The 72,089-nt window shown below is 37.7% G+C and overlaps 4 protein-coding genes and 1 long non-coding RNA gene across 6 annotated transcripts; all 5 read left to right on the forward strand.

Moving 5' to 3' along the window:
- Nucleotides 1-3,703: 3,703 nt before the first annotated feature.
- LOC306897999 (uncharacterized protein C12orf60-like) lies at nt 3,704-5,306 on the forward strand. Its single transcript, XM_079463199.1, has 3 exons — nt 3,704-3,852; nt 4,172-4,286; nt 4,450-5,306. Exons 2-3 carry the CDS (start codon nt 4,244-4,246, stop codon nt 5,142-5,144), a joined length of 738 nt encoding a protein of 245 aa, XP_079319325.1. The 5' UTR covers nt 3,704-3,852; nt 4,172-4,243; the 3' UTR covers nt 5,145-5,306.
- A 6,662-nt stretch (nt 5,307-11,968) lies between these two features.
- Nucleotides 11,969-20,294, forward strand: LOC306897851 (interferon-induced protein 44-like). Of its 2 annotated transcripts, XM_079462936.1 has the most exons (8): nt 11,969-12,038; nt 12,221-12,289; nt 12,978-13,011; nt 13,087-13,285; nt 18,205-18,351; nt 18,455-18,626; nt 18,874-18,974; nt 19,247-20,294. In XM_079462936.1, the coding sequence occupies exons 2-8, from the start codon at nt 12,247-12,249 to the stop codon at nt 19,412-19,414; spliced, it is 864 nt and encodes a 287-aa protein (XP_079319062.1). In that variant the 5' UTR covers nt 11,969-12,038; nt 12,221-12,246; the 3' UTR covers nt 19,415-20,294. The 2 variants fall into 2 exon arrangements, with proteins under 2 accessions (XP_079319062.1, XP_079319063.1); XM_079462937.1 differs by lacking the exons at nt 11,969-12,038; nt 12,221-12,289; nt 12,978-13,011; nt 13,087-13,285 and adding an exon at nt 15,273-15,611.
- Nucleotides 20,295-20,486: 192 nt separating this feature from the next.
- On the forward strand, nt 20,487-21,949 carry LOC306897852. The gene is made up of 5 exons (XR_013787042.1): nt 20,487-20,601; nt 20,820-20,887; nt 21,141-21,247; nt 21,461-21,524; nt 21,760-21,949. It is a non-coding gene; the product is annotated as an uncharacterized lncRNA (long non-coding RNA).
- A 1,242-nt stretch (nt 21,950-23,191) lies between these two features.
- LOC306897522 (monocyte to macrophage differentiation factor 2) lies at nt 23,192-30,896 on the forward strand. The gene is made up of 7 exons (XM_079462346.1): nt 23,192-23,439; nt 25,530-25,611; nt 25,763-25,923; nt 26,471-26,545; nt 27,198-27,299; nt 27,385-27,454; nt 27,530-30,896. The coding sequence occupies exons 1-7, from the start codon at nt 23,426-23,428 to the stop codon at nt 27,731-27,733; spliced, it is 708 nt and encodes a 235-aa protein (XP_079318472.1). The 5' UTR covers nt 23,192-23,425; the 3' UTR covers nt 27,734-30,896.
- Nucleotides 30,897-33,590: 2,694 nt separating this feature from the next.
- Nucleotides 33,591-46,088, forward strand: radil (Ras association and DIL domains; the record flags this gene model as incomplete). Its single annotated transcript, XM_079462371.1, is given in 16 exon segments — nt 33,591-34,125; nt 36,444-36,563; nt 37,274-37,551; nt 37,685-38,362; nt 39,632-39,669; nt 39,816-39,973; nt 40,530-40,645; nt 40,796-41,060; nt 41,733-41,905; nt 42,330-42,480; nt 42,631-42,821; nt 43,332-43,749; nt 45,096-45,238; nt 45,685-45,824; nt 45,990-46,030; nt 46,033-46,088. Coding segments are annotated over 16 exon segments (3,501 nt in total).
- Nucleotides 46,089-72,089: the final 26,001 nt, after the last annotated feature.

Raw genomic sequence — 72,089 nt, forward strand, 5'->3', positions numbered from 1 at the left:
TATTTATATAGCTCTGCTACTGTTTTAATAATATGCAAATTTCCTTATGTATTGCATATTGTTTTAAACACTGATAAATGGAAGGTGCAAGAACGTAAAACGCCTTCATTTCAATTGCAATGATAGGGTGCCCGACCATATAGAACTTTTGTATTGGCGCATCATCCAAATGTGTTTTGTTGTTGTTCTGGAGGAGGGTTCTGATGGGAAGATCTCTCCAGAATTGCCTGCCCTTCTTTTAAAAAGCTGGATCATGTGAAACAGTTGGCATCCCGTATCAACCAGTCACTGAACTGACCAAACTCTTTTTTTAGTGTTCCCTGGTTAAGATGCTTTTTCGACTGAAAGTCTTACAATACTTTTAAATGCTATTATTGACATTTTTCCATGTTGAAGTTTCTGATTTCTAACTAGCCCATCTCTCTCTTTTCCAGCCCTCTCTTTATTTCATCCTTCACATAAGGAAAAAAGGAATTGGAGCGATATCTTCTATCCTGGAAATCCCGATAGAAGGGAGAGGCTAATCCGCAAAAGTCAAGAGGTTCTGGAACTGATGAAAAACAACTTCCGAGCTACCAACCAACTCATTGAGGTTCTCCAGAAGCATTTAGGATTGCGCTTCAGTCCAGTCAGAGTGAACGAGAAACTGACTGTTAAGGAGAACTGTGATGCATTAATTGAACGCATACATGAGATCCAGGAGGAGGTAGGGAAGATCGACATGGAGCTGAAGGAGATGCTGGAACCGGCTCTGTATGAGAAACTGAGGAGAAAGCATCTGTCTGTTCCTGAACGTAGTAAAATGTTAACTGTTCTGCGCGGAATCCACTGTTGTGTTGCAACCGTTGCATCTACATATGTAGTCGGTTGGCTATTTCAGAATGTTGCGATGCTTTCGTGTATAACAGGAGTATGTGGAGTAATTGCAATGGGGGTTTTAGGCTGTGTTGTTTTTGGGCTGCTATTCATGGGTGTAGAAATGATTATTCAGGCCATTCTAGGAAGTTCTGAGCGTGATCGGCTTGAGAGAGCTCTTAAAGAGTATGATGACGTTTTAAAAGATTTCAGGCCAGCGTCTGAAAAATACCAGGAAAGCATAAATGAAGTCAAGTTGACAATTAAGCTTATGCAGAAATAAAATGTTTTCTTCAACTTTAACACGTGATTGTTGGCTTGTCTCGGTCTATGGTTGTATTTCTGTTTCGTAATTATTTGTACTACTCTGTCTATCCTGTTAGAAATCTTTGCTTAAAACAGTGCAACCAACACCTCTTAAAAATATTTGAGTTAAAATTAAGATGAGCAATAGATTAAATATGCTAAATTTAGGAAATGCTTGTGGTGCAATGAATTACCTCATGAAATTAATAATTTGTAATTCACCAATTGTTTGCCTTCTTCAATTCACAGAAATAAACTGTTTGCCAGTTACTATTGACTCCTGATTCTTTTTTAGATATCGAAGAAAAACTAATTTTCAATATGTTTGGACAGCATCTGCTTTCACCCAGTTCGATTAAACCATAACTACGAAGCAGAATCGTATCTTATAAGTGGGCATTTTTGTGTGTAAACAAAGTGCAAAACTCAGTCATGAGAGAAACAAAGCTTTATGAAGCATAAAGGTAACTGGACTCATCCCTTCCTGAAATTTGTTACGCTGTCAAAGCGTTTGAAACACCGCATGCTGGTGCCACCTTATCGTGAAGATCTCATAAAAGCATTGAGATTTCAAACCAAACTCAATTAAGATTATAATTTTTTTTTATTTCTTTAAATTATAAGGGTTTAAAATTCATGGTAAATCCATACGTTTCATTGAATATTAGTGCCTTCATTTTGTTTTTAGTTTCATTTATAGTAAGAGCATTAACACTAACCCTTTTCATTATACACTTGTTTGCCATTAGAGCTGTGTGGACAAGCTATAGCAGTTAAAGGAGTGTTATCAATATGGAAAAGGAAGACGTTGAAATTATTTTTTAATGTTTCAGTGTTATACAAATGGTCTATTGGTGAAAGCGCATTAGCTAATGCTGAAGAATAAACGTAACACTGTGGACACAATAATATTGTGTTCTTTTTTTAAGGATTGTAATGTATATTAAAATAACTAAATTATATTATATATACTTAGACGTTTCACTACTGTAAACATTTGTTTATGCACGAGCATTATATGTGTGGCTAAAATGTCTTTGTATGCAGCTGTGACATGATAATAAAGATATTCTACTATAAAAATGTGACCCATTAATGTAAGCTTTTATATAGTAACTGATAGAGAGAAATTGTCAGGTAAAATGCAAATCCCAAAAAACTATCAAATACATCAAACAAATGCTTTTGATTTAAATAAGGTTTTATATTGGAATGTTGTAAAGTAAAAGATTTGTATATTTAAAATGATTAAATTGTATGATCTATATGAAATTCTCACAATAAAAACTACTTTTTCAAAATATGTCTCTGTTCTTCTCATATTATCCCTCTTAACCATTTCTCATATTTCTTGGGGTTAACAGTCTGTGATTTTGTCTGTGATCCTTGGATAACTACACAAAATGTAAACAATAAAATTGAAGCTTAAGGTCACAGCTATCCTTTGGTGTGTCCTGCTCCTAAACTTTGTGGCTTCTCTGAGGTCATAATAATTCTGAAACATGTCGTCCTGTCGCTGATCTCCTCTGTCATCTGATTCTGACTGGGAGCTGAAAAAATACATATATTAATGATTTTAAAGTCACACACTCGTAACATGACAATGGGAGGTATGTGAAAACGTTAACATTTATTAAAAAACATCAAAATTTAAGTTACTGTCATCAACTTAAGGTGAAATATGCCGTTTCTTTACAGCAAAGCATATCAGAGCCATATGACAGATGTAAACGAATGTGTCTTACCGGTATATGTGTTATTGATATCTGGTCTGATTCATACCAATGTGCTGTTTAAAGGTATTCTGTGTAAAGATGACGTCATTCCGTGTTATCGAGCATTGCTAATAGCAATAGCACCCAAGCTGTCCATGTATTTTTAAACGTATAGTTTAAAGTAGTTCTCCGTTTTACAGCTGACAGTCTCACAATACTGACGAACATTGTTTATGGTAATCCGGTGAACTTTATGTAAATGTATGTCTACTCTGTCATGTTCACAGCTAGAGCTGAATGGCTTCCGGTGGGGAAGCGGATGTTTTCTCGCACCCTGAGCGTAAACGCGGAAGTGATCGTCCAATTCTCGCGACAGAGCCTACTGCCCATCGGGTCTTGTTGCGAGTCCATGTTATGAACAGTAGAGGGCAGGACTTTGCAAAATAAAGACCCAGTTTCTAATTACTTGTACTGTAAAACGAATATTTTATCGATTACACACATGATGTTATGTTAATTAAGAAGAGTTTAACAATATATGCTTTAAATTGTAGGCAAGTAATACATTAAAACGCAATTCAGTGCAAAACGGGAAAATATAGGTCACGTGATGAAATGTCGGGCATGGATCCACGCTGTCATGTAAACTCACCCTCGGGATCGAACAGGTGTTTATATTTGGAGCATTACATGGCAGACCACATAAATGATAGTAATAGCTCAGCGTTGTCTCAGCGTCATGACGTCACGCCCACGGACCGTATAGGCTGCCGTCCGTCTGAAGCTCTGACACTAGCGAGGTGCTCGTTGCGTGTAAAGTGAAAGTATCACAGCAGAACATAAACCTCTGCAGAGTTTGTTTTTGGTTCAGTCACAGCTACAGTTGAAGGAGTGGACATCACAAAGGAGGGCTTATAAACGCCAGCCACATCACAATTACAGCACAGAAAACACGCGAGTCTTGGAAACAACCCAGGTGAGCAGGAACTATCATTTTAAATGTTTCTTTATTGTTTAAACTTGGTTGCAGCATCACATGTAAATACCTAATGATGCAATATGAACGATAAAAGTATTTTATTTGGCTTGCTTGCTCTTATCGTTGGCCTTCTACCTTTTCACACAACATGGATGCTAGATGGGCTTGTTATGTTGACAAAAAATCTATTAACATGTGTAAAAACAATGACCATAGGTAAACTACATCATAGCACTGAATCTACAGCTGCAGAAAATGAAGATTTAAATTGCATATATTGGTAGTGTCGTATAATTGTCTCTCTCTTCATTTTCAGACCCACATATTAAAAAAATATTCTGAAAACGAGAAGGACATCTGCACACATCAAGACCCTCAAAAATTCATTATGAACAGCTCCCAGGCTTATTCCAACCCACTCTCTTCGAAAGGTTTGTCCTTCAGTTGATGAAATGTATTCTTTCCCCCAAAATGTTCAATGTAATTGAAAAATCACATCAAAGATCACATTATCATTCTCAAGATCCCCAAAACTATTAACTAATAATTGTTTAATAATTTACTTAACTAATGTGCTGCCTTCTTGATCAACAGAAACAATCACCAAATTCATGTCTTCGTTCTTTGGCAAGGAAGACGAAAGCAAGAAAGAAGAGCTGATAAGATCCACGCAGTCCCTCCATCACTATGTGCACAAATACTTCAACATAACTAACCGACTGTGTGAGATTCTCAACACCAACATGGGTGGAAACTTCTGTCTTGCAGTCTCAGCAAATGAGTATGAAAGTATTGAACAGAACTGCACCAGGTTGAGAGATGTTATGTGTCAGATTGTTGATGTTTGTGAAAGGGAGGAGAAACATTGTAAGAGCGTTGCACCTGATCTTTATGAGAAGATTGCCTTCTCTGTGGTGTCATTGAAAGACAAGGTTACAGTGATAAATGAACTGCATGATAACACCATGGGTATCTTGGGGAGTGTCTTGTGTCCTTTATTCACTGTCACATTGGCGAGAAGTGGTCTGAGAAACGTAATGCCTCCATTGAAAGAGCTTAAATCTCTGTCTATTTCATCATTTGTCCTGGGTGATCTAGTGCAGAGCAGTAAAAACATCACTAAACTTCTGTGTAAAGCAGAGAACCAGGAGAAGACCCTTGATGAAGCCGTTCAGTTAGTGCAAGATGTCCTTTCTATTCTGAGAGAACCCTGTGATTCCTATGATGACATTCTGACTGAAGTGGAAGCCTATGTGAGCATCATATTAAAAAAACAAAAGGCAGAATAAACAAAAAGTTTAAGTGAGAAGTCACAGAGAGGATAGGAAAAAAAGACGATGTAAAAAAAGTGCAATAGCTGTTTACTTCTCATTTGTGTATTTGCTGCTTTAAGTGTTATTACACCAATGAAACTAATCTACAAAAATAAACTTAACACGTTTGCAAATGTGTATGGAGTCTCTCTTTCTTGTTGCAAGCTCATTTCGACATGTGAACGAACAGCGCTGACAAAAAAATGTATAAAGTGATAAGAAGGTATCTACTTTATCATCCACGTGATTATGGGAAAAAGTGCAAAATGGAATAAAAAAAGCTTTGCAGCAGATGTTTCTTGTCGAGTAAACACTTCACGTGAATGAATAAACAACAGCATTGTGATAGAGACTGAGATCTGAATCACTCACACTGGAAAAGAAACAATAGCATCATTTTATAGACAGCCGAATAACCGATGCACAACCTTACATGAATGTTGCATCTTAATAGGCTTTATTATTTTATGGTACTATATATATATGCATACAGATGCATAATTGTTGGTTTTTTATCTACAGTTGTGTAAGTATCATCATTTCTAAGTTCATAAAAATGAATTATAAACAAAACATACTGTCTTGATTTTTAACAAAAATAAACCTTAAAGGAAAGCAATTTATTTTAAAGATTTTACCAGAATAAGCCCCTCTGCTGATATACACCAGCAGCAAGTGATAGACATCATAGAAAGGCTCTGCTATTTCACTTCATTTCGATCTGTTGAGAGTCTATGTTATGTTTGTTATGTTCTGCGAGATCAAGTTAAATTTAGTCCGAAGACCCAAATCACTTTCAGGTTCTGATTCCTGTAAAAGCAGCCTGATCTTGGAAAGACTGTCATCAGGCGTCACTACATAGGAAGCTGTTTGCAGAATAGTTAAACAGTGAATATTTAAAGGTTCATTTAAAACTATATACTATTAAAGACTATAGATATATTTGAGTTGTACTGTATGAAATGTAGGCTCAAATATTTTATGTCTGTCGCGTTGGCCTCGGTCGGTAAAGATCCACGCACATCACATATAAGGTGTTTTTTTATTTCATAATAACAAACATACATCAAGATCATGAATTACACTTCAAGAACACTGATGAGAGAGCCCATGTCCCAAGTCACAGCATTATTATCCGGCTGCTTACACAGTTTGCGCACCGTTGTCTCAGCGTCACGCCCAGACTGAGTGTCTGCCAGCGAAATACGAGATCTGGATCATTCGCATTTAAAAACACCAACAGCACTGCGGCTACAGCACAGACAATCTTCAGGATAACCCAGGTGAGCAATACGACTATTAGAATTAATGATTTAGAATTGCATTTCATTGTTTCCATTAATATTTTTATCAGGAAACAATATTCTGCTGGTTTATTTTGCTGGTACACTTTGTTCCTCGTCGTGGTTTATCATTATCAACAGGCTTATAAGAACCCAGTCAAAGCTGGTATGAAGCAAGCTGCCAACAATCGAGGTGGCTGTTAAAATCAATCAATTTAATTGAGGTTTTTGTGAGACGTTCACCATTTAAAGGAAGTGCTGGCAAATATTTCCCCCTCACATATTATTTTTTATTTAATTTTAATAATTTTATTGTGTTCGCAAGGTTGTGCAATTTAAGTCACTTCAAAGTGTCTGCCAAATGCATAAGTGTAAGAAATGAAAGGTGCAAGACCATAAAACACCTAAATAACAATTGCAATGATAGGGTGCCCGACCATATAGAACTTTTGTATTGGCGCGTCATCCAGATGTTTTTTTGCTGTTGTTTTGGAGGAGGTGTAGCTGAGAGGGTTCTGATGGGAAGATTGTCTGAATGTCTCTCCAGAATTGCTTTTAAAAAGCATGTGATGGCATCCCCTATCAACCAGTCACTATACTTACCAAACTCTTTATTGGTGTGTTCTGGTTAAGATGCTTTTAGACTGATTCAGAAAGTCTTTCAATACTTTTAAATGCTATTATTTACATTTGTCCATGTTGGAGTTTCTCATTTCTAACTAGCCCACCCCTCTCTTTATTTCCAGCTCTCTCTTTATTTCCTCCTTTACATAAAACGAAATGAATTGGAGCGATATCTTCTATCCTGGAAATCCAGATAGAAGGGAGAGGGTTATCCGCAAAAGTCAAGAGATTCTGGAACTGATGAAAAACAACTTCCGAGCCACCAACCAACTCACTGAGGTTCTCCAGGAGCACTTAGGATTGCACTTCAGTCCAGTCAAAGTAAACGAGAAACTGACTGTTAAGGAGAACTGTGATACATTAATTGAACGGATACATGAGATCCAGGTTGAGGTAGATAAGATTGACAAGGAAATGAAGAAAGAGCTGGAACCGGCTCTGTATGAGAAATTGAGGAGAAAGGATCTATCTATTCCTGAACGTAAAAAAGTTTTGACAGTTCTGCGTGGAATTCACTGTTGTGTTGCAACCCTTGCATCTACATATATAGTCGGTTGGCTATTTCAGAATGTCACGATGCTTTCAAATATAACAGCAGGTTGTGCAGTAATTGCAAAAGGGTTGATAGGTTGTCTTGTCTTTGGGATTCTATTCATGGGGGCGGATATGATTTTTCAGGCCATTCTAGGGTATTTTGAGCGTGAGGAGCTTGAGAGAGCTCTGAAAGATTATGACAACGTTTTGGAAGATTTCAGACCAGCGTCTGTACAGTACCAGGACAGCATAACTGAAGTCAAGCTGACAATTCGTATTATGATAAAGAAAAAGATGTTATTTTAAACCTTAAGAAGTGATCGCTGGCTTTTCTTGTTCTACTACACTGGTTGTTTATTCTGTTTGCTAATAATAAGAGGTGGTGGTTGTGTTGTTTAATTTCAAAATATGTGACTTAAGATGAACAATGGATTAAATAATACAGAAAATGTAGAAAATGCTTTAATTGTAATGCTAATAAATACCTAATAAATGTAATTGTAACTCGCCATCTGTCTGCTTTACTCAATTCACGGATTGTCAGTGTGTCAACAAGAAGACGGACAGAATGTGGTTCAAATTCCCCTTGATATGTACAAATATGTGTACATTATTGCTTGTTTGTTTTCTGTTCATTTAAAGGAATTATTTACAACATTTGTTAAGTAATTTACTGTTAAGTTTACCAGTCAAGTTATTCAAGTTTTGACAAAATTGAAGTGTTAACTTTTTTAACGTTTTACCAGAATGTGCTTGTAATGTTAAACCTTTTACCATTAAAAGATATGTGATGCTGTACACACAAAGGGCATTATAGAATAAATAGGGTCAGGCCTTTAATGCGTTCTGTTTAGAGTCCACGTTATGAACGGCAGGGGTTGTACAAAATAAAAGACCTTCAGTTTCTAGTTCTTGGAAAAGCAGCCTGGTCCTGTAAATGTCAGGGGTTTACCTCAGGGGTTCTCAATCCTGATCCTCGGAAACCCCGTGACATAATATTTTAGATGTGTGTCTCTCTGTAAACACCTGATTAAACTCATCTGCTAGTTACCTTAGATAGCAAGAGAGCATGTAAAAAACATTGAATCAAGTTTATTAATGGTTGATATGTCAATGTTTGTGGAATTTAATCAATATCACTTTTACACCTGAAATCAATGTAGAAAGAATATTGAGCTTTCAACAAACCACCATTTTAGTAATCGGGGTTTCCTTTAGTTGGGACCTTGACACTTGTACATGAATGTTAAGTATTTAGTGAGTGAAATACATATGTTTAAAAATAATTAAAACTAAAATCATAATGATCAGAGGACATCAGTTTAAAAAATTTCTCAATATTGTGTTGCCATTTCTTATGCAATGTAATGATAAGCAACACATTACCAAAATAAATGAACCATACCAACCACCCCTTTGGCTAAGTTTGTTCTATCCCCTCGCTGCGCTTTTAAAAGGGAAAATCATTCTGTAGTTTAAATCAACTCGCATTTGTGGTTGCCAGTAAAATTTCGTAAAAGATAGGGGAAAAGCACGTTTAAAAGTTTACAGCCAAAACTTCAAGCTGTGTATGGACGTAATACATATGAGTGCCCCCTCCTCCTTCCCCCCCAACACTTGCATGATTTTGTAAATAATCATACAGCTGTATCTGTCTTTTATAAACGAGATCGAACTAGAGACTCAGCAGACATTTGAAGGGTGCGATACTATTCTGTAGGTACTCAAGATAACCACGACACATGCGGAAGCTTGCTGTTTTATGGCAACTTTTGATAACATCAAAGTCACTTTTAAACAAAGCAATACGCAACAAGTCATCAATTTCAAATTTCCTGACCTTGACTTAAATACAGACTCACTCTTCAGCATAGTGGTGACCCACAAAACATTAATCTCAGAAAAGAAAAAAATATCAATTCTGCAGATGGGATTTTACAGAAAATATCAGCAGTGGATGTCAGAAAACTACAGTAAAAATACAGGAACATCCTGTTTTTACTCGTCCAATCAAATTCTAAGCTACACCCACTATTCATCTTGGAAATTTGTCAGAATTCTGAAGACGATCACCACTTCTGCTTCACAGGGACTGCAGCATAATATCCATGACTTGATGTTTTATTGTTGTTTAAAGTCTCCTTTATTGTGATCAGTGTTTGCTTTAAGTTTGTTTCTTTGATCCTCTTTTGTTTGTCAAACAGCATTTTGTCTTAAAACACAGATTTTATAGCAAATAATGTAAGAACAAAATGTGAAAACATTCTTCTAACTGAGTTCTAAACACGATTTTAATAATATAATGTATTTAATAAATGGGTTCTGTCATTTAAATCTCAATGAACTCACGTTGCAAACTAACATTTCTTGCAACAAGCCATAAAAATTATTTTTTAAGAACCAGTGTATGAATCTCAACAGTGGTGACCGATAGTGATGGTGAAATGAAGCTTTTCGGTGCATTGAGTATTTCCCCTCAAGTGTGTCATAAAATGGTTCATATTATTACTCGAAGCTTTTCAAAACGGTGCACAGTAGCGCCATCTTGTGATGAAATGTTGGATAAGCTTCATATTTATATTTTAATGATTCATAACACCACTTGACATCAATTAAATATTTTTTATGTTCGCGTTTCAGTTATAAAAATCAGGGAAGACCTTCAAAGATCTTACACGATTAAGTAAAACCATCAGAATCTCTCTATCACACATTTAATAGCACAATATTATTACCTTTCCCAATATCACAAATGTACCATTTACAACTGCAGTCATATGATGGAAAATGAAACATTGTAGAGTCAAGAACTCAACTAAAGCAAACACTCATCAACATGATGGTGACTTTAAATGACAAACCAGTCATTTGAACCTCTAAACTCACAGCACAATAGTAAGATCACAGATCGATGCTATGAGGTTACATTTTGACCTCATCTTGAGTATTATGAAAGCTCATGGTGACTCCTCTACCGTGGCCGAGAAGTGCAAAACAAAACAACAAGTTGCAAAACTACAAGCAAATCTAGAAAATCCTATTTTGATTTTAGATATGATATTGTGTTTTCAGATTTGTCATTCAGATTTTTGGATGTTTATTTTGCTTTTAGATTTGATTTTAGTTTTGCGATTTGGTGTTTTGTTTTGCACTTTCCGGCCAACGTATTCCTCATGGGGAAATCACTGTGACATTATCGTGTTGACTGGGTAGACATAAAGGAAATAAGTTGTTGCACAAAACAAGATAACCAGTAGCAGCAAATAGTTGTAAGTAAAATGAATATTAAAGATTCAATAATTTCAATAATTTTCAGTGGGTATGGAAAATATTCAGACCTCCTCACATTTTTCAATCTTTGTTATATTGCAGCCATTTGCTAAAATCATTTAAGTTCATTTTTTCTCATTAATGTACACACAGCACCCCATATTGACAGAAAAACACAGAATTATTAAATAAGATCAACAGAAATATCACATGGTCCTAAGTATTCAGACCCTTTGCTGTGACACTCGTATATTTAACTCAGGTGCTGTCCATTTCTTCTGATCATCGTTGAGATGGTTCTACAGCTTCATTTGAGTCCAGCTGTGTTTGGTTATACTGATTGGACTTGATTAGGAAAGCCACACACCTGTCTATATAAGACCTTACAGCTCACAGTGCATGTCAGAGGACATATGAGAATCATGAGGTCAAAGCGCTGGCCTTCTGGCCAAACTGAGCGATCAGGGTTCTAAATCAACATTTACCAATTATTATATTATCATCCAAGACTCCTTTAGTATAACTCCATATAACAATTATGCTCTACCATAGGGAAAACACACAGTTAAAGCAGCCAGAGGAAGAGAAGTCAAACATTGTAGAGTCAAGAGCTCAACTAAAGCAAACACTTATCAACATAATGGTGACTTTAAATGACAAACCAGTCACATCTTAACCTCTAAGATCACAGTACAGTTTGAGCACACTGAGTTTGCTGTAAGGTTACATTTTGAGCTCATTGTTAGTATTCTGAGAGCTCATGGTGACATCACTGTGAGATTGCTGTGACATCATCGTGTTGACTGGGCTGGACGAAAACCTTCTCCAGAGTGCTCAAGACCTCAGACTGGGCCAAAGGTTCACCTTCCAACAAGACAATGACCCAAAGCACACAGCTACAATAACGGAGTGGCTTCACAACAACCCCGTGAAATCTGCAAAAATGTCAACAATTCTGTCTTTTTCTGTCAATATGGGGTGCTGTGTGTACATTAATGAGAGAGAAAAAAACACTGTAAATATATGCAGCACATAGAAAGTGAAAGTATCACAGTGGTTTATAAAAGAGATTTTCCGGTCCCATTTACCCCTTCAGCTGAAGGAACCAACATCAACAGCATCACAGCTACAGCTCAGACAATCTTCAGAATACATTTAGGTGAGCAATTATAAAAATTAAAGAGACAATAATTTCTTATTTTCTGTATATTACCATTATTGTGATCAGTGTTTGCTTTAGTCGTTCTCTTGACTGTCAGTTTGCAAAAAGTATTTGAGAATCAAGAAGCATAGGCTACTTGTAAGATTGTAATGATAAATATTTCTGCATTGTCTCTAAAGAGTAAATCTTCTCAAAGTTATTTAAAATGGGAGCATCGAACTCAAAACAAGTTGAAAAACCCTCACCAGGTAAGGTTGTTAGGGTTACATTGAAATGTATATAGTATATAGTATATACATATATATATATATATATATATATATATATATATATATATATATATATAGTTGTGAATTGGGACCACAACTGTCACATGTACAAAATATCTGAAAAGTAGTAAATTAGAGAATAATGAAGAAATATCCTCGCAATGTTGAACACATCCTTTACTTAATAGAAATCTTGAGATTTTTCTATTACCCACAATATAAAGTGAAAGTGACCTGTCAGTTATGGTGAACCACACCTGAAAAGTGACATCCGGACACCCATACAGAGAGTAGTGAACACACGTTCAAGGTTAGCTTTTAGAAAAGAATAATTGATGCGTCTTTAATCTGTTTATTTATTTTATTGGCTAAATGACACGTTAAATATTGATAACCAAACATTCATTTTTAATTTAAGCTTTATCATGATCTTGAAGCTTTAAATGGTGTAAGGAAGAGCAAAAAAGACTACAAACTGTTGAAAAGTATTTTCTTACAGCGTGTCTGCACCGGGTGTGACAAGAGACAATAGAATGCATTAGAACCCCCTAGCCTATAACCCCATTTAAACAAGCCGTGTGTCGTGTCGCGTCTCGGTGTATATGCTTAGTTTTTTAAGTCTGGGTGAACGCTTACTCACCATGTGTATGTGTATCTCCTTTCACAGAATTTGAAACACCTTGGAGAAGCACATCCTTTGAGTAAGTAGTCTTACAACATTTCTAATTGCCTAACCAACAAAATTGTCTTTGTAAAATATGACCATATCCGAATAGGAAGAAAGATGATCTGGAGAAAAGCATGAGGGAGTTTAAGCTAAGTTCTTCAGAAGTGAAATATGTCAGGATCTTGCTAACTGGAGGTGTTGGAGCAGGAAAATCAAGCTTCATCAACTCCATCAACAGTGCTTTTCAGAAGAGAATCACAACAGAAGCTCTTGTTAATTCTATGTCTGGTGATTCCTTCACAAAAACAGTAAGTATTCTATATGGGCACGTTTGAACATTTACACATTCATTATTACCAAAAACTGTATAATGAGTAATTCCATTGTTGTGGAATTTTCTCATTCCTTAATCTAGGTTAAGGTAACTACGATAAACGCAATACAAAGAGAAAAATGGAAGTACTTTGCAAAGTATTTTATTGTCGTTTAATCTGCATCATAAGCAATGAGATGGTGCAGAGAAAAGACGCTCTTTCCTCCTGCACCCAGAGTATTAAAACGTGACACCCCCTCCCTTTGCCCCAGCAAGAATCCCGAGCTGATTTACGAGATGTGCCCGTTATTCCAAACAGAACATCTTGGCCCCTGCTCGAGGGCAAAGGCAGAGTGGTATGACGCGTATTGAGAAAACATGATAACATTTTAAAGAAACATTATGAGGCGCCGTATAGGGTGTAAATCAAACTGCGCGTATGAATACATATATAAAAGCGCGCATACACACATATACATTGCTCGCATATACATGTATTGGATGTTCAAGCAAACACATATGAAAAACATGTGCGCACTAATGTGAAATCCATACCAATACATATTATGTTAGTAATGCATGCATGTACACTTTGTCACGCATACATATAAACTCGATGCGTGCAAACACACCTGTACAACACTCGCACATACAAACTCCGCACACACACACACATCTATAAAACACTCGCACATATATACAAACTCCGCACACACACATCTATAAAACACTCGCACATATATACAAACTCTGCACACACACATCTATAAAACACTCACACATATATACAAACTCCGCACACACACACACACATCTATAAAACACTCGCACATACATACAAACTCCGCACACACACATCTATAAAACACTCGCACATATATACAAACTCTGCACACACACACATCTATAAAACACTCGCACATATATACAAACTCTGCACACACACAGATCTATAAAACACTCGCACATACATACAAACTCCGCACACACACATCTATAAAACACTCGCACATATATACAAACTCTGCACACACACACATCTATAAAACACTCACACATATATACAAACTCCGCACACACACACACATCTATAAAACACTCGCACATATATACAAACTCCGCACACACACATCTATAAAACACTCGCACATATATACAAACTCTGCACACACACACATCTATAAAACACTCACACATATATACAAACTCCGCACACACACACACAGATCTATAAAACACTCGCACATACATACAAACTCCGCACACACACATCTATAAAACACTCGCACATATATACAAACTCTGCACACACACACACAGATCTATAAAACACTCGCACATACATACAAACTCCGCACACACACATCTATAAAACACTCGCACATATATACAAACTCTGCACACACACACATCTATAAAACACTCACACATATATACAAACTCCGCACACACACACACATCTATAAAACACTCGCACATATATACAAACTCCGCACACACACATCTATAAAACACTCGCACATATATACAAACTCTGCACACACACACATCTATAAAACACTCACACATATATACAAACTCCGCACACACACACACATCTATAAAACACTCGCACATACATACAAACTCCGCACACACACATCTATAAAACACTCGCACATATATACAAACTCTGCACACACACACATCTATAAAACACTCACACATATATACAAACTCCGCACACACACACACACATCTATAAAACACTCGCACATATATACAAACTCCGCACACACACATCTATAAAACACTCGCACACATAGACCGCGGAACTGGGGGGGCCAGGGGGGCCACGGCCCGGGCAACTTTTGTACTCTGACAAACTATCTTATAAGAATAAAAGCCTAAGTTGTATCCGTGTTTTTACGAGCCAAACAATACTAGTCACCCCACAGCTTCACTCACTCTCACCAACTGCTGCGATAAAAAAAACTCACACTGACTACTGCATTTTCATTTGAAATTAGTGTGCATTGTTTATCAACTACGACGTTACGTCGACGTAGTTACTAGGTCTGTCATGTGAGAGCATCGTCGCGAGCTAACAGCGGGCACCTGTTTAACCGATGGCGGCATTACCAGGCTGCGACAATGAAGGGACAGAAGTCAATGTCAGATTTTTAACAAATAAACTGGCAAAACAAAATGAGCAAACTACTCCAGCTTCCACTGTCGCCTCAACAACAGACCCGGAGCGTCCATCTCCACCACAGACTCAGACGAGCCCGCTAGCTGCTCTCCTCCGGCTTCAAGCCAAGCTACCGACAGCCACTGTACAAGTGAGTGCTGCGGGGGATCTCACAAAACCCTGCTGTTCTTATGAAGACCAAAAAGGTACAGGGGACTGGGTCTTCACAACAAGCAAGATCAGTTCAATATCAGTGGTTCAAAGATTTTAACTGGCTGACATTTTGTGACACGAGCGGAAAACTTTACTTGTTTTGTGGGTGTGAGTGTGTGTCTGTGCGGCTCTGCACATCAATCTGATAATGTCTTGACTTGTGATGATAATGACTATGATGTTGATTTAGATTCAAGGCAGCAAGATGAGTTGTGGTTGTGGACCGGATGTACTTTATGTGTTTGCTATAGTTTCATCTGTGCGTTTATGTGTAAATAGGCTTGGCCTGTTGTGTGTGAATGTAAGTGGGATCAGAGGGGTTAACCTGAGAAAACATGTGTGCGTGTAGATGTGACTGTGTGGTGTCGGAATAAAATAAAGTGCTCCGCAACGTTATTTAATATATCAGTAATATTGTCTGTTTCAATGCATTTGCGCCCCACCTCATTTCATGTGTGGTTGTGCGTGAACTTTTCAGTGTACGGAAGTCATTTCAGTGTAAACGGAAGTCATTGTAGTATAAACGGAAGTCATTTCAGTATAAACGGAAGTCGTCTACATTTAGATCAACATGAATCTGAGAGCGATAATAGCCTTGACGTTCATTAGTCCTTTACTTGCTTGTGCAAGTTGCAATGAAGATGATATAGCCGATTTCTTTAATAACGTTTTACACTGCCTTACACGGATACAGGAGGATCCCAGGGAGACACTCTATAGAGATTTAGATAACCACGCCAGAACAATTCACAGTCTTTTGTCCGTGGTTCGTTATGATCAAAATGTCGAAACCAGAGAACTCGTTGTTGTTCTCGAGACGTTGTACCTCACGCTGCGCCAAATAACACCTCCGGTTGATGACTGGAGTCACGCCATCTGCGGTTCGGATAAGTGCGGTCACGCTATCTACGCTCAAAAGTATATTGCGCGTCTACACGGGGTTGTACGGTAGCGATCCTCTTGAAAAGTCGAACTGTGAAAAGTAACCGCAGTCTGGACATATCGTTATGGTGATAAAGGTTATGATCGTGCTTTTACAGCAAACAATAAGTGTATATTCCCATTTTTTGGGGTTTGCCTGTGCAATCAGATCATTTGGATCCGGAACCGGCATATGGCCTTTTATATATGGTATGACATATTCTAGAATATGACTTACAAGAAAAACCATAGCCCCTTGTTTAATTATTTATAATTTGTTTATTTTATTTTATTAAATAATATATTTTTGTTTGGTTATGGTTTTATTATAATTGTATTTATTTTATGCACATGTACTGTATTTTCTATTACATTTTGTAATGCCATGTTGTTTTGTATACAAATAATTGTTAAAAAAAAAAAATATATATATATATATGGTGTGATGTCAGGCTTAACAAGTGTGTTCAACTTAATAAAAATTAATCTATAAGATAATCATTTAGTGGGAAAGTTTAATTTTGATTCAGAATCATGTTCCGTATCAAATGACATTAAAAACATTGTATTCAATTATACACAATGGAGGATTTTATATCCTGTTTTCAAGTTTTCATCCTGTTTACCCGTTTCAAAAAATTGGTCCCTCATACAGACATTTTAAAAAATCATAAAAATAACAAATCAAATTGTTTTCTGGAAATTCCACCATATTCTTCGTTCTATGTCTCCCCAAGTACCATTGTGGTGATTTTTGGCTTCTTTCACTGTTTCATTGTTTTCTGGGAATTCGCCAGGTTACTTCCGTTTACACTGAAATGCCTTCCGTTTACACTGAAAAGTTCACGCACGACCACACATGAAATCACTAGATGCCAGTCATTATATTTCTTATAAGTTTGCATTATAGTTTGTGCGAGTGTTATATATATATGTGTGTGTTAGGAGAGTTTGTATGTATATGCAAGTGTTTTATAGATGTGTGTGTGTACCCAGAGTTTGTATGTATGTGCGAGTGTTGTACAGGTGTGTTTGCACGCATCGAGTTTGTATGTATGTGCGAGTGTTTTATAGATGTGTGTGTGCGGAGTTTGTATGTATGTGCGAGTGTTTTATAGATGTGTGTGTGTGTGCGGAGTTTGTATGTATGTGCGAGTGTTGTACAGGTGTGTTTGCACGCATCGAGTTTATATGTATGCGTGACAAAGTGTACATGCATGCATTACTAACATAATATGTATTGGTATGGATTTCACATTAGTGCGCACATGTTTTTCATATGTGTTTGCTTGAACATCCAATACATGTATATGCGAGCAATGTATATGTGTGTATGCGCGCTTTTATATATGTATTCATACGTGCAGTTTGATTTACACCCTATACGGCGCCTCATAAAACATAGATAAACACTTCATAAACATAGACAGACACATCAAGAAGCGAGATTTGAAAATTTCCATTACACCATCATGACATGAAAGTAACATGTTTCCCAGCACTCCAACTTTGGAACTTGAAGTGTTGGTGTTTATTGAGGTACTGTGAACTAACCTTCAGAAAATGATGCATGACCTTTTTAATTTCACAATGATGTCCGTATCTTACAGTACTCAACCTATTGCATTAGGAGTGGAGAAACTATTCTGCCGTTTGTCTTCAATGATGTCATGGGCTTCAAGAAGGCGGAACTAAAGGGTGCACAGCAAGATGACATAGTCAAAGCCCTACAGGGATACCTGATGGAAGGACAGAATGTGAGAAAGAAGCATACAGGAGATTTTATCAGGGCAGTTCAAAACTCCTGCTGATGCCAGACATTTGACATATCTCTCTGCATTTCTGACTTTAATCTTGCAGTTCAATCCAGTGTCTGCTGTTTCTGTTGATGGTGAGGGCTACCGAAGTAACCCAACCCCTCAGGACCGGACACACTGTCTGGTTTACGTTATGGCAGCTGATAAAGTATCAATGATGAAATCCAATGTCATTAAAAAGATGCAATATGTTAGGACAAAGGCAAATGAACTGGGTGAGCATTTAAGTAATATATTCAAATATTATCCAGGTGGATAACATATAGATAAAAACAATGCAAATGCTAACATTTAAAAATGAGGTTTTGTTGGAATGCGAGATTTGCAATAATGCTGTCATGTCTATGTGGATCAGAATTTGGAAATGTCTATATTTTTATATATATATATATATATATATATATATATATATATATAGGTGCAACTTTTCACACAATAATAAGCATTTGTATTTGTCAACAGGTATTCCTCAAGCGATCATCATGACACGAGTTGATGAAGCATGTCCACTGGTCAAACAAGATTTAAAGAAGATCTACACTAGCAAGAAGATTAAAGAAAAAGTATTTAATTCTCTTTCTGTTTCTCAAATTGATCAAATAGAGTCAATTCATTGCTTGTCTTGAAGACTAAAGAACTGACTCGAAAAGCATTGAATAATTTTCTAAATTTCTTCTGAGCATATACACTACTCTTCTGCATAATAAATGTTCTCAAGCTTATAGCATTGCTTAAATTGTGTGCATGTGCCTTCTCGTTCTTTCTCTGTGCTCTGCCTTAATGCATCACAAACTCACAAATATATTTCAAATATTCAGTATGTGTTTCTCTCTAGATGGAGGAATGCAATAATCTAATTGGCGTGCCTGTGTGTCACATCTTCCCTGTGAAGAACTACCATGAAGAAATGGATACAAACAGTGACATTGATGAACTGCTTCTGAGGGCACTTAAACATATTGTGGAAATCGCAAATGATAAATTGGCTAAAAGTAGTAAGTAGGCTAGTATAAAAATACTTCTCTCTTATAAAAGTTTTTTGTTCATTAAATTCATATATAGTCAATGTAATGTTCAGTAATTGATATGATCTTTCTTATATTTTTATTAAGGGTATATATATGATGTTACAGGTTGGTCTTCACTGTAACATAAGATTTACGTGAAAATTTACGGTATTTTACATTCTATTTCGGCCCTGCCTAGCTGCCAGAAAACTTCAGGTTTTTTAACAAGATTAAATTTCTATCTGACAGAAAATTTCCAGGGTTTTCTTACTTAATTTTTTTGACTGCATGCACGTGCAAATAAAGAACTTGCTAATTAAAATCTGAACATGTAGAAGTGACACCAAAAGGTTAAACGCAGTCTTAAACACAGCTTTGTGCAACAGTGAATGCTTTGTGTGCACCAATGACCATCATCTTTCCAGTGAAGAATTACACCGAAGAGATTGACACAATTGATGTTCTGATTATAAAAGCACTGGATCAGATTGTACAAAAAGCTTATGATCATCTGTGGTATGGCGTCATTGAAAATGTTATGTATAATGAATCTTGAATCTCTTATACTTGAATAAGAGTTCTTGTTTTAATGAATCTGTGTTTTATGAGGAAACATAATTTCATACGGTTGTTTTGAAACATTTCAAATGCACATAATTCAAATAGATTTATTTCTTCTTTTTATCCCATTTTGCTTTTTCTGAATCATTGCTTCATCACAGAGCTTGAGTCTTCAAATGCTTACTACTCATTTATCACATTTATACTCATTTATAATATAAAAGCTAGTACTTTTGCTTTCATCTGTTCTTTTTTTAAAGAAATCGCCTCCTTTTATACTCATTTTAGTCAAATAAAGAATGACATTTTCAATCAAATGCTTACTAGTTATTAACGTCGTGAAATAACGATGCACTATAACTGTTATTTTAAACAACCCTGGTCATAATCAAATAACTTTAACCATCTCCACTTATATTTATCAGGCCGAAATAAAACATAATCCGAACCACCCGACAGAGGGCGTACTTGAGTTTCAAAGTATCTTGTTAAACGTCACGAAGAAGTGTGCTTATAAAAAGCAGTACACGCGTCTCGACGTTCTTTCTCTGCTACTGTTGTCATTGTCTTGTTAGAGCTTTGTGATGTCTACTTCATCAGGGTGTCATCCGAGGCCAACCATGTAAGTTTGTCCTTCTAATGTTTTTATTGTAAGACAATGTTTTGTTGTTTAGGATGTTTTAAGATTATAAACGATATAAGCGTTTTGTTTGTTTTTGATCGATCACGTTGATGTGTAGAAAGTGCATTTTAATATTCCATGTAACCCACGTATAAAGACAATCAAAGTCGTACATTGGCAATGTTAATAAACGTTGGTGCTTTTGCTTTATGGTTCAGGCTGTGCCATGGTGCGTGCGCAGAAACACGTGGGCTTGGATGATTGGAGGCAGCGCGCATGCGTGACGGTAAGTCCTTATATTTGGGTTTTATTACATAATTGTGGTGACTATGCATTGAGCCGATGATGATTACCTTTTTATTTCTGACACCTCGTATGAACGCTGTATACCAGCGGGTGATTCTATTTGCTAATCTGAGGCTTTATATATAAACCCTTTTTTAAACTATTGTGTTTTATCTCGTGTTGCAGAGAAGCCTCGAAAGTAACTTGTGAGGTTATAATACGTTTGTTAAAATTTGTATTTTCGTTGTCTTTAGTGTACAACATGGTGTGCGAGCACAAGCGCATGGATTCGTGAATGAAGCCAGTGCGCATGCGTCTGGTTAAGCGTCTGCGCCTTGTGCATCGATCAAGTGAAATGCTGGTAAGTGATGGAATTTGTTTCATGTAACCCTTTCAGGATGCGATGACCTTGTTGTTGAGCCAGTGATGATTATCCAAATTTTTCTGACACCTCGTATGAACGCTGAATGTCAGCGGTTGATTCGACTTGCTTGTCTGAGGCTCCTTTGTAAATAAATCACTATATTAAACGTTTTCGAGCTGTAGATATGAAGTATTGATTTTCTTTCAACAGATTTCACTGGATGTGGGAACTTTGGCAAGTCCTCGGCTGCTAAAGTGATGTGGGTGCGTAAGAGGTGAGTTAAGTTTCCTCTGTTCGAAGAAACCATTGACATTTTATACCTTATGATTTCAGATTGACACACCTTGTTGTCAATCTTGTACGTTTGTATGCAGTGATGAGAAACTGTTTATAAATCTGATCCATGGTTACTGGGTCTGATTGTAAAACTCTCTCCCTGAGCTAAATTGAGTGGCCTGCTAGTAGAGTTTGTTCTCTGTTTGGATCCTTATCTCTTCTGTTATTTGCAGATGTGAGAAGACTCTTTCGGCCGTCTCATTGGGTGGCTACAGGTCGGAATTCACAAGCTCCTTCAGTCACTTCCTACATTGCTGTGGTTGACTACAGCACATTAGCGTATAAATGACTGACTTCAGCACTAAATATGCACAAAGTATTAACATTGTATCTATTCAATAAAAAAAGTGTTACAGAATTGGATGTATCTGATATGATATATGGATGAAAAGGGTATTTTACACAAAACGAAAAAAAATCTTCCTCCAGCTTTGGTTGCTATTTAGAACCAGAAATTAGGTTTTAAGTTTTCAAAGTGTCCTGACTGTGTGAATGAGTGGTGATCAATAATATGATCCCTGGAAAGCTTTGACTTGTTTATAGAAAAGGATTCTCTTTAAATGTGCATGTATCCAACTGGTTTAAGAAATATTTTATTATATAGGCCTACTAAAGTGAAGTTGACGTAAAAAAACATTCTTTGTAAATACATCATTTACTCTTAACAATTTGAACTAAAGTAAAAACACTTGTTTGACTCTTCACAAACTAAAGTTCTAGTATTTTAAAGCTTGAGTAACATGCATACGGACTTCATGTTAAGCATAAGCCAGCACGTTGAGCCAACAGTGGTCAACTTGTTAATAACAAATTTGACGTACGCTGTATTTCTGTTAAAGTATCATTAAATGGGCTTTGTACATGATTTTCAGGGTGAAAAGGACTAATTCTTACCTTTGTTTTTCTGCAGTTTTCAAATAAAAGCAGTTGTCTGCTTTCCTCTTGTTTCAGTGTAAGGAAATTTTATATTAAGACGCTTTATCATTGTAGGCCAAAATATCGGCTCAATGTAAATAATTATTGGTTATCCGCCAAAATTAACATCTGTGCATTCCTTGTTTTATTAAATGTTTTCAGTCTAAGGGAATTTTATAATATTTAGTGTGAATCGGGCCAGTATATTTGATTCCAATGTTTATGAATTATTGGTTATGTACATATCTGTTTATCCTTGGTTTTATTATATGGAATGTTATTACCGCGTGTCAGTTCTCAGTATATTGTACTAGATTAAACTTGGCTGACTAGCAATGAAAATCGATACAAACACATACAATTATAAAGCACACTATTAAAACCAATTTTACCCAACTGCAAAGCGCAAACATGTTTGATGCTCGCACTATACCCACATTTGTGCTTGTAAGCCATTTCAATTAGGTTACACAGCTGTCCATCATAAACATGTTACCATGCTTTTGTTTGGGGCAGGATTAACTGGAGACAATGAAGGTCAAAGGTCAGCTAGAAAGTGTGGTACAAAGTAGGGCCGTTTTTGAACAGTGCTTCAAATATAACCATTCCTCGTTTTAATTGTGCATTTGCCAACATAGCCAAAACATCGTTTGGTGATGGTAACACGAATGTGGTCATCTTGAATAGACTGATGGTTTACGCACCATTCCACAGATGTTAGTGGCTGCAGGAAGCCCGGCTCTTCTGATACTGTTAACGCTTCCACTTCCGGATTGTTGCTCGAAACGAACGTATCGTGCCGTGTTTTTGCACCCAAATGAGTGTTTTAGTCGATACCCGTATCGGGGAAAGATTAACTCTCGTGTGCGCTTTGGATTGAATCGCTACAATTTTTCTACGCGCGCGCAACTGTTGGGCTTTTAAATGAAACTTGTAAGGTAAGAGTAAACGTCGATAGCAAATAACAACTAACGAAATAAACAGGTCGGTTTGCATGTAGTAATTGTGCGATATGTGAAGACTGTCGTGGTTTCCTCCTCCTCGATTCAGCGTCTTTGTCGTGTCGTGCCACCCGCGCATCACAAAAGAAACGTCACATTGTGTACTTTGATGATTGAGGGGTTTTATTATTTTAATTCAAAACGCGTTAAACGCTCGTAAAACTGCTAATGCGTGTGAGCGGTCGTGTAACAGAACCGCGATGCGCGATGGACTGATGTGCCAGGGAGTGGTGGTGTTGTTTTGGATGTTGCGGTCGAAGACTGGTCGGCAATGCAAGGAGACATTGTGAGTTTTATTCGGGACATTATTACAAGATATCAGTACCGTTTACTAGCAGTTAACATCTGGATCAGTTCCGTATCGCATGGATCAGTAAGAATGAATGTAAACACATTTGAGTGATGCTGCGCGCTCACGTTGGTATAATAGACTCCATCGATCTCTAACTCTATTGACATTGCAAAAACAACTTTAAACCATCAGCTGTTTACCAAGAAGACAATTACAAAATTACTTTAACACATGAAACATCCCACCAGTTATAACTCAATTCAGTACATGTGGAAATGGATTATCTTTGTTTAATCGCACAATATCCATTAAATCATCATAACATCTGTGATGGTTTCTGTTGTGTATTGTTCTTCTACAGAGGTGTTACGTTTAACCGTTGTTTGTTTCAAACATCTGCATCATTTTAGTTTCACGATGACATGCTGTAGCCTACCTTTATGTTTTAAACTAAATAATAAAGCAACACCATTGGATTATTTGTTTGAGTGTCGGTTGGGTCAATTGTCAGTATAATGTACTAGATTAAATTCAGGCCGTGCTATTTGGGTTGCTATAGGAAAGTAGGACAAATGCAGGTTATGCCTCCAATTATTTAACAAGCACGTTTAAAATGAAAACGTTTTATTTGACCTTATTGTAAATGTGGAAGGAAATGTTTGTCGTCTCTGTCTTCATCACGCCATCACCTACAGAATGACTTTTTCTTATGAAAAGTGCTTGTACACGGTTTTGATGTGGTAACATTCAACTTGTTCACCATGAACGTTTCAATGCTTGGCTCTCACAACCCAAATATAACACAAAATAATTGAACAAATTATCTTTTAGGTTGCTCAAAACAGTAATCGTGTTAGAATGAGTGGATTGTAGTCTAAATTTGTGTCACATGACATTTTCCCCTAATCTAATTTCTAAAAAGATGTTTTGTTCTGTGAGAAGTTAACTTGTTTGACCTCAAACCCATATCTGCAAATGTTTAAACGTTAAACATTTTTATACTCTTCTGTACCACTTTTGTGATACATGGGGGTGGGAAGAGTGAAAACACAGCCTCATTGCAGTCTTATGTGTTTCCATGACAACAGTGACATCGGCACTGTGCTGGGTTGTGTGTAAAAAGACACTGACTGCTGGTTGTCTGCTGATACCAGTCACTGCCAGCCGACTACAGTAAAACGTTTCATCGATCACACATAGTGATAACATTTAAGTGTAAATAATTACAATTGTAAAATTACTAATAATTGATAGGAACATTTTATGTTCGTAATACTATGCTTAATGCTTTCAACGGAAATAGTGTCAAGTATGCAAGTCAAGTCCACAAGTTCTGCAATACATAAAACCTGGCCTGATTGCTATATGCTTGGTTTTCCTTTGAATATCATGTTATAATTTATCTATTTAACTTAATAGATTTGTTAAACCAAATCAAATTGAACAGAATAGGTTGTACTGGTTCAGTTGAGTCAATCACTTACCAAATTCGACCACTTTCCACAGCATATGACTTTAAGTTGCCAAAGGCACATACACTGCGAACAGAGGATTTGTTGACTAAGGGACTGCGAAAAGTGAGATGTACTTATAGTAAAAGTGCAGAGACTTAAATAAAACAAGTTATTTGTATGATACAAATTGATAGCACTTTTCTTTAACACCAGTTGCAAAAGACCATACATATTATAATGCATTAAGAGTTTGAGTTTGTAAGGAAATGGCTCTGTTTCAGATTTATGAACAATCGTGCACCATCTAATAAGAGATACCAACCAACAGAATATGAACACGCTGCTAACTGTGCCACACATGCGGTGAGTTGTGTGTATAATGCCTTAAATACAATTGTGTGCATAAAATATATTCAATATCGTAGTTTTGACAAAGAAGATAAAAGATTACTCCGCAGGTACTCATGATTTCCACCCATTGATGAACTTGTATTTGTGACAATTCTTTGCTCAGCTCTGGATCATTCCCAGCCTTGTGGGCGGAGTCTTGCTGTACTTCCTGTCAGATGACCACTGGGAGGAGATCTCGGCGTGGCTCTATGGGGCGGGACTGTCAAGCCTTTTCATCATATCCACCGTGTTCCATACTGTCTCCTGGAAGAAAAGTCATCTTCGGTAAAATCAAATCACGTTTATTCCAACAGCACGTGCACCAGACAGTGCAGAATACAATTGACACGTTTGCCAAATAACATTATACACATTTAGACATTTTACAAATACTTTCATATATAGTATATACATTACTATTCACATTAATATAAAAAAATACAACATAATACACATGTTAGACTACAATGCACAGAGTGATTGTAGATGTTATGGCTGGTAACTAGATGTTGTCAAAGTATCGTGTTAAAGTGCTACATTGAAGTCCAGTTGGTAAAAATTGTGGTGGTGAAGTTAAAGTGCATGGTGAATGGTATAGACAGAGATGTGTGCTGTGTAAGGATCAGTTCTGAGTGTTCAGCCGCCTGATAGTCTGAGGGAAAAAGCTGTCCCTCAGTCGGCTTGTGCGTGATCGGATACTGCGTAACAGTCTGCCTTTGGGCAGCAGAGAGAACAGTCCATTCATTCTCACTGTTCGATTATCAATACCTGCAACATTTACGTACAGTTATGAAGAAATAAGATTTTAACAAGTCTTAATTTTAACCTTTAGGTCAGTTGAACACTGTTTCCACATGTGCGACAGGATGGTGATCTACTTCTTCATTGCTGCTTCATACACACCTTGGTGAGCATCTTGTAAAGTGTAAATTATCTATACGAAAAAATCTGAAAATGAAAAATGAATTGGAACTGCCTTTAAAATGGCAATTTAGTTCTTAAATTAGTTAAACTCCGAATGAATACAACGGCAGCTTTTAAAGTGATAATTCATCCAAAAAGTTATATAAAAATGATTCTCATGACACAAAAGGAGATATTTTGAAGAACCAAACAACATTGGCCCCTATTGACTACTTTGTATGGACACAAAAGCGAAACATTTCTCATAATATCTTCTTTTGATCAACATGAGAATGAATAAATGATATTTTTGAGGGAACTATCCACTTAACAACATATGATGTGCTTCACCGAAAACTCAATATAAGTTTAGTTTTAACTTAGTTTATTTGATTCCATACGTTTAGATTCTGAAATGATAGCATAGTGTCCGTTGAGGCATCTCTATGTGCACTCTTCAGCTGCAGTGTGGACAGAGAAAAACTGTTCTGATTGGCTTTGTTTTGTGATTGATCGTCGCGTCCCACCCCTTTTTCGCACTCTGTATGAACAATCAAATTGCTTACCACAGGCATCGCATCGCGTTTGGTTAGTACACTAGTAGACTTTCAAGATCATTTTCATTTAAAGTAAAAAATCAAATGTATTTATGACAGGCTGACACTGCGGGAGCTCGGCCCTTGGGCTGCCCACATGCGTTGGGTTGTCTGGCTGATGGCCTCTGGAGGAACTGCTTATGTATTTTTCTTTCACGAGAGGTAAGGTGTGGTTTTTTTATATTGCGCATTGTATGGAAACGTGTTTATTGTTGACCTTTTGTTTCACATGTTTTCTGTATTTCAGGTTCAAAGTTGTAGAGCTGATCTGTTACGTGGTAATGGGAGTTTTTCCTGCCCTTGTCATTCTTTCAATGGTAAGAAAATTTAAGTTTTCAAATGGACAATATCAAGACAAACAGCCGGAAACTTATTTTTATTCATCTGTTCAGACTGACAGGTCTGGTCTATATGAGCTGCTGATTGGTGGAGGGTTTTATTTGCTGGGCACCATGTTCTTTAAAAGCGACGGTATAGTTCCCTTTGCTCACGCTATATGGCACCTCTTTGTCGTAATGGGAGCGAGCGTCCATTACTATGCCATCTGGAAGTACCTCTACACACCTGTCAATCAACCAACCAGTACGGCCCGGTGACACAAATGCACACAACCACCACAAAATAATTTATTTGCCAGTTGAATGTATAACAGGAGAAACGGTATTATTTCTTGAAAATAACGATTTTTTTCTTTTTGACTGATGTAATTCTTGTCACTTATTATTAGGTCTATAACTAGCACACACGACTAGCCAACTAGCCTTTGTGACACTACAGACAGCAGGGGTCATTTTGGACACAACGCCATTTGCAATCCAGAGTGATAAAGGAAATTTCAGCTAGAGTCTACTGAAAAATTCAAAGTTTACAATATTTTTAAAGGTAAAATCACTGCCACTTAAATTTGAAAGCAGTCATCCTGGACAGCAGTTGCGTGACTACAGTTTAAAAAGGGATTTCTGTAGTATTTTTAAACCTGTGACTTTATACCTTCTGTCACTGCCAATAGGGAATGATTCTTATTTCGTACGCAACAGAAACAGGTATGCATTTTGTATTACTGTACACTTTAGAAAGTAACATACTTTCAGAAAGTAACCAGGCGGGCTATTATAGAGTTATAGCATTAAAAGTATATACTATACAACGCTTGTTTCATTTTAGATGCGTTATGTCTTTAAGATATGCCACAAGTGCTGATAATGTCCTGGGAAATTTTTGCCTAGTGACATTATCTGATTTAATAGCGTGAACGGTTCAGTGTTTTCAACCCATACCGTGACAAGATGGTTATGTGTTGGTAAACTCTCTAAAAGGCGCCTTTGTAAGTAATTCAGTATCAATGCTGATTGTCTTTTTAGTCCTAAAAATAATGGAGCTATTGTGTTATTTATAATTGTGTAGGATTGTGAATTGTGCTTTTGCCTTCCTCATGTAATGTTTTGTGAGAGAATACTGATCTACTGACTGTCTCTTCATGTCAACTTATATCATGGTTAAAGGGATAGTTTACACAAATTGTTTACTCAAACTGATCACCTTTTATTGACAATCTTGTATTTTCTCTGCAGAAACAGCGTTTATAATATTAAAACATTATACGCATAAGAAGTTTGGAATAACAATAGGTACAATAAATGATGACTAGTCATTTTTAGTGAACTATCCCTTTAAATTTGAGACATGAACACTTTTATTCTGCTCCATTTAATGTAATCCTGTGATTAAATGGGTTTTAGTGTTAACTCAGATTAGTCATGAGTTTACCAGTGGTCAACACTAAAATTCTGTCTATCAACCATCTGTTTTATTGGACTCGTCAGCCAAAGCTTCAGGTCTCAGGGTTATCTCACTGGCCGGTGCCATCATATTTCTGATACATTCCATGTTTGTCCTGCTCGCTCAGGCCATACACATTTTAATTACCATTTAACTTTTAAAGTGCGCTTGAAAATTGTTGATGACTAATATTTTATCTAAAACAAAACAAGATTTGTAATCAGGGCAACACAGGTTCTCTAGAGACACATAGAAACAACAATGAATTATCTGCAGTTTATACATTAGTTTCTAAAACGACTAAATTATTTAAATTGGTATGGTCTCTGACCATTGAAAACTCTGAATACTGGATTTAATGTAACAGCTTTTTCTTAATGTGTATTTATTATTGTTTATTACTTCTGATCAGAATCAAAGTAACGTTCAAGTATTATGAATAGAGAATGCAAATGGTTAATTTGTCAGGAAATGTATCTGTAAACACACTGTTACGTTTGTTTTCTGTCACGACTTTTAGAGAGATTAACCATTACAGTATTTTAAGATGCATTAGTGACTTTTTCTAAAGGCTTTATGAACATTAAAATACTAAGGTCGAATTCTAAAACACAGCTGTATAGAGTCCATATGGGTACACCGGTGTATTAGTCAGTTAACTGCAGGATATAGCCAGGTTAAATATAGAACAAATGTTTTTCATTGTTTATTTTATTATAGTGTACCTTTACAGTTGTTTATGTTATCCATTTAAGCGGGATAGACAATGAACATGGTGTCAGATAGAAAAATCTAATTTATGGTACAAGGCAAACTGTATCAAAACCTTTTTTGTTGTATAGATTTCACGCTACTTTTAACTTACATTATATTGTACAAGTTAATAAAGTATTAACTATATAATGTTGAGTTTTCCGTTTTAAACATTTCAATTTGTACATTTTATTTGAACTAAGCATAAACCCAGTGTTTTTACATAATTGATCAATTATGTTTATGATCTTTGATGTGATGGTGCATTATTGCATTGGATATTGTGGCTTCCTTTTTTATGTATTTATTTGTTTGTGATCCTGCTTTTTGTCTCTTTAAATATTAATGTGGTCTGGTCTGTAATGAAAAATATGTTTACTTAGGACTGTCTTAAATCGAGTTACCGAAACATAAAGGAGCGGTTGCTTCAGAAAGTTTACATTTGCAGTCCATGATACAGCTTTTACTGCCACTAAGCCTAATGTAGTGTTGGATTTCTATTTACCTTGAATTGAGTAAAACTACACAATATATTGAATATACTGAAAGTTGTATGATGAATGAATGTCAGCTTTACATTGGCTTTCAAATGAATGTAAAAGAGTGACCTGCAGCAGTGATTGGCTGTGTTTCATCCATCAGAAAATGCATTGCATTTCTAAGAAAACCATGTTTTAGGAGAAAATACTATTTTAATCCTACTAAGTCTATAATTTCAAACTAGTTTTATTCCTTTAATTGATAGTTTATATTCTTCACATACTTCATGTTTGCACCGATGTTTGGTTTTATAGTATTATATTATAATACTGTCCACAGCTAATTCATAATACTGTACATTCGAATTGAAAGGCATCAACTCTACTCGTACTGAGTACAGTTAACGTTTTTAAAACTGGATTTGTTAATAAAACTAAATCCACTTGAAATATTAACCCTGAACCCACTGTAAATATCATTGTGCCTTTTCTTTTTTGGTTGTGTTACAGTGCAGTTCAAGGCTTTATGGTTTTAGCTGTTCTACTGATTCACTCAGCTTAAAGAAATGTGTCCTTTGTAACTTTCACATAAAGGTTTTTGTGATTGTGATTTTGCTGCAATATTTGTGTTGCCCCAGGTTTTGTATCTGTTTTCAATAACATCTTCCTCATGTCAATTCTTTTAAAAAGAAAAATGTCTGTGGGTTGATCAATAAATGTGAAATAAAAATGGTCTTGCGCCCTTGCAAATCTGTATTGATTATTTTCTTTATGATAAAAATCTGAAGTGATGTATAACAGTATAATAATATTGTTTAATTGAAAGTTCATTATATTGTACATTATATCGTCATTCTGGCATATCATCGTTAACATTGAATGCTCATGATATTCTGCAGGACAAAATACATGTTAATTGGAAAATGTATGAATTTTTGTCATGTGTTCTTGTTCATACGATTATCTAAAGAGTTTTTTGCACGTAATCACCAGATATACAGAAAATATGAAGCATGTTTTTGATTCAAAAGTTTTTAGACAGCACTTCCACCTCCGCACCGCTAGATGTCACATGTTGGTTACGCTTCTTTGCCGCCTCTTGTTAATGAAATCTTCAGTCAACGTAAATATACTTTTTATAGTATTTATTTTTTAGAATCTTAGAAATCACCTAATTTGTCTCACTTTCACAATTCTATAATCAATTTCTCTCAACGTATTTTAGTTAATGAAGTCAATACTTACTTTAGCATTGTAGCTAGACTAAGTGTATTTACTGGAAATGCCACTTGTTTTTATATTGTGGAAACTAATATCTAATGCAACTAAATTATTTACACGCATCTTATGTGTCCAAATTCTAACGGGGGCAATTGTGTGACTTTTATTTCCTATTTCACCCTTTCAAGCGCCCCACTTTTGCCCAGGGGGGGGGGTGACCCGGGCTAGTGCAACAATGCGCGAGACCTCCGGGTTCGGCTTTTTCCGGCTGCACTCGGCACGGGGAATGCAGACGCCGAAGCATGCAGACTACACTGTAGCCAGTGGAGACGGGCAAATAATAGAAGGGTAACGGTAACGGAATAAAAAGCGGCGACGACTGCCCAACAATAGCGGCGGGACACAAAACATGCATGCAACCCATTCTGAATAAACAAATAAGAGATTTCGACAGTCAATGGATTTGACACGAAGGGGAATACTGCAAATAACTAACAGAGGTCTCCGGAATGAAGCCCTTTACTGCAACGAGCGTGAGTATAACCTTAACCCTCAGAAAGATGTTGCGAGCAAGTGCATGTAACGTGTGGTGAAGCACCTGTACAGCTAAACAATGCATGAAAATTAAACCTGTACAATAATGTATATTTGTCACCTCGCTCTCACTGTACAGGTAGACGTTGTCGCATTCCATGACAGTGACTGGGCGGACCTAAACTATATTCCCCGGCTAATTTAACGCACGCACAAGTCGTAATGCTGGCAAATGTGAATAACATGTGTCCAGCGAGAGGCTTGTGAGGGATCAGAGGTCTGAGACGGGCTGCTTAAGACGCACAAGCGGATTAGGAGCCGGGAGCAGGTGCCTTTGTTGGCTCGCGCCGTTGCCAGTGGAGACCCGCAGTAGCCCGACGCGCAAAAGGAGACGCTCGTGTAAAATTAATGCCTCCAAATGAGTCACTTCGGCACACGGGGAATGAAACGCGTTTGACAGGTGAGCTCCGTCTTGCAACGTTATATTTGTTGTTGGTTTTTCATTTTTGTTCATTTAAAATGAAACTTTGAGCAATTATTGCTCGTTACGCGCTGTTCTTTCATACGCAAGTTAAGATGCAATAGGCCTAACGGGTAAAGTCTTAATGAAGGTTAAATTATTCATTCGCATTTCATGTTCTGCACCTTTAAGTCGCAAGTTTTGTGTCAGTGATTTTGCGCATTTTAATAAGACAACGAACAGACACGTTAGATGTTTTGTCAAACGCACAGTTTGTGAATAGGCTTTGCGTTCTTACGGTTAATTATTTTCACGCACGAACAGATGGTCCTCCGTTCAGACTGCAGAGTAGTGAGGATTTTAGCTGATGCAGTTTCTCTCTCTCTCTCTCTCTCTCTCTCTCTCTCTCTATCTCTCTCTCTCTCTCTCTCTCTCTCTCTCTCTCTCTCTCTCTCTCTCTCTCTCTCTCTCTCTCTCTCTCTCTCTCTCTCTCTCACACACACACACACACACACACACACACACACACACACAGACGCACACTTAGTTGGTATTTCTTATGTCTGCAGCATTGGAGATCTCTGCAGTATCTGTCTGTCTATTTATGTCTGTATGACTATAGATCTCTGTCTTAACATAAACCATCCATATTGATTCAGATATGTCTGTCTACCTGTCTGTCTAAACATCAGCAATCATTGATAGTCTATAATGATATATTATGGTTAGACATTGTGTCATGAACTGTATCTAATGTAAATTAAATTGCATTTTCAGTGAGATATTGAAAATTGTGAACGATTTTATCACAGCTGCCCAGAAACATCACTCCCATAGTTTCCATCAGGCGGTATTTTCCGTCAGATACTTGGCACCGTATTTTATTTGCTTTACACAATATTCGGCCGTGCCCATCCTGTCTATTACTGTCAGGCTCTGTCTGTCCATTATATTATAGTTCTGTGGTTGTACAGTACTGGAATGTGCCTCCACTCACAACCGATATTACAGTAGATTACTGCATATCTAAGAATTCGATTAGACGACAAGCTTACTGTACGTGTTATATGTCTTACCTGTCCTTGTCCTACAAATAACCTTATGTATTTTTTTCTAATTTGAAGAATTCAGAAATGATACTCAAGAGACTTCTTAGCGTTTTGCATTGCCAGTCAATTTGTTGTTTTCAGTTTTAGGAGCTTTTCAACCAGCGCGAGCTCCGGCACCATGTTCTACGGTTCCACTTCGGCCAGCATGTCTCTGCCGTCCAAGAACCGTCTGAAGCGCCAGAGTCGCACCTTCACGCAGGTTCTCTACCGGACACTGAGTTATCGAGACCGCCGTTCCGTGACCGACCTACCTGAGCAGGTACGGGATGATCCAGCTGAGCTTTCCACGCAATCGTCAGCGCCAGGCGTGCTGAAGATATTTGGTGATGAAATTAGTGCTGGTGCTAACTACAAGAGCGTTCTTGCCACGCCTCGCTCCAGCTCCCAAGAGCTGATCAAGGAGGCGCTCGAGCGCTACTCTGTGAACAAGGCCTCGGCTTGTAGCTTCGTGTTGTGCGACGTGATTGGTCGGTTCGAGGGGCCGGAGCGGCGATGGCGGACCGAGTGCCTTCGGGCTCTTGGGAACAACGAAAAACCTCTTCTTCTGCAAGACCTGTGGAAGCCGAAGGAGGGGTACGCTCGCCGTTTTGAGCTGAGACGGAGAGCAGAGGTGGAGGAGCTAGCAGCTAAAGAGAAAGACACAATAACTGCAGGTAATGCAAAAACGCATTTATGCAAAACTGAGTAAAGTTGTTTGTCGTTCAGGGTCGTTCGGGTTGACTTATACTGACACGCAGATGTCAGGAGCAGGTACCGGAGATAAACTCATGATTGGGTCTGTCTTCGTATTGCTGGCTCCCAGCAGTTGAACTGAGGGCTCAGTTTCACTATTTTATATTTTATTGCAGAGTAGTCATAACACTGTTATGCAACCCTCTTTCTCACTGTCATTGTGTTTGTGCCTGGATGCTGTTGTACTAAATTACAAATTCAACAAGGTGGCTGTTGTGCCAAGACACAGGGTGGAAGTTAAATCAATATCAGCAGGCACATTACTCCGGATAAATTATCCTCAGGTTGAACTGCTTTTCTTCCTGGTTGGGTAGAAAGAATAAGTGTGTGTGTTTGTACTTTGAGGGCTCACCACAAGATTTTACACTTTACCAGAACACAGCTACAAATCATTCTGTAATTTAGATGCTGGACGAAGTTTATCTCACGTATTGGTAAAATCGTCTTACTCAAGTAACGCATTTAAAATACGAATCGAATTAAAGGACATTTTATAGGGCTATTAGAAAGCAGCAATTTGTAACTTTTTAAATAAAAAATCAGTAATGGGTGGTTGACAAATATAGCGTAGGTATATATGTCCTATGGTGTGACAGCAACATTTTTGAAAAGAAAAAAGAGCCTAAAACTTAATAAATATAACTCTCTTTAATACTATAATATATTATTTACAATTTGTTTACTACATTTTTGCTGTCGCACCATAGGACACATGCCCTATAATTGGTCAATTACCCAACACCCAAGCTCATAAAAACAACAGGGTTCAAAACTCCTTGTTGCTGATTCGCAGCGGTAAACTTATGCGTAAGATAATGCGTTATTAAATTTTGCGTTGAGCTGTCGGGTACGATTCTGCGCAAAACGTTAGTACGGCATAGTCTAGCTTGCCAGTAAAGCAACCGTTAATGTAATGTTTCAAACAAAGATGGGGACATAGAGGCTAAATTTACAGATTGCAGGGATAATTTACCCCAAATGATATATTCATCACTTACACTCATTTGAAACATGTTTTCTTTCTTCTGCAGAACACAAAATAAGATATTTGAAGAGCGTTGGTAACTAAAAACATTGTGTAGACACACAACCAGAGACATTTCTTGACTGTAAATATAAATAAATACATATTTTGTGTTCTGCAAAAGAAAGAGTCTTATTCAGGTTTTGATTTACATGAGGGTGAATAAATGATGACAAATTGTAAGTTTTTGGAAAACCATCCCTTTAAGCTAATGCTATTCAATCATCAGACACTTGGCTAAGTGGTCTCTTGTTGTCTTAACTGTGTTGTTCACTAAATGATATGTATTCAGTGCTTTTCACACTCAATCAAAAGGGCAGAGATGCTTAAGAAGGTGACACATAGCTGGATTCTGCACACCGCTGATATGACTTTGCTGTTCAATGTCACAATCTTCTTTAACCAATAGTGTTCCTGTAGATCAACTGGTAATGCGTAGAGCAAGGTCATAGGTTTGATTTATAAGAATTGATCATATGAATTGTGCTTGAATGCACTGAAGGTCATTTTGGATAAATATCTCTGTCAATACTTAAATGTAAATGTTCGTACTAAAAGGCTGTGCCTCAAATGTTCCTTTTTATGACACTCTACCTATCCTAGAACAGCCAATGAGTATTGCCGGTGCACCTGATTTGACTGTGTTCCTGGTTCAAACGGTTTCTCGTGTTTTTGGTCGACAAATCTTAGAGTTTTGATGGAAGTATCGTTTTAATTTAGATAATTGTTCACTACTTTGATCAACCTGTTAGCTTAAGGGGTTAGGGGTGGAGTTTGGATATCGCTTTTGTTTATTTACTCATTAATTCGACATAAAACATGGCTTACTTGGCATCGGATGTGACGACCTCACATTTAGTTTTTTTGTTTTTATGCTTCAGATCTCCCTTAAATTCATTCTAAAACTTGTTACCTTCTTACTACTGCAAACTATTGTTACCTTAGGTTCTGTTAAGACACAATATTTGATTTTGTTTTTATCGGAATAGACAAAGAGAATATGAATAATAGTGAACACTCTTTCACAACTGATTTATAGCTAACGTTTCAGTTTACATAGAAAACTAAAACTACTGCAGCTTTCAGTTACAGGGAGTCGAGATGTGGTGAATAATGGCCTGCCTTGCTCGAAAGACTGAAATGAAATCTGTATGTATTTTGATGGATTTGTATATAACTTTCACATATTGTGCTGTGGTGTTTACCCATGCCCAGGGACCCACACAAACTCCCCTGTGCAATCTTCATCCCTCAGTAGAAGCGGGAATGCTAGATGCTATCGGAGCTCCCCCAGGGGCTGGCGTATGGTACAGCCCTGTACAGCTTTTGTTAAAGGTGGGGATTGTCCTCAGGTATGGTGTCAACCACCAGCCCCACCTCCATTATTTTGCAGACCCATAATTTACGGTATTGCTCCATGTGACAGTCCAGTGTTGAACCTATCCAGCATCGTACCACCTTATACCCCCCATACAATGATTAATCATCCATCATTTCATGAGCCTCTCTCCAGCAGATAGACATATACTGTAGTTATGTCTCTATACAATTCAACTCAATATTGTTTAAAGATGCTCCTTTAAACCTAGACATTAAAAAAGAGAATACATTACTCAATCGGTTGTTTTTCTATAACCATTTTACCTTCGTTATTAATTCAAAGAAGTTAAGCAGAACGTTAACAAGCTCTTTTCTTACACTGTAAGTAAATAGGGACAATTTTGCTAAACATAAACATTTATCTTTATTATTTTTTGCAAATCCCTCTCATATCCACTCCAAGCTGTGTGCAACGTTGTCCTTGAATGCTCTAAAAAACGTGTTTTCATTTCAGCTGTATCATCACAATCTACGCTCAGTGAAACCATGTAATATCAGAAAGCATGAATTAAAGTTAAACATATTATAATTTCACTTATTCTATGTTTTGTAATGCTTATGTGTACATTCCATCAGGTAACCTTAAACGATTGGTTCATTACATCCTGCAGGTTAGTTATTGTCTGCATACATCAACGTATTCAACTATTTTCTCCCTGAAACAGATATAAACGCTCAAGCGAGGAAGCTGCAGAGAAACCGCGCTAAAGGAACGATGACGCTCCAACACGGAACATCGTTCTGCCGCAGCCTCAGTGAAACCAGTCTTAACTTGGTGGGCTTGCCTGGTGAGGAACCCAAGCGGTACTACTCCACCCTCCCAGGGCCAATCAGAACACGCTCCGCAAGGGACCATGAGACCCGTAAGGAGCGTGACGGGGGAGTTAAACACTCTCTTTACCAATCGCCACACTTGCTGCTTCTTCAAGGCTACAACCAACAGGTGAGTGAAATAAAAGAGAATGACTGAAGGAAAATGTCACTTGACCAAATGTGTCTTAGCCCTTTTTTAAACACGTATTGAAAAATTCCCATGATATATTTGTTTATTGTGTTGATTTATTCTTGCTTGTCAGGATTGCCTGGTTTACCTGTTGAACAGGGACCAACACACAGTCGGTCAGGAAACAGCATCAGCCCGGCCGAATATCTGCCTCTCGTCTCCAGATGTTCTTCCACTTCACTGCCGAATCCGCCGTGCTCCATCACGGCGCACCTCCTCAGATCAACGCTTACTCCTGGAGCCCGTGGCCCATGGGAACGTGCTGGTTAACTTCATGCGTATCGAGCGGCCCACTCCTCTTCGTCATGGCGATTTATTGTCTTTTGGTGCTCATTATATCTTCCTGTACAAAGACCCATTGAGTGCGAAACCTCTTCCCGCCCAAACCCTCACTCGACTCAGAGCGCTGGCGCGGCTTTGTGACGGTGAGTCGGGGGGTACGCCAGAGAAGGGGGAGGCGTGTCGTATGTGTGGGGCCGTATTACATGAACCGGTGGCGTCTCGACGCAGCTCTAAGGCTCCTGTTCGGAGTGCACAGAAACGAAAGCTCGCGTTGGAATTTGAGCGGGCTCACGAGGATGCTCTGGTGAGCCGGGTGCTGACGCTTATCGAGCCGAGCGGAGATGACCACAAGCTGACTCCAGCATATCTGCTGTGCCTGTGCATCAAACACTCAGCTAATACATTTCCACCTGGCAGCTTCGGTAAACTATTGCTGAAAATTGCCAAGAGGATTCAAACCATAGCATGGGTTAGTGCTCTTGTCAGTATTTTATCTTAGTTCAGGAAGTGTGTACATCCTAACATTTGCCCTGATTGCTCAACAACAAATGCGTTTGTGATGTTTGAAATTGCATGCTACCATACTACGTCTGGAGTATATATAATGCACACTGTGCAGTGTAGGCACATTTTCTGTATGCATAGAATCCTTTGTTGTCCTACTACAAAATAGCACACACTGCACTGTTTAAAACAATGAACTTCCTTTTTTAGCATCACAAATGAACCACAATCTCTTCCCTGGCTCTTTATTTGATTGGACTGAACTGATAAACATTTGTTATCAAGATTCTGATTTTGTTTCTGTATGACAGCTTAACGTTGCTTGTGGTATTAAGAATGCACCACGACGAGGTCATGTGACAGCAATCTAAATAATATTTAGAAAATACTCTTAAGTAAAACAAATCACTAATTGTAGCAGTTATAATAGCACCATTAATGCAACATTTCAATAACTGCCCTTTTAATGTAAGAATTGATAAATGACATTGTTTTTTGACGTGTTTTTAAATGACTGTATTTATAATCGTAGTCTTGCCTGTACTTCGTTTCCATGTATTTACTATAAAACTGCTCTGTTTGGTTTGAAAGTAACTACATAAACAAATGTTACTGCGCATGCACGCTTTTGTGGCCTAAACTTAACTTCCGATGCAAACACAGATTAAAAGTTAACTTCGGCCAAAACTGCCTATAATGCTTCGTATGCAGTAAGTTTGGTCCTATTCTAGTTGGTACAAAACAGTGAATAAGCGGCGGACACAGTTGTCTACTCTGTCTTGTTTTTTTCATAATACAAATAGACTTAGATTTGACATTTTCGATCGTATTTTAAACAACGTTCGTTTGAAACAGAGTTTTTGAGCAATAGTTTTGTTGTTCCTTTGTCTTTTTACATAAAGCAGAGCCAAAGGGGAAACATAACATTTGCCATTGCAGATTTGAACGCTACAGAACAAATTGTGTAATATACCTTTAATCCACTATCTAAGGGACTATGAGGCATTTAACAACTGCTTCTCAACCCATTAATTATTAAAATCCAATTATAGAATGTCAACTGTCATCCTGAGTATTAACCAAGAGTAAAGAAAATACAACAGATGAAAGGTTTAATAGCCCCAGCGAGGAGAAATGGAAGGTAGCGAGGTGATACCAGGTTGTATTATACCTCCCACATTAAGCCTTTTACAATGCCTTGACATTAATTGCCGCCCATCCGTGTGTCTCGTAGGAGAAGACAAAGGACCTGGCCCAGAAGCAAGCTCAGCAGTAAGTATCACTTTTCACCTTGCAATTCGCTCACACGTGAAGACCCTCTAAGGTCATACATTGCTGAGTAGGCCATCGGCAATTCTGTAAGGGTTACCAAACTATTGAATCGACCTGAAATGTGTGTTTTTGGTTTGGTTATACAGTCAGGACCCCACTTCGCTTTCTCTGCTCAGCATCTCAGACCTAGTCCCCGACCTTCAGTTTATATTCTTCTGGATGTCCAACGCCATCGAAATACTTTATTTCATCCAGCAGAAATCACCCACGTACATGCAGGCTATTGAGCTCATGGATGATAAAGGTATGAAATAGATACTTATTTTATTTGAATGAGAAAGATTTAAGTAAATGTAGTGTATGTGTGAAGATACAATACACAAGGACCGATTATGTATTGGTTGATGCGATAGCAGCCTTGAGTTAAGAACACCACCAGGAAAGAGGCCAATGCAGATGTGCAATTGTTATTGATAGACGAAGAGCGTGTAATGTGTGTCAGCGAATTGTGAAATGAAGAACAAATGAGAGGATTTTTATTCCTGGCCCCCTCTCAGCTCTCAACATAGCCCTTTGAAAACCTAGTGTGATATTGTTTTATATTTTCTAATAACTCTTAGATTTTTCTTAGTTAATAAGCCACTTTATGTGAGCAGTATCATAAAATTTGAATGGTTGCTGTGTACACTTATGCAAAATGCTTTTTGCAAATAGCATTTGAAATAATAATGTAGATACACATAAAAAACGCATTCGAGAAGTTTAAAAACAGATCCAAAACCCAAACGTTTTAAGCAAACCTGAACAAAATAACAAGAAAAATTGTGGTACAATACATTTGCTTTCTATTTTCATTTTAGCAGGATCTAAAGAGTCTCTCCTCTCAGCAACAATATCAGCAAACGAAGAAGCCATGACCATATTAGAAGAAGTGATCATGTACACGTTCCAACAATGTGTCTACTACATCACTAAGGTACAGGGTTGTATGAAGTCTGTCTGGCGCCACCAAATGAGATGTTACCAGAGCTTCTGAATGAATTATTCAGTGCATGTTTTGGTCTGTACCCTCACTCCATACTCTTCTCCTCAATCTAATATTAAGTGTCTGTTCTTTACTTTTCAGACTTTGTACGTTGTCTTGCCCGGCTTGTTAGACTGCAACCCGTTTGGGGCCGAGCCTTCATCCGAGCAGTGCCGCCGAGCTGTGGGCACCTGCGTGTGTGCCGTGTGTGTGATGCCAGAGGCCGTGCGAAGGGTGGTGAGCGTGTTTCAGACGACAGCCGACCTCCTCCAGCAGCACCAGGTTCATTCTGAGATTCAGAGTCAAATGTTCGCCTACCTCTTCTTCTTTACCAACGTATCGCTCTTCAATCAACTCATCGATAAAGGTTCGATCAAACTTCTGCTGCTGCCTTTCACATTTCTGGTGTATATATTTTTAGCATAACACAAATACGCATACTGAAAGACACAATCACACAATCTGTCATATATTTTCATGAGGCAGACAGTGCTGCTACGGAAACAACACGGCACAGGTATTGTGTCAGCAGTCGATACAGAAAAAAGACGAGCAGGTGAAAAATCAGAGAGAGAGACATACACAGGGTAAAAAGAGAACAGCAATTTTATTCTGCCCTCTAGTGTTACACTAGATACTCTGAATGAGTCAATGGATGTATTGGGTCCAATTATAAAGGTAAAGTGCACCCAAAAATGAGAATTCTGCCATTTAATTAATTTGGATTAATATTCAATATTCCAATATTCGTTATTATTGTATGATGTTACAAAACCATCTCCAGTTTCCTTTTTTAAAGGGCGGTAAGAAACATGTCGTACACTGCGTGTACATATGTTTATTATCCACGGTCAGCTGAAGATTATTTCTCCAGACACCCATAATCCTCCTTATGTCATAAAAAACCAAGAGCATCATGGGTGGTCTTGACACACAAACATCCGCTTACACTCACACAGTGTGTGAGAAGTGACCTTTAATACATACACAATACGCGTATTAGCACACCAAATGTATGTACACAACGATGTGTTTACAGGCCCTGCTCGCGGCTGGTTCCAGCGATCCCGCGTCTTGCAGATTCAGGCTTGTCTGAAGATGGTATTGGACTGGGCGAAAGGGGCGGGGCACAGTCATCTCGCTCAGAAATTCTTCGCCAAGTTCTGCAGCACCATGAGCATCTTGGCCACGACCCCTCAACAGCTTACACAGGTAACATATATGTGTTCACTTTATCTGTGTTAGTTTATATCGTGCGTTGCTGTGCATTTTTCAGTATTTTCTAATTGTGGTAATTCACATCTGTATTAAAATATAAAACTTTATTGGCTTAAAAATATAAAAGCTGACGGTTTTCTTAAGCAAACATATATTAAAAAGACAAGAAACAATTGTGCATAAAAAAAGGGTATCGGCCCATTAATTAGCTTCAATAGTTATGTTTACCTTTCAAGCATTTCTGATCTGTAAAAACATAATGCCGGTTGATATTTTCAGAAAGGTGTCTGATTATGTTTTGTTATTGGCTAATTTGGCTTAATTATCATGTTAAGGGTTGTTTTAACAGTTGTTAAAAATGATGAGTGTAAATGCGGAAAGTGTTTACCGCTCCTGTTGTGTGCGTATTTGTGTGTAGATGAGTTGGAAAGGTTTGTGTGCAGAGCACCCCTCTCTGAAACCCGTCCAGCTACACAGAATCTTAACACAGTACCAGCTTATGGCTGAACTGGGTCCTCTGCCAATCTGGCAACCGAGCAGTGAAGACGAGGCATATATCTACAGAACAGGTAGTTATGACGTATCTATTACTATTAAGTTAAACAATATGCATTTGTTGACTTGTTTTATGTAATAGCATAGCATAGCCACGGTATTATCCATTATACATCAAGAGACATGAACGCAAGTATACAGTTGTCTTTGTGTGTTTTCAATAGTCGATTTACTGGAGAGTTTTGAGAATCATCCTCCTATCGTGCTGCCCAGCGCTGGCTTTAAAGTGGATCTGGAGAGCGATTGTGTCGAGGATAGTATATACCGCCAGCTGCTTTACGTTCGTCACTTTGTGTGGGGTCTGCGCACCAAGACCCATCCCTCTAATGGCTGCGCAGACCGACAGGAAGCCCAGGTAATGTCATTTTCTGTCATATACACCAGTGTGCATTTTTATTAAAAAAAGATGAGATTATGGCTTTTAGAGTGTTTTAAAATGTGAACTCTTCATGACTGTGGCCTGAGATTTAAATTCTTAGTCATTCTTAATCTGATTATAAGATTAACTCTGTAATTACTTTTGGCTAAATTATGGGTCATGTCTGTATCGGTCGCATGTGGAAAAACCCTACATTAAACCTACAAAATCTTATGGCAGTTTGTAAAGTTTTTCATGTCATTCATATATTTTAGACCTGTTTTCACCCCAGAGACTGTATGTTCTTGTACAATTTACATTGTATGTTTAATACAAAACGTTACCTTGTAAAACTGTTCACGTAAGATCAGGTTAGTATTGTTTTTTTTACGATATTTAACATCTAGTTGACTACATTATTCCCTATGTATAATTTTTTCGTCAAGGCATTTCATGCATAAACTGGCCAACTCCTGTTCATATTACCCTGAAATTGTTGTTCTCCAGCGTGACCCTCCTCAACCCCTCACCAGCCCGCACCCAGTGCCTTCTCTGCGTGGGGAGGGAGAAGGAGAGGTACGGGGCCCCTCGGCCGGTATCGGAGGAAGAGGAGAAGGGTCAGGGGCCGAGGATCGTCCACGAGACAAACCCCCACACAGCATTCACTACAGGAATGGGAACGGAGTCCGCCACGGCAACCAAACCCAAACGACAGACTCTTCCTGTATACTTACTCCACCCAACGCGCCTCTCTATCCCGAACACACGTATATACACTCCAATACACAGTCCAATCCGGCCCACTACTCTGAGCATGCTTCACAAGAGCACACACATACACACTCTCACACTAAATCTAACGGTTGCATGCGTTCCACCCCAGAACACAAGAAAATCAATGGCTTCATCAGCAATGGCTTCGAAGGCAAGTCAAAGAAACGTCCTTTGGGTCGTGGATGTGTGTGTTCTTCTGTGTTTGTCTGTCGGGTCATTACTGTTATGCAGTACCTTTGCATAGTAAGGTTTAGTCTAGAGCTTTTCCAATCAAACCAAAGGATACAGCAAACGTTTCGAAATGTGACATTATTAATTCAAACTTGATTAGCTGTCTACACAAGAAAATGTCGAATAATGCTAGAAAAATCCCCCAAAGAAACATTTTAAGGAATTGCAAGAATGTTTTATTTTTGTTTATTATTGGTCCTTACTAATATTTGTACCTTTTTTATGCATATGGCAGACACTTTTAGAAAAAGAACCCTAAATCGCATTCAAGGTTTGTATTGTTTTTATTTGATTTATCTATTTGTAGTTCCCTGGATGTTGAACCCATGGGTTGTTTAGATTTGTGTTCCCTGGGTATTAAAGATCTGGCTCGATTTGTCCCAAAATATAACTTCCTTGTAACAAAACATTGTAGGGTTCTCAAAGGGACAGTTCACCCCAAAATGAAAGGTCTGTCATAATTTACTCATCATTTGTTGTCATTTTAAATCTGTATGGCTTTTTTTCGGCAGAACACAAAAGAATAAGTTTTGAAGAATGTTGGTAACAGAAAAACGTTGGTCCCCATTGACTTGCATTGGTTTTGTGTTTATACATTAGATGTGAATGGGGACCCAACGATTTTTCTTGACCAACATTCTTCAAAACACAATATTTTGTCTTCTGCAGAAGAAAGAAAGTCATACAGAGGATGAGTAAAATATGGCAGAATTTTCCTTTTGCGTTGAACTATCCCTTTAAAGCCTTTCATTTATTATTTTGAAAATGACCTATCTGATAATAGCACAATCCACTTATAGTAGTTAAATGCTTTAAAACGCAACCCTTTATTCACCTAAATGTGATTATAAAATGATTTCCTTTTGTTTTATTACATCACGTAAATACTTTTACGTGTGTTTGGAGACATGACACTGCATAGTAGAAATGACCCAGTTATCATCTACACATGTTAGTTGTTGTTGTTCGATGACAGGCATGACTGATTTGTGTACATTGCTAGTATTTCACTTGAATAAGTTGCATGTGTAGATGCATGTGTTTATTTCTTGAGTAATAAGCACATACACAGAGGTCTGCGTATTGTTAGTTTTGTGTGTGTTTGTGTTTACTGTACACTTTGTTGAATTTCTGTTTGCGTGTGCACTTGTGTCTTACCCTATTGTGCACATATTGATGTTGTTTATAGGACCAACTTCTGAGTCTGTGTGTGTCAGATGGGAACTGAGTCCTGTGTGTATTTGTTTTATTCCTGCCGTACTCCAGGCCCTTTAAGTGGTTGTGGCTTTCCTTTCCCTGTCCATGTCTCTCACAATCTGGGCCCAAACTCTGATGATATCTGTTCCGTCTTTGTAGTGGACCTGGATAAAGGACCATATGGCCTGGGAATGGGACTTATCGATGGACTTGTGAGTGACATCAATATTGCTGTTGGTTAAGGTTTTATGTGCACAACACTAGAAGGAGCGATTTAAGGACTTTAGCCTTATATGCCCTCTTGCTTTAAAGGAATGAAGTTTTTAACTATGCCGTTTTGGGTCACCATTGACTCCCATAGCAGTATTTTGTCATACTATGGGGGTCAATGGTGACCCAAAAGAGCTTAGTTGCAAGCTTTAATTAAAATATCGTCATTTCTTTCAGCAAAACAAAGAAATGTATACAGGTTTGCATAATCCCGTTCTCCTCTTGTTTCTCCATCATGTCCATCACCAACTATAAAAAATTGGCTGAACGTTAAAAACAATGAAGTGAAAAGTGATGCATTCATAGGCTATAATTCCATAGCCCATTTCTTCCATTATAAAGCCAACCAGTGTGTCTTTTAGTTTCTTATTTTTTTCTAAAAACACAGCATACCCCTTTGAACTCTCCTGGAATCTACATCAGGACACTGATTCCAGATGGACCAGCTGCTGCAGATGGAAGACTTAACATCGGTGACAGAATCCTGGCAGTAAACGGGACGAGTCTCATTGGAGCAGACTACCAGAGGTTAGCCCTCAACACATACTGTATATACTGTATGTGATGATCTTATCTCTCTCACCCACTTATAGTTCAGCTAAACGTATTTTTCATACAAAGATGTTACTGTTAAACTTTGAGCAGGTATTAGTAAAACAAGCAGTTACATTCGTCTTTGTCTCTCTCTTGAAGTGCTGTGGATTTGATTCGTCTGGGGGGAGGACGGCTCCGGTTCTCGTCGCCAAATCAGATCTTGATGTATCAGAAAAGATCATCGCCTCTTCCTGCTGAGAGAGTGACTGCAAGTGTGACTCTCTACCTAGACGAAATATGAGGAGAGACAGCGAGTCCTCCTTAGAGTAGAGACAGGAGAATAAGCACACTATAGACCTTGCAGCCCTGTACAATACTGCACTAGACCTCATTCTGAGAATGACAGTTTGACAGCTCTGTCTTACTTTACCTGTTACCAAAAATTGGTTGTGTTTTTTGAATGTCAAAAATAGGATAAGGTACTCGTGCGCGTACTCTTGGCTGATGTGATGTCAACCCAGTGACATTGCTGAAAAATACTGGGCTTGGAACAAAAGGTTTATTGGTGGTCCCCTTCTTCTCCTGCCTTATGAATAAGCTTTACCATAGAGGACATTGGTGGATACCGTCATCAAGAGGCCCAGGACCATATTCCCAGTTGCCTGTCCCAGCAACTCCTCCAGCCACAGCCCTGTTAAAATTGGGCAAATTATTGGGTGGTGTTATTTGCTCCTAACAAAAAACGAATTAACATACAATACTGTATCTGTAGCCTACTATACAGGGTCCTAACCATTCACGACATAGTACACATGCGATAACTCATCTGTCTGTACCCTGCTGCATACCACTGCGACTACTAAATTTACTTAAATTATGCACTTTCTGCTATGGAAAATATATACATTTGAGTGCATAGGAGAGCATATCACTGCTGTCCTTCTGTAACCTTGTATCTCCATATGTTGTGATATTTTTTCCCCATAAATCATTATTATTAGTGACCCTTGTGATTTTCACTGGGTTTTGCAAATATCTAACCAAGAATTAAAGTATTAAAAGTGCTTTTCAACTTGGACAACAAAGTATGTAATAGTTGAAAAAGTTCAGTTCTTTCTATTTTCTTAAAAACAGCTAATTTGGATTTATAAGGTTTTAGAAGGACATGGATGTAATGCGAGTATGTAATGGAAGTGAAAATCATTATCTAGGTGCACATTTGTATTGTTAAAGTTTTCTGCACTGCGGTTTTTCCTTATTTATTATTTCCTATATAAATATTTATTATGGGTTTAATTTAATATTTTTTATATTTGTATTGAACTACTTGTTCAATTTATACATTTTGTGTAGCGTCACTACACTTCTACCATTTGCAATTGGTTATATATTTCAATACTATTTACTGAACTCTCCGAGTTCTTGCAAGTTTCTCTTAGCACGTGGCTCGCCCGCCCAGTAGCCCCGCCCAAACTCTCATCTCATTGGACCGAAGTCTCCTGCTCGTCATAATGAATATTAATCATCCAAGATGGACGAGCAGCGATTGATTGTGGCAAGTTCAGAAACTACTATTTAAATACTACGAGAAAATCTAAAGTATGACATAAACAGAAGCCTCACAGAACATTCAATAAGTAAATGTATGCATTTTATCATACGCCTATTTATATTAGAAGTTTGTTATAAGTAACGAAAACAGATGTTCAGTGTGTCGCGTCTGGTTAGTTCCCTGTTGGACATTAAAGACATCTAAGTGGCCTCGAGAAAAGGCAGAATTGAATGTATTTTCTATATTTGATAGAAATATTGAGGACACAAATCTTTCACTAGATATCACATTTTATTGATTAAGAAAATCACAAGAGGTGTTTGCCTTCTGCAAAATCCTGGAATAGAAACAACGCTAGCTCAAATATTTGAAGGTTTCGTGAAGTTTCATATTCAAGGTGCACCTCTCTCTCCCTCCCTCTCTCTCTCCCTCCCTCTCTCTCTCTCTCCCTCCCTCCCTCTCTCTCTCCCTCCCTCCCTCTCTCTCTCTCTCTCTCCCTCCCTCTCTCTCTCTCTCTCTCTCCCTCCCTCCCTCTCTCTCTCTCTCCCTCCCTCCCTCTCTCTCTCTCTCTCTCTCTCTCTCTCACACCTTTTTCTCTCTCTCCCTCTCTCTCTTCTCTCTCTCTCTCTCTCTCTCTCTCTCTCTCTCTCTCTCTCTCTCTCTCTCTCTCCCCCCCTTCCTCTCCCTCGAAAACCAAAACCCTCTCCCTCTCTCTCTCACTATTTTTCTCTCTCTCTCCCTCGAAAACCTCTCTCTCTCTCTCTCTCTCTCTCTCTCTCTCTCTCTCTCTCTCTCTCTCTCTCTCTCTCTCTCTCTCACGTAAATGTGTTATTTTACCACATTGGCAGTTCTCACAATGGAAACATCTGTACGTTTATGTATTCACAAGCTGCATATGTGTAAGCATAGACTGTTTTCAAAATAATATACTCCGTATAGTTCACAATAGAAGCTTTCTCCATTTATACTTGAGAAAACATTAATCTGCACAAGGTTTTGAATACAAAAGGGTTTCTTTTTTCCATTATTTAATGTTTGTACTAAATATGTATCGCAATATTTCATAAATGTTTTGGTTTTCGATTAAACTTGTATTTGGAAAATTTATATGGTAACCTTGCTATTAAATTAAACGTCGAAGTCAAACTGAACTTTGAATATTTTGTCATTGGTACTCGTGAAATGGCCAGGAGAGGGAGCCAAAGCACTGCGGGTGAACAGATCAATTATGTGGGGTTGCGCTTTACAAATAGGTCAAACGACAGACTGGATCTTTTTCAACACACACCCGTCTTCCCATTTATTTATTTTACTTTGTTTATTTATTTTACTTTGATTTCGAATAGATCGACACTTTTGTGTTTTACGGTGGTCGTAATCTATTTCAGCGAATAGCAACGGGATGGCAGGGGGCAGTATTGTGTCTCAAATCGGATTTCTGTGGGATATAATGATTCACATTACCTGCTCTTGTTTGTGAAAACATCACCACGATCTCAAATCTCAGCTTGTAATTATGATGATATCGAACATTTTCCCCAGTTAGCAGATTGTTGTATATCCCACTTCGTGAACAGACCTTTCATTTGGCAAAGAGTGAAACGATTTTAATGAAATGCCACGCTTGATTCAATCATTATCAGCCAATTATAATTGAATCAATTATAAATCCTACATCGATATATCTTTTATGCAAGACTTATTGTGTTAGCACGTTTTGGCTCTGTAACCGAAAATATGTTGGCACGCTTTGGCACTGTACCCGGGCACAAATATGTTTGTTTTAACAGAAAACATTAAACCGTGACCGACCATGCTCTTAAAACACAGTACCATAGTAGCCCACCTGTGCCAATACAGTGTGTAGAGATATCCTCGCATCACCTCATTGGTTTTACAACGAGTCCGTTTAAATTCCTGACCAATCGACAGACAGAGTCTCCCTCACAACCCCAAAACTACACCCGGCGCGCTCCAGTTGCCGACAACGCATTTTGCCACGCGAGAGCGTCTCAAATCACGCACTCACGAGGTCCCATTTGGGTAAGCATGCAGTAGAGAGAGAGTTAGATCGCAACCAGTTTTGGATACACGGCCTACATCAGCAGCGCGCTGACAGGTGTAAGATTAACTTTGTTAGGCGCGTGCGCGTCCGTGCGCGACAAATTAAATTAATGGAACAAATTTCCCCCGTAATTAAGATAAAAATTGGTGTCAGCTATAACCTTGCCTAGCGCTAATTATGTACAAATGATTTATCATCTGTTTCGCTCGGAATATTAATCTTCGGCTCGTCGCAAAGCGCGGCTTGTGTTAAGAGATGAGGCTTGATTAACACTGACAGGTCTGGTAACTGCGCTCTCCCTCGCCTCAATTAACAGATAGCTGATGCGCAGGCAAGCAGAACCCTCTTCTGCAGTCGCTAAAACACCCGAGCTTTTACGCACAGGTGCCATACGAAATGCATGTTATGCTATTGTCGGCAATTTTGTGTGTAGGCTTCCTCTTACGTTTATGGTTGCGTAATGGTTAAGGCGCTCAACCCTAAATTGTTATCCAAGTGGATAACGTGCGCGGCACAGGATTCTCCATCCCGCTTGGCTATTAGCCGTGATATATTAATATTGCTGTTCTTTCTTCCTATCCCCACAGCGCTTTTGCGAAGGTAATTTTGCCAGGTTGTGAAATGCATCACGCTCGCACCTCTATCACTACGCAGGGGTGCTGATGCAGACTGACAGGACACTAAGCTGCTTTATAGCAATGAATGGGCTCGCAGAGCGCATCGTCCATCATGAGAAATGGCCGGAAAGAGGATCAACAAAGCCGGGACATAGTCCTATTAGCGCATTAGTTTTTCACCGATCCGCGGATAACGCATGTAAACCTTGAACGAGCGCGAAACGTGTTGCATTAACACGACCATAGACATAGGAATTTACTTTTCATTTGTAATGGATACAAATAACACAATTGTGGTGGAAAAAAGATTGAGACGGAATTGTACACTCGTGTGTTTGGGAAACGCTTCTATCTAAAGTGCATTTAAGGTACAATTTGTGTTTTTCCTGAGCTTCAGAAATACTTCTGCTTACAAAGAGTTAAAAGCAATGGGCTGTTTTCAAGCTGAAGTGACATGTAAGTTAACGTTTACCGGCTTTTTCCATACACCAGCCTTTATACAGGGTTGATGTGGTGATCAAGCAGGATCAAGGTCTCGTAATGGTGAATCAGTTTGACATAGATGCTGAGAGCGAGATTTATTCAGGGGCATTGACATTCGGTCTATATAGTGCTGATAACAGTAAAGACCCTGGAAAATGTGCTCGGCAGCAGATGATTTATAGAGCACCCGACCATAATCACTTATCGTTGCAGCCTCTTTTTCTTCTCCTCCTCTTCCATGTGACAGAACTACCATCTCCGTTGGGCCTGTTCCTACGTAAATATTCATTGTCTTTTCTAGATCCCATTTTGGCAGCAATAAATCTTACAACGGGCACTTTAAACCAGAACGTGGGGCAAAATATATTAGTGGGTTGAAAATGACAACACTGTATTCGCATGGTGTGCTGCTTTAGACTTTGTAAGGAAATTTGTTATGATGTAGCCAAATATTTGACTGGACAGGGTGGAAAAACCAAGGATGGGGAGAACTTTATTCAAACACACGTGCAAATGGTGCCCACTGTCTGTAGTTATTTACTGTGAACTTTACTTTCACAAACGTTTGCTAAAGATTTGTTGATAAAACAGTGAATACGTTGCTATTTAGTGTGACAACTTATCCCATCTGTCAAAATACAATGCCAATAAGCCATCTCTAGTTTATTAATGATAACTGCTACCCAGAAACGGGGCTAAAACCATAACACAGAATTAGCAGGGCAAACACAATATCATTTCTGTCGGTCATGTTTAACGTTTGCTTGAGCTTGTAAAAGACCACATTCTAATATGTGGTGGGGACGCACATGATCAGGAGGGCAGACTTGCTCCCTGCAGACAGTGAATAAATCCATTTTTAATGACAGTTGCTTGTAACTAATAATCATCTCTGCAGCAGGTAAGATGGTAGCATATGGGTCAAGATGGCAGGGGTCTGTCACTCTAGCCTATACATCAGAGAAATCATGTCGAACAGTAGGCTGTTTTTGAGGTTGAGTGGAAATGATGCCCCTCCCTGAATGCTAAACAGCCCTCAACCATGAGGTTCATTGAACTGAATTGGATGAGGTGTGTATCACAACAAAGCGGGCAGGGGCATTGAGGAATTTTAGAATAAAAACATTTGGCTTCTGCGAAACTAAATGTAATTGGATCAAAAACATGACTACAGCTATTTATACAACATTTGTAAAGTATTGTCATTTAAGGGATAGTTTTACCAAATATTAAAATTCTGTCATTTGTATTTACCATTTTGTAATTTCATAAGTCATGTATGACTTTCTTTCATATCCAAAACACAGAACTATTTTACTCTTTTGTTGCACATGATTGAAATACTGTTTGATCGCCTCCAAGTGTATTTTTCATTTATATCACACTTGTGCTCTGGTTGTTCTATCTCAAAAGGATTTTTACATTCCAACAGGCTCCATAGATCCTCATTGAAATGTGTACCCAGAGGCCAGTGCTCTATACACCCCCCATTTGCTGTCTCCCCACCTTTCCTCGCGCTTAGATTTTGAGGAATAGGAATCTCTTCCAGATGAAACGAAAGAACGACTTGACACAGTTCGCTTTAATGGGGGTGACAAAATGAATCACGACTCGTCCAAGTATCCATCACGACCCAAAAGGTGACCACAAATGATATGTGAACCACTATATATTGATTACCCGTGTACTACAAGTGTCGGCTTTAATGTGCGCACCGCGCCAAAAGGGCGCCTTGGACAGCTGCAGCCTTAACTCTTATTTGATAGATTTTAATGGTGAAATATTGATTTCTGTCTGGTCAAGGTCTACTGGTAGGGGCCAAAGTCATTTGTTGGGCAGAGCCGGACACCCGGTTTGCGAGTCACAATCAATCATGTTGGCACGGTGCGCCAAAAAGGAAAGAAAGGGGAGAAAAAGGGGAGAAAAAATCGGTGCAAGAGCGCGGAGCAAAATACGATTACCTCCCCGTACTGCTCTCTACTTTATCGTGGGGGAAATAAAAGAAAAAAATGAGCGCAATGTCAGTTTATTGAGTGGAGCGGCTCGGGCAAATTGCACATGACGTTGGGTAGGCGGAGTGACCCGCGAGTGAAAATGAAGGTGTGGGGAGAAAAAAGGAGAGCGAAAGAGAGCGACTATGTTTTATTTAAACATCCTTCGGGAGACTACAGGCTCAGGTAATCTGTTGTGTTACAACTCAGTGCCCCGTTCCCCTCCATCCGCCGCGATAACGGCGCGCACCTAATAGGAACCCATCAATCACAATAAGCTTCCAATTTCGCCCGGTGTCTCAACACTCTCCGCCACTGTTTAACGTGCTCTAATAACGGTGATAACATACTTCTATAGCCGCAGATAGCGACCCGGGCTCATCCGAGAGGTCATTACCTCGCCTAGATTAAAGTCAGCATCAGCATCTCTTTTAACTGGAGGACGCGCGGGGGAAAGTGACATGATGCTCGGAAGGACGACTAAAAGAAATATTAAAACGTGTCCACGTGAGGATGAGAAAAATAAGAGTGGAATTTACACATATTCAGATGAAATGGGGAGATGAGCAGTGATCTGATTGTGATTATGTTGCTTACCTAAATGGGTTTTGCTCCACTGGTTTGCTCGATTGCACTGAAGAAAGCAGTTTATTAGGTGGTAACTAGAATTGTCTGCGTCTCTCTCTCTCATCCCCAGCCATCAGAATGAGCCTCTGCGGTAAAAAAAGACTTATAGGAAGAGTAAATTCATAGTGGGTGCGTTAATGAACATGCCACGTTTAGCCACACGTCAAAGCGCACTAATTACAGTCTTTATCCATGAGACGTGATGGCGTAGGTCGTCGAGGGAAAAGGCCTTCTGGCACAGATCGACCTTATGCTTTGCCATTCAGACTTGAACAGTGCAAAGCAAACATTTGAGCATGAAATGCGTTTTTACGACAGTGACTTCCCTGCTAAAATATAGGCCTACATTCGGTTGTGTTTAATCCAGCAGGATTTGGCTCCCATCATCCAGGTTGCCTTCCAGCAGAAAAACGCATAAGGAGAGACCCGAACATTTTGGTTCCCAATAAAATAAAATCCATTCAATCCCATTTCACCCTCGAACCAGAATCGTTGTGATGATTTCTGTTAAGCAGGGGTATATGTTACAAACGGCACTATTATCCTAATTATATAACATCTTTTATTAAACTCCTTTGTAAGGAAAACAACACATTTTCTGAAACTGTAATCCATCCCTGCCATTTTTCAGACGTCGGTTATAAATGAAGCCTGCTCTGCTGCTGTTTATACTGTTGCTGCGAATCCCCAGGAGGTGGCGCACGGTCACTTATTTACAAAAAAGCGGCACGGCTTCATGTGCACGACTTTAATTTCTGCTAGACCTGTGCAGATTCACCCGTGCCGTTTCAAGGGTACTGAGATCTGTTGAAGGTGACGTGCAAATACATGCTGATTTCAGCAGACATTTGTACAGACCCGAATATAGACCACGTCAATAGGGAATACATGCACGTGAGTAACATCATCGTCTTGCAAACGCATTTTTTATATGTTTAAAATGTTTATCATTTTAAAATGTGGATTTCGAAGTTTTTATAGTTTTATTTATGAAGAAACAAATCATACGATTAATAAATAGGCCTATTTCTCCGTTTTAATTCCAAGAACAGTTGCAATATGGAAATGTCATAATTATGGTTTGTTAAAACGAATATTGATATTTTAAATATCTAAGATTTCAATACAATCTATTGCAAATTTATAAAACATTACTCGTTTTCAATTAATACTCAGAATATATCTATTTAAAGCATATTTGCAGATTTTTTGTAATATGTGAACTTGCGCAGAATCCACATTAGTATATGTATATAATATCCATATTAATAATAATACAAATATAATATTTAAACATTATGAATTTCACTTTTTGCATGCTATGATTGTTTTATTTATTAAAGTTAATCTGGCATCTCTTTTACTTGTCTTCACACCTAAAAGTGACGTTAAGTGAAAGTATCGTGTAGGCTTTTGTTAAAATATGTCTTTATTAAGTTAATGAATGTAGAAAATATAGCATTTATACTTTCCGCTCAAGATAATTAAAATTTCACTGTCACAATTTTCAAAGGCGGATACGTCTGAAGCTAAAACATTTGTCAGCTAAACACTGTTTTTAAGACATCAGAAAGTCGTTCCGCAAACCACTAGAGGTTTTCGTGTCATGTTAAAGTCTAATCATATATTAGATGGAGTTCGGATAAAGTTATTTTGTGTGGTTTTGACTCCGGCAGTCACCACCTTTTTCAGTACATTTTAAACACACTGTATGTCCACACTTTATTTAGGTACACATTATTTATTTATTGGTTTTATTATGCATGTGAGCGCATTTTTTTATTTGATTATTACGTGCATGTCCACAAGTATAAGTTATGCAGTTATTTATGTTTATATACATGCAACATAAAGATGCGTAAAGTGTTTAGTTCCAGTTTTAAATATCCCAAATATAAATATGTATATTATATAAATAAAATGTGAATATACACAAGGCCTTTAACTCACACTGATGTAACATAGTTCTTCCTGATATATTTTTAAGGCTAATGTTTTGGCATTTTAGTTTTCACGCAAATGAAGCTAAAATGAAATCACTTTATGCCATGTCAAAGGCATGCTAAGAATAGCCCATTAACAGACGTGGGTTAGAAAGATGCACTTCCTATTGCTGCCCTTTCCTATTGTGATCTGTACTAATGCCATAGAGCTGCCAGTCAAAGATCTGATCATGAGTCATGTTGTCGAAGAAACAGAACAATAAGGGGGTCATGTTAGGCTTTTCCCCAACAGAGGCTTATAACATGTTCCCTGGCCAAACAAGTACCATGTAGGCATGCATGCATAAAAAACATAATGTGAATCATTATTTTAGCACGTAAACCTACATGTGTTTTTAATCACTTTTATGAAATTAGAAAAACAAACGGAGTATTCAAATGTAAAAGAGAAAAGGATTTAAAGTAACAAAAACGGTAACGTTCTTTTTAATTTTGTCCCATTTCACACATAAGGATCAACAATTATCTTAGATTTCCAAGTGAAGTGTGTTCGCTGCGTTCTTGCAGCTGAACTTAAATCTTGATATCTATGTTTACAGCTTAGCAGTATAAAGTTAAAGAAGTTCTATCTGTTAAGCGGGTTCTGCACATCGGTGTGAGGACTTTGTTTGGCAGAACAATGCTTGAGTCACACTTGAGAAAGCCGATCACTGTACCATGGTTGCACCGGGAGGCCCTCAGCCTTCAGAATCACTGGGATATCATACAAACAGATGCTGCGTAAAGACAAGAACACACCCAGTTTTCTAAAATATTTAAATCTAAATATTTTACGTTTGATGTGTAAGTTTGAAGTAAGTAATGCACTATTATAAGTAATGCATTATTATTCTACAACATCAATGAGAGCTACGACAGCTGTTTAAAATATATTTGAACATCAATAATAGTCAGTTTTTACTTTAAAAGTGTGCCAAATTTGTATTAAGTGTCTTTTAATACTGTGTACCTGTGTCTGATATAAAATGTGCACATTCTGGTGAGGTTTGGGATTAAGGTTATGATGAGGAGTGTCACTGAATGCATAAGCTTTAATTCTATAATGTGTATTCACAATAGTTACATTCTTTTATTTAAAGACCACAACTATAAAATGAGACCAAATATGTATTTCCATTATATCCTGAAAGTACCACACAGTGTATGTCTTCTGTATGTGTCTATAAATGCGTGTGACTGACATTCTAAACATGCTCCTACATATTGACTAACAATACAAATTATTTAGGACCACTGTCATCGTGCTCCTGAACAATTGCATTTACCCAAATTCCCCTGATCCTTTTTTTACACTTGTGACTGGATTCAGTTTTGTATTATATATTTTCGGTTACTATTGCAAAGCAAGACAGCTGTGACCAAACTCTATCATATGTGGACCACATCCATCCTAATGGGGTTAGCAAGATGGAAACGGACAGTTAAAAGACAATGGATGGATTCAGCATTTAGTGCGAGCAAAGCATGTGGGATAGTCATTATAGCATGATTTGCAGTGTTGACATCCATATAACCTCTATGATGCTGCAGTCATGGAGGTCTAGCGCGAGAGTTAGATCAAAAACTCAGGTCCGGGATAGATAATGTGAACCACTCCAGTACCAGACCTCCCCAATGCTCATTAAAGCTTTCACACCCTGAGCCAAATCCAGTCTCGGGGCTGCGTATAACCTTTGTGCACTTCACTTTTGACCTTGTGTTACTGTAACTATTATTATGGAGAAAAATAACATCTGTCTGGATTGTCTGGAGCGTTTTGTTATAGGAAAAACAAGCTTAAGCTTTTCAATGTAGCCTACTATTCATATAACATACATCATTTGTAAATATAACTACAAGAGTGGTGTACTGCCACCACTGTGATGACTTGAAAGTTGTCTGAGAATAAATATTTAAAATAAAAACTAGAATTAACTTGTTACAAAGTACATTCATATTTAAACGTGTAATATTGATTATCAAATCCCTTTTTTAATATGTGCTTTAGCACTGTGCCCTTCTCTTTTATTTGTCATGAGAATAAAGATGTTTTAAAATATGATAAGCTGATTCATACTGGCCACCACCACTAGAGGTTGATGACAAGTTAAACCCTTTATGTCAATGCTGTGTAAGCAAAATTTGAAAACATGACAGAGATTTAAAGAATAAATGAAAATTGAAATGAAAAGAGTTCTTAAAAATATTTAGAAAAAACATGCATAACTTATTGTCGGATTTAAACTGCCAGAAAATATTGTTGTTTATAACAAGGCAAGTATTTATGTGCAATATGTGTATTTACAGTAGATTTTTTGTATGAGGATGAGGAGTTCAAAGTGCTTTGTATTATTTTGAAAGGGATCAAAAAATTCTGTAATGAATTACTCTTCTATAAATTGTTTCAAACCTACGCTGTTTTCGTTCTTCAAAATATCTTATTTTGTGTTCAACACAACAAATAAAATAACGATACAACAATTATTTATACTAATATGACCGTCAATGATGCCCCAGAACTGTCAGGTGCTAACATGCTTCCAAATATCTTTCTTTGTGTTCAACAGACCGAAAAAATATACTGGTTTGGAGTAAATAATGACAGGTTTAAAACTATCCCATTAAATGACATTATTTGACTTGCTGTTATTTTGATAATGTCTTTGTGACATGCAATGGGTTTTTGTACCATCTAAAAACAAAGGGTTATATAAAACCATTTTATTGTGTGTAGTCTATATTCTTTCATCGATGGTCAGTTCATTGTTGGATAAAAGCATCATAATATTAGCACGATCCAAAATGGCATGTATTGAAATGACAGTTTTGTCTGCAATAGTTGCCAATCATTGATTTCAAGACACATTATCTCACTAGAACGGTTATTGTTCTAGAGTCAAGTTGATAGCACATTTGACAGAATTTTGCATTGTTGCTGTTTGATCTCTCTTGTCTCTGTGCTGGATGTCTCATACAAAGATTAGGCTTATTCATTTAAATTCAAGCCGGGGCTGTTTGCCGGTGATGTGGGTGGCTCCCCTCATGTTAGGGTTAATATGAGGGTAGGAGGCATCGTGAGGAGGTTATCTCCCAAAGCCACCGCCTACGGCTTTCGTCGTCGCCATTTACAGCCGTTTAACCCTTAACCTGCAACACAGGGTCAGCTGACAGCTCCTTGAGAGGACACAAAATTGATTTATTCAGATGAGTCGCCCTACCTGCTAGGAGCATTTGTTCTTTGGCTGATGTGTTTGCATTGTTTCCATTGTGTATATATGTGGTATTTTATTTAATGAGGTAGCCTATCAAATTAATGGTGATAAAATTCAGCTTTGCAATTATTAACAATAGAGCAATGCAATAAGCCCCAAAACCCCTTTTGATGCTATTACCGCTAGATTTTCAAAGGAATACTTGTTTAAAATTGTCCTCTTATGAGAACATATCTTTTATAAGTGATTCCCCACATCCCTTCAATACCATGTTTTCAAACCCTGAGAAGTCACTGTTTTATACCGTTTGTGACAACATGCCCCGACGAAGTCACACTGTGGGGTAGGTTGTCACACATGGAAGCTGCCATTAAATAGCATAATAAGAGACTGATGCCTTTTATTTGATATTTAAACTGCATTCGACGCACCAAATGATTCTTAAAACAGCAGAAATATTCAACCTTTGGCCAACAGATAATTAATGAATTGTATACAATTGTCACATATATTACAATTAAAATAAAACCAGACATTCATAAACAAAATTTTTAGATCTAAACTAACAGAAAAAGTATTTAATACATCGTGAGCATGCAAGGCCGCAGGGACATTTGTTGAGGGCCAACGATTCTTGGTGGAGTTGGGCAGTAAATGCCCGTCTTGACACACGCGTGCATCCTCTGTACTTTTGAAAGATGTTTGAGATTATAGTGGTACCATGTGTCCGACTACAGTCTGGCTTCCCATAGTATCCAACTGACATTACTTTTAGAGAAGAGGTTAAAACTCCAGACGAATGCTAAATCGAGAGAGGCTTCAAAATCCACAGTCTTAGCATTCCATGATGCAGTATGTGTAGGCTTGACCTTAGACCATATATTGAGCGGATGTCAGGCACAAACCGTGGCTGAGCACCCCGCCATGAAAGGCAAAGATTTTAAGGTAGTCCTCATGACACATATCAAGATGACTGATAATAATGCACCCCGTAGCGTCTCGCCCAGACACGGTACCTCATGCTGTTTCTTTGACATTTCTGTAATAATAAATGGAGTCTATATTGTGCATATTTAGAAGGAAAATGTATTTGTGCTAAGCAAACAATTAATTTAAAGGGAGAGTTCACCCAAACGTCATCATTTACTTGCATTCGAGCTGTTCCAGATCTGTATAAATGACACAGAGAAAAATATTTATAAGAATGCTTGTACCAAACAGTTCTTGGACCCCATTGACAACCATAGTAGGAAAAATTACTTTATAATTGGTCATTCTTCCATTTTGAATAATGTGGGAAAGCAAACAGTTGTATTTTTGCTACCTTGGGGTCCAGGAACTGTTTGATTGAAAGGATTTTCCAAATATCCTACTCTGTGTTCAACCAAACAAATAAATGTATACAGATTTGGAAAAACGTAATTTTTAGGTGAACTAAACCTTTAATTCTACTTAAAAGATACACTTCAAAATATGAACATTATTATTACGGTGTATGTAGTTATAGTGTGTAAAATTCAGGATTTTATAAAGAGGAAAATTACATAAACCTTATCTGACAGAGAGGAGAATTCTTATCTGCACTTTTCCCAGCGCAGGTCGACCGGGGACCCCCAGTTCCCCTAACACAGAGGTCCTGATAGAAAGGTGAGGGGGTTCAACGGGAATTGGCTGATTTTGATGTTGAATGAGAAGGGACCGAGACGCTACTGCTGACAACGGAAATAACACACGAGCACACACACCTCCCGTCTGTCTTTAGAAGAGACCTGCCACATAATTAAAAAGATAAACTCTGTGATCACTAGCCTGGAGATAAGAGTCCTGTGAGAGGGGAGGGTAAATCACACACACACTAATGCACGCACACACACTCGCATTCTGCCGCAGTCGATGTGTGTTTACACATTTGTAATATAGGCGAAATGAAATATGCTGTCACAGATATATTAATTTCATTAAATATTCATATAGGCAATATGACAAACGTCATTAGTCATTATTGGCTTTTAGAATAAACATGTTGTTTGATATTCATTTGGTGCAATCGTAAATTAATCCCTCTGCCCCGGCGACTGACAAAATATATTCCACGCATGGAAATCAGACTAAATAAAGCTGACTAAATACAAATCTGGCCTCTTGAGGAGTGCAGGTTTCGTCATTTGTGACCTGAAACACTAGGAAAGTTCACGTTTAATAAAGTGTAGATGCTTTGTAAAGATGTAATGACAGAGAGAAATTTTACTGAGGCATTTGAGTTTTTAACTTTCTTTTAGGAACATTAGATGCCTTGACTTTTAAAACACTACATTTTAAATATCAATTTTATTATTTCATTCATTTTTTACATTTGCTTTCAAAGTATTTCTTGCCCTCATCAGCAGTACAGAATATACCTGTATTATATTTGTAACACTTTGTTTGTGTGTCTATATGCTGTAAATTTATAAAACAAATATTATTTGTGGCAAAATGACATACAGATTCCTTTTAATGAATATTCTGAGATCAGAAGGTGTTTTCTTGGAGCAAATGATCTATCAAATAGCCGAAAGTTGCCATGCTTGTCTCCTGTACAGTAGTTAGACTCGGTTTTGTTTAGATAGATAGTTATTCTTATTTACACAACAAATTCAACTATAAATTTATATTTAAACGTTATCAGGTCTTTGGTTGGCCTGTTTTTTTATAATATTATATAAAGTCACAACTTTTTTTTTCTCTTCCTTCTCCCAAAAATTCATTTCACCAAAAAAGTATCACATTTCAAGAAAGCTGCATAATGCAGCTCTGATTTTGTTTGAGAAATTAAAGGGGAATCCGGACCCTTCTAACACGTTGATAAGAGCCCCTCCCGTCCGTCTCTGTGCACAGGCTTTGTGTGTCACTTTAACCCCACTGTGAGGTGTCAGGGTTTATCAGCAACTATGAGGCCCTCTCCACATCCACTCCCAGACTGACACACACAAGGGCTTTTTAATACTTCCCCCTTATTAACACCCGCACTAATAGTATTGATAACGGGGTGGAGAGGTGGCGTGCTCGCAATAAGGGCATCTGTCATTGTCTCCCTCCGCAGGCCGCCGAATCTGTTTTGGTGCATTAATTCAATCGCATTATTATTGCGAAAGTCACTGATATAATGGATTTGTGCAGTGTAACAGAAAATGGCTTTTTAAAATACACACAATTAGGCGAGAGTCAGAGTCCAGCCGGCAAATCAGCATAATGGGGAACGTTAGAAGGTTTTAATAAGCCAAAACATGGGGCTAAATGCACAAGTCCAATTTATTAAAGGCAGGTAAAGGATTAGTTTGTTGGATATTGAAATTGATTTTAATCTCCTTGATTTGTGAGTTAACTTTTTTAATATATGTCATATTATATACATTTTTTCATGTGCTTTTTGTATACAGCCAAAACACGTATGGTTTACAATATAGGCCTATTGAGACGAATGAAACCAGCCCTGTCTGGATTTTATATTTTACTCTGGTATGTGAAAAAAGGGCTGTCAAACTATTAATCACGATTAATTGCATCCAGAATGAGAATTTGTGTTTGCATAATTTATGTCTGTGTATTTTGCATAGTTATTTTGTATTTGTAAACAAATACACGTGCGTGCATATATTTAAGTAAAATATAAAATATTAATTACAAAATATAATGTAATAATAACATGAAAATTAATACACATTTATATGTCATTTAAATGATGGGTAAACATATGTAAATATTTTCTAAATGTGTACACATGTATACGTTGATAAATACAACATTTATAAATACACTCCACAGACATACATTATGTAAACACAAACTTTTATTCAGGATGCGATTAATCACGATTAATCGCTTGAAAGTCCCAACGTGTAAACTCAAACATAGTTTAGTTATGTTTATGTATGCACGATGTTGGATTTTTGCCAATTTCCAATATGCTGATATTTTCTAATTGGATTACGGATTATATATTTTCTTGGTTTCCAAAAAGAAATTAATTAGACTTGTATGAAAGTACATTTTTCCAACAATGTTTAAAAAGAATAATAACATTTCAGAGGCAGACTGAAAATATAAATAATATCAATATTTTATATATTCTTTACATTTTCTTTAGTCTATTCAACAAGTCTTCATAGCGGCGTAATTTTCTGTATCAGACCAATGACGATCTATATCGTATAGATTATCGTAAAGTACATGTCATGCTTCTTACATAAAAATCCCTTTAAAAATAAACCATGCTTTCACTACAAGTTTTTATATTGGTTTAATTTGTAGTCAAACCATAGTAGCCATAATTTTACTAGTTCCATTCCATTTATTTAGTTAAACTAATATGTGTAGTAAAACTATGGTACTGCAATACAAATGGTAAAGAATCCACAAAAATAACCACACAGTCACTGCACTATATTAAAACCATGGTATATTGTTTTATAGCATAACCTCATATGACATTTTAGTGATTGGGATTTTAAAACCTGATTTGCTGAAGGCTTTTCTTTCAGTTTATTTTTTCATTTTGGTACAATGCGAGAGCAGGCCATGTCAAACCTTCTCAAAGTCAAAGTACACCTACACCCACAAAGAGGACTTGTTCAATAAAGAATACAAAATTCCCCACATGCTATTTCATACTCAAACTATTATGAGGGTCCTCTGTAAAAGTGCAAGCTCAGCCATGAATATTGCATTTCTAATAATGCCGTACACGCATAGTTGCACAAATACACACATGCACACGAATACACACTCTGGCCGTGACACACAAATGCACAAACAGAACCCGGCGTGCTTTGCAGTTTTATTGCCCGATGCATAATCTCTTATTTACGCGGTCGTCGAGGTGTGTCTTCCACAGTCCGTTGCTCTTCGACTGACAGACTGCAACTACTTACCCACAATGCAGTGGTAAATTCAAGACCAGCTGTCTTCTATGTTAATCTCTCTCTTTTCCTCTTGCAAGCAAATACTTTTCTACTCCTACATGATTGAAGAAGATGATCTGCATGTGGAGATACGTGCATGTAAATATATGAAATGAAAACAAACATTTGCATACTCCAATCATTTCCATTGCTATACCATCACAAACTAGCTGTTTACCATTACAACCATAACTGGTTCGTATGTAATGTGTAGTGTGTTTTGGGCCTTATTCCAGTAGGATTTAATGGTGTTCAGTTGGTTCCCACCAGTTAAGACCCTTTTCTATTAATACCAATACAATTCCCATTATGACCATAAAACCAGAGTTTCTATGATGGTTTCTTGTTCAGCATGAACATAATAGTTCTTTCACTATATTTACTCACTTTCTGATCGACCATTTAATAATTCTTGCAGATTTTTCCAATAAATACTCTCATACAAGCAGGTTAACACAGACACACACTTGCTGGCGTCTCATACATGACTTGTGGGTCTTGAAGCTGGCTCAGTGCTGATGTTATCTGACCCCCCATCAGGACTAATCCGGCTTAGCTAACTTAATGATGCCACTTGTGTTGCGGCGAATGCGATGGCGAACTCTATAAATTGCATCTATTAAAATGCAAATCCACCCTTGTCCAGAGTGCAGGGCCCTGACACAAAAGTGAGAGAGTCAAATCGTAGCAGCCCCCTCCCTTTCTGTCACCGGGCCTCTTCCCACAAGGAACAAATACCCTGCGATAACCGATGCTCCGATTATCATTCCGCTGCCATATTGCGGATGGAATGAAGGAGAGAAGGAAGAAAAGAAGCGGAAAAAATACTGCCCCCGTTTCATTTTTAGAGATTTATAATTTTTTTGTTGTTGTCAGGAAATGAACAAATGGTTATCAAAGTAACGAGGGAACGTTTCTTATCGGCCCGCCAGGTTTTTCGTACTGATACTCTTTGCTGCTTATATGCCGCAGGAAATGAATTTCTTCCTGTGGGCGACTTCTCTTTCTTTTCTGTTTCACCCCCTCTTGCATCTTTTCAATTCTACCTGGCTTGAAAATCTGTAAGTGTTTTTCCGTAGCGGTATTAAAGAGCTAAGTCGGCTTATATAATATTGTGTTCTAGACATTAAGATAGATCACAAAGCAATAGAGCAGTTCAATTCATACAGTTATTTTTCTACTAGTTTCCAGTTTGTGGTTTCGGGCTGGCATCTGTGTACCGCTTTGATTTTCCTCTATAGCGTCTGGGCCACGTGTGTGTGTACTTGTGTGTTGATTTTACTGGCCATGTTCACTTGAATATGCGTGTTCACGTATGAGAAACCCTGTGTAATGAAATGTTATAGGCGAGACCAAGACTGGTTATTACACTTTTGAATTTATTTTTGAAATCATGGACATGCATTTTAAGGTCTTGGCTATTGAACATTTCTGCTGAAAATCTTCATTCAGAATTCCTATTCTTCACACGAGGAGGTTCACAGTAAATTGTGCTGAATTTTTTAGAAACGTTCATTAAACACTTGTTGACCTTTTGTGACAACATGCCCCATTAGTCATGCTATACGATAAAATGTCACAATTTGCCAATAAAAAGGCAAATTTTATGCTCTTTAAAGACTTTTTACTGAAATTGAAACAATTACAGCAATTAAGGGAGACATAATGACTCTTAAAACATAAAAAACGTCATAATGGGTAAATCCAACAGATGAATCATTATGAATCATATAACTCATAACAAAATTACATATTTCAAAATAAATATTTTTATTTAAATTATTAAAACCGATATACTAAACATCCTTCATGCAATAGGCTTTTGATTTTAAACCTTAAAGTTACTTAAAAATGACAATAGTGACAACTTTCCTGTGTGACAACTTGCCCCGCTTTCCTTTACATGCATTTGAAGCTCTTTGGCAGGAAGCTTCTTAGTAATGAAATGTTGGAAATTCATCCTCATGTCTGATGAACTAATCAGAGACAACATCATGGTCATTTGTGTTATGTGAGTAAATGAGTGAATAAGTAAATTTCAATAGTAAAAACCGCATTATGTCTTCTTTAATTTATTTTAAACCTAATAAATTCAAATAGAAAGACAGTATTGCCATTGAAATGTCATATATTGATATGGTAATGTTTTAATTTTGTCCTTGAGGGTCATGCAGAAAAGGCAAGGTCGCTTTCCGGTGCAAGGCGTTGGACAAAGAGAGCGTTTGTATTTAAAAAAAGACATTTGACAAGAAGCCGCTCAGCATAACATGGCTTGACTTCAGGTTTCCTGGGCAGAGCCGATAAGCCTGTCCTGGGACTGTGTGTTGAACACGGAAGATGTATCTGAGAGTAATGTTTCATTGTGTCCAAGCGTGGGGAAGCGAGCTGCCAAAGCTCTTACCGTCCGTACCTTTCAAGCTGTCACCAGTAGCCAGGGAAAGGCAGAGAGAGATGAGGAAATGATAGAAGAGGCATGAGGGACTGATAGATGGATAGTGAAATGATAGAGGGTTCCAATCTGTCATCTCTGCGTGCAGAGACATGAAGGGGATGAAGTCATGGATTTGTACTACATTATATTGATACGTGTAACAGGTTCATTTTGTTCTAACTAAATTGTGTGTTTGGTAAGAGATTTCGTTTTATGTCATTTAACAATCCTGTGTTACACACGCCTGTGAGTCAACTTGTATTTGACTTAAGTTTTGGGGCTTGTTTTGCATTATTGTCATAGAATATCATGGTGTTTCATAAGGTGACTAGTTCCTTTGAATTCATACAATCTCATATAGACGTTTTAGTACACTTGGTGATGTTAGGTTTAGGGGTGGGGCTTTATTATCGCGTATTATTTAATAATTGTAAATTTTAATATAATTCACTTTGCACTTATTCACAGGGGCGGTTCAAGATGAGGGGATATCCGGGGCTTAGCCCAGAGATATTCATATGTATATATGGGGCGTCTAAAAACACATGAAAATGTGCCCCTTTAATAACAACATGGTAATAACAGGGGCTTCAGCCCCTTTAGCCCACCCCTAGGCCCCTATGCTTATTCATAAGAATTAGAAACCTTTTCAAATCTCAAAGTACAAATTTCTGTGAGAACAGGTAGATCCACCAAGACATTGCAACCTGATCCCATGGGAATTCGTAACTATTTTACGACGTGTCTAATTCGTATGAATTTGTGAATTGATGTGAATCGTACAAAACGTGATTATTTAAAAGAAGTTGTACTGAAGCCCCTCCCCTAGCCACACCCCTAAACCCAACGTCACTGGCGTGATAACTACAATTACATTCAAATTAGCCACCTGGTAAAATAATGATGAACTTCCGTCACATTTTGTCGGACATTATTTTGCAGATAACAGACTTTACAGAGAATCAATACGTTTATCTTGCATAAGAAGATTTGCTTTAACTGTCATAGTAATTTTCAATCCTAAACTATTTTACAACTAAGTTTTGGATGAGTTCTAATCAATTAAGTTGATAAAAGACAAAGCTACTAATTCAGAACAATAAGCAAGCAAACAAATCAATCTCAAAGTGTTGTACTGTTCTAATTGGATTATATAGCCTTTGTCCATTGATTCCAGCAAGACAGACTGTTTACAATCATTGAACCACAAACATCTGGTCTATTAGAGACGGGGCGTGTGGTCATCATTTGATAGTTCCTGGGATCTAGCCAGATGACCTAGATGACCAGATAACAGGTTCCCAGAATGTCAGTACGTGAAGAGCTCCTTGACATGTTGTTAGTAACAATGAGGAAGTATTTGACATTTGCACCTTTATAGTAATGAATCCTTTCTGAATACTCGTTTCCTGCACCGTGTTTTTATAAGAAACAGTTTCTTGTAAAGATTTAGTCAATACGCTTTACAATAAAGTTTTATTTATTAACATTAGTCAAAGCATTTACACAAACTAACGATTAGCAACTGTTTTGTGCAATGCAAATACAATTTTCATTGTAAGTTTATGTTAGTTAGTACATTAACCGATGTTAACACATTATATGAATGAATATGTTTACTTTTTAAAGTTTGTATTAATAAAAGATTGTATGAATGTACTAAGATCGAAAAATGCTGTATACAAGTATTGGTACTTCAATGTTAACTATTGAAATGACATAAAATCATTAACAAAATTTCACTCTTAGCCATTTAGTCAATAATTAATAATTTGTAAAATGATAATTTATTTGTCAATCTTATATAGTCAAGTAGCTTTGTATGTGTTTAAAATCGAATGTTTCAGTTTTTTGTAATTGGTCAATAGCAATGTATGCACAATTATTTGCTTAATCCTGCAGCATCCAATAGCTGATCGTTCTTTGTGTTGCATAGCAACATTTTGTTTCTTTATACATAGGGACCATATCTTAAAAAGGGAAGAATGATATGCAAATATTTTAATAAACAAAATAAAATTATACTGTAACTTTTAAATATCAAAGCTGTGAAATTTCAAAATTTTTATGTAATTATTTTAAATGGTTACATATCATAATTGCCAATGTCTGTCTCTCTCTCTCTCTCTCTCTCTCTCTCTCTCTCTCTCTCTCTCTCTCTCTCTCTCTCTGTCTCTCTCTCTCTTGCACTCATGCTCATGTGTATCCTCCTGAGCTGGAATATTTGTTACCTTGACAGTCCTCAAGGTTTGGCGCGTCAAGCCATTCCCAGCGGGCGACACAGTGACAAAGGGCAGATGGTTGCCAGGACAACCCTGCGTGTGCGGGCGATGCCAGGCTGGTGCCACGCCGTGACCTAATAAAGCCGGCGCCATGTCGGGTTATGACCTGAAAACTGAACGCGAAGGCCAGACAGATTGGCCAAGCAGCAGTGGGGCACAATGGGGCACATATACAGACGGGATTGATTCAAACATAGACACGTTTATGTACGTCTTCTCCACATGACGTCCTTCAGCATGATTTCTGCTCAATCGTGGTGTCATATTATACTAATGTTTCCATCTGTAGCATGTGTTAAGGTTGTCCTAATGATGACAGTTCACATCATCTTGTGTTCATTTGTGTTCGACTAAATAGCAGATTATAGCAAAAACAGAGTTGTGTTGTGGCTAGGATTAAAAACATTTGATATTGTGTTAATATTTAAAACCTACGAGTCTTTCTTCTGTGGAACACAAAACCACTGAGACATTTTTCAAAATGTTGTTTGTGTCCATACAATGGAAGTCAATGGGGTTCAATACTGTTTGGTTACCAACATTCTTCAAAATATCTCCTTTTGTGTTTTGCAGAAATATGATCGTCGCTGAAGTTTGGAATGACATGAGGGTGAGTAAATGACAGAATTTGGGGGAACTATGCCTTTAAGGTTGGACATTTCTTTCGCCAATTTTTTGATCAGTGGCAAGGAAGGGGAAGGGATATTTAGATTCTATCGAGCGTTTTTGCAACCATGAAGATGAGAAAATGTTTGGTCTGAGGAATGCTGTAAATATTCAATCCACGTACCAGCTTAAATATAACAGATATTGACTTTCTCAAGTACGCTAGTAAGCATGGCCCTAAACCTCACAGACATACACTAAAAACCACAAAACTCCAGTTTTGATTTTATGGGAAGTTTCAATGCAACATATTGCTGAAGATAACATAAAAAACAAAGCCGGGTAATCTTGTCCATTTATTTTAATGAAATCCACAATGGTAATAAGCTAACGTCATATGTGCTGATTTACGATGAAGAATAAACACCAGGGGGTTTCCAACAAGAAAAGCCGGTGATGTCAACATTTAAAGTCTGTGGTTAGACTCTGTCAGTATGATCGTAATCTCACAAGTGGCGGCTCTCACTATGTTGCATTGCATGCTGTTGTGCACGTATAAGCCACTAGCAAGTGCTCTTTTACTGTATTTGTGTCTTGCTTGTCCCATTCACAGATTTCTGGCTTGAAAGTGTTCTGAAGCAGCCCTTACGTTTTTTTCTGTATAGTGCCAGAAGATCAGGATATGCTATGGTAATGTATTGCAGTGTATTTTGTTGGCACAATTTAGCTTGTATGTGTGGAGACTAAAGGACTATTGCTTTGGTGGTAGATGTAAGAAATTAAAATAGCACGGCTCAGATTATGAGCTTTTTATCAGCAAAATGGGACATGGTTATAGTTTTTTGTCTTCTGAAACTGTACAGTAGAAGAGAAGCATATTGCTGCTATACAGATTTCGTGATTTAATTTTTTTGCCATACATCATATTAATATTATAATTATATGATTGTCACTGGGTTTTGCAAATATTTAATTTATCCAACTTTAAAAACACAGTATTTAATCATTTAAAGTACAGTTTTTTTCCGTTTCCTTAAAAAAAGCGAATTTGGACAGGACAACATTTCGGAAGGACAATATGAGATTAAAAGTGTCTTTATCTCAGGGGAAAATATCAGAGTAGAAGAATATTCAAGCAAAAGATTATATTTACTGTTTAATGTCATGGCTTTCTAGGAACAAATCTCCCAAAAATCGCAGATGTCTTTAATACATCAATTGATTCTCATAGACATCAATGAGATCAAATAGAGAGCAAATGGTGGAACAACTATAGAGTGAGTCATTCATGAATTTTCAATATAGTGAACTATCCCTTTAAGTGTCCTGCGTCCCAGAAGTCTCACAAATGTCTCCATTTGAGTTTCAGAAGAGATCTCAACAATTTCACAAACTGAACCAGATTTGCAAAATCTGCAATATTATTGATACGACCCTTAAACATTTCCCATCAAATTGACTCAAGTCCAGAATATTTCACCCGGTAATTTGACATCTTCAATGTGTAAATCTCATTTGTTTTAATTTCTCAAATTTTAGGAGAATCTGAGACTGTGTTGAAGCTTAAATGAAACACAACTGAGTACTACACCCAATCTCCTGAGCTGTGAACCTCTGAGCACATAATAGCGATCTTGCTTGTGATGTTTCCTTATTACTAATGACAAATTCATCCTTTATATGTTTTATGCTTTTAGCCATCTTGGTATCTTTTAGCCCATTTGTAGAGGCATTTGCACTCACTACCGAGCATTTGGAAAAAAGTACTAAAATGACAGACCACTAGGTACAAAGGTTTGTAAAGAGAGTCCAATTTTGGAAGTTTTGTGTGTTCACAAAGGCTGCAGGGGACGGTGGCCGTATTAAACATTTAATTGGATATTGTGCTGAATCTTCTTTAATCGGGTCAGATATTGACATTGGCAGAGTTCATGTGCACTTCATTATGTAAAATATTCGATGACATTAATGAAAGTAATTATGAGGCCACGGAGGGCAAAGATAGCGGAGTAGATTAAAGGTATTATGTCATGAATTTGCCATTATCATAGAACATAATTTCCTCTTTAATTTGAATTAATTGTAAATTAATTGTATGCAACACCGGTCTCCAAACATGTGGCTAATCTTTGCCCTCTGAAAAGGAGAGAGATAAAATATATCCTTTCCTTTATACAGGTTCGAGCTAATTACGTTTCATTTAATTATTTTTCTGGTACAATTTCAAATCTTCGCAGGCCAATACGTCTTCTTCCATCCGAGAAGAGAATAAGAGGGACGGAAACGGGATGGATTGAAAGTCGCTGTGGAAAAAACCCAAAGCCCAATATAATCGAGATCCCCTCTCTCTCTCTCTCTCTCTCTCTCTCTCTCTCTCCTGTTCTCTCTTTCTCTCATTCAGAATAAGTGAACTGTCAGCAAATTCCGGGGCAAAAATTAATTATTTCAGCATGATAAACCTTTTCATCTACTTGACTCCTTCTACAGAAAAGCCAATTAATAATGTCAAACATGCTATCTCTCACGGGACGGCCCGTTGGCTAATGAGTGTGTTTACTGTGTGGGCTGAGCGAGGTGAGAGTAATGGCAAAACTTTGTCCTGATCACGACACACCTGTCAGACCAGCACCTCACTGCTGGCACGTCGAGGGCAAACCTCATTTTATACTGACCTCTTTTTTTTCTCCAGGCCCGGGAAGGTTCTCCACCACTGCAGAGCCAATGGATGATTCACTTAATTACGAAGGCAGACTGGAGAAACGCTCGTGTAATGATCTGCTAAAAGTCATGATGGGCTTACTGTCTAATATCCCGCTCATGAATTAAAAGCACTTTTCTGAAATCTCTGATGTGATTGGCAGGCCTCATGCAAGTGCCAGCTAAGGTTTGCTAGATTAGAGGCATCAAATCTAAAAAAACATTTCAAGGCTATTTGAAAATGATACCATTTAAAAAATAAAAGACTTAGATTTGTTTTAGGTTTGGTGTTAAACATCAGTGTTAATATTAAATCAAATGATAATACATGAACCTGGTCCTATTGTTCACATTCGATCTATTTGTCGATGTAATATTTGACCAAAATGTACATCTTGACTTGCTTTGCCTCTAAAACTTTTGAGTGTTTATTCACCTTCATGTCAAAACCTGTATATGACTCTTTCTTCTGTGAAACAAGAAGATAGTTTAAGTAATGTCTCAGTGCTTTTGTGTCCATAATGGAAGTCAATGGGGTCCAATGTTGTTTTGTCACCAACATTTTTCTAAATATCTTCTTTTGTGTACTGCAGAAGAAAGAAAGTCGTACAGGTTTGGAATGACACAAGGGTGAACAAATGAAGAAATCATTATTTAGTTTTGTGTAAACTATCCCTTTACATCACCCAAGCAAATCTCTCAAACTCCCTTACATTTCTTTTTGCTTACGGTAACTAACAATAACTACAGACCGGAGAGCAGTAGAAAGACTTA

This window comes from Barbatula barbatula (assembly GCF_947034865.1).
Source record: "Barbatula barbatula genome assembly, chromosome: 8".
Lineage (NCBI taxonomy): Eukaryota > Metazoa > Chordata > Actinopteri > Cypriniformes > Nemacheilidae > Barbatula > Barbatula barbatula.

What these genes read in the sequence shown, in the direction of transcription:
- LOC306897999 (XM_079463199.1), top strand. Translation starts at nt 4,244, where the DNA reads ATGAACAGCTCCCAGGCTTATTCCAACCCACTCTCTTCGAAAG. An exon ending in CAACCCACTCTCTTCGAAAG is followed by an intron (nt 4,287 to 4,449) that starts GTTTGTCCTTCA and finishes CTTGATCAACAG; the next exon opens with AAACAATCACCAAATTCATG.
- LOC306897522 (XM_079462346.1), top strand. An exon ending in CTAACTGTGCCACACATGCG is followed by an intron (nt 25,612 to 25,762) that starts GTGAGTTGTGTG and finishes TTCTTTGCTCAG; the next exon opens with CTCTGGATCATTCCCAGCCT. An exon ending in CCCTTGTCATTCTTTCAATG is followed by an intron (nt 27,455 to 27,529) that starts GTAAGAAAATTT and finishes TCATCTGTTCAG; the next exon opens with ACTGACAGGTCTGGTCTATA.
- LOC306897851 (XM_079462936.1), top strand. Translation starts at nt 12,247, where the DNA reads ATGGGAGCATCGAACTCAAAACAAGTTGAAAAACCCTCACCAG. An exon ending in TGGAGAAGCACATCCTTTGA is followed by an intron (nt 13,012 to 13,086) that starts GTAAGTAGTCTT and finishes ATATCCGAATAG; the next exon opens with GAAGAAAGATGATCTGGAGA. An exon ending in ACCTGATGGAAGGACAGAAT is followed by an intron (nt 18,352 to 18,454) that starts GTGAGAAAGAAG and finishes TTAATCTTGCAG; the next exon opens with TTCAATCCAGTGTCTGCTGT.